Source organism: Colossoma macropomum, unplaced genomic scaffold (assembly GCF_904425465.1).
Source record: "Colossoma macropomum unplaced genomic scaffold, Colossoma_macropomum, whole genome shotgun sequence".
Lineage (NCBI taxonomy): Eukaryota > Metazoa > Chordata > Actinopteri > Characiformes > Serrasalmidae > Colossoma > Colossoma macropomum.
Genome location: NW_023494798.1, coordinates 5,000,546 through 5,069,507, shown reverse-complemented (window position 1 = coordinate 5,069,507; position 68,962 = coordinate 5,000,546). Strand labels below are relative to the sequence as shown.

Sequence of the window (68,962 nt, the reverse complement as noted above, 5' to 3'; positions counted from 1 at the left end):
CTAGAAGATGAAGAATATTTAAATCCTTCATTTCGTGAAGAATGTAGTTGGTTTCAGCGTCGCTCCAAAAGTCTCGATGCAAAAGTCTGATGCAAAGAACCTTTCAATCATGCACTGGGTTCTTTGAGTTTTCATGGTTCTATATAGAACCATTTTCTTTAACTAAAGAATCCTTGAAGAACCATCCTTTTTAAGAGTGTGGCCTAATAGTCAGGGTGCACCACTGGTGTCATACAGTCACAAACTACATAGTTACCACACTTAAGATAGAAGAGAAATGGAAGCTTAAAACTCCACCAATTAGCACTGTGCAAACTGCATGTCTCCTCATGAAACTGGCCATACATATAGCTGATTAATCTGATACCTTAGGCCTTCAGTCCAGCTCCTGAAGTTCTAACCAATGGGAGAGCTCACATAGATGTATCTGCCACATAGATACCACCAAGAAAAAATCCTGATTGCACAGTTTTCTGTTGCCTGGTCCAAGAATTTAACCCTTGAGACCAACCAAAACCTTAACAGTGAAATAAGATTTACTACAAGTTTAAATACAACAAGCATGATGATAAAATAAGAATGAACTACAATTTACATTTTTTTTTTTATTTCACAGAAATCACGAGGCCTTCGTTAAGGGCCAAAAAGGCCCTGAGAGGATCCCCCCCCCGAGTTATCTGTAAAAAATGGGCAAAAGTGCTAGAAGCCATCTTCAAGCCTTAAGTTTGTTTCCAAAAAAAATTGGGATGCTGTGCAAAATGTAAATAAAAACAAAATGCAATGATGTGCAAATCATTTAAATCCTATTTTTTATGGGAAATAGTACAAAGTTTTTTGAAAAATATATGCCCGTTTTGAATTTAATGCCAACATGTTCATGTTTACCACTGTGTTTATTTCTTTTAACAACTTTAAAAGAATTTTTTCGGAAATTAGTTTGTATATTAGTGGATTATACCTTTAGGCATGCACTTTACCTGATGCTAATTGGTGTACATAAGCTTCCATTACTTGTTAGCTATTAGCCTCGTAGCTCCAGTGCAACACTAAAGAAGCAAATTTCAGACACCAAACATGTCTTGACTGATCGAGTACATTCAGAGTACGGAAAAAAGAGTCCATTCGTTTTTTTTTTCCTTCAAACTATCACTTTAAGTGTGCTCTGCTTTGCCACCACACCCTCCAGATCCATGTGTGGCGGAGAGAGCAGCCAGAAAGAGCACAGATGGAGAGAATGGAGAGATGGAGGATGGAAACATGTTACATTATAAAACCTATTAGGAAACACAAATGAACATAGTAAAAGAGAAAGTGAGAGCAATAAAAAACGATGCAATGCAAATGTCCGTAAGAAATAAAGAAAGAAAGGAAGGGAATGAATGAGGGAAGGACACAGAAAGTGTGGGCCTGGACGCTGTGTGATGAGAAGCAGCATATGTTTTCACTCAGGTCCTCTGGCTGTGATTTTCCCAGGGCCCCTGTGGGGTCGCCATGTGTGTCTTAATTAGCTCCAATTTCTCTTTAATAAGGCTCTATGCAGCCCTGCACGTACCAGCATGGTGTTGTGGCTCCAGAGAGGGTATCATACACGTACACGGAGCTTTTCCTTTTCAACACTGCAGTCAAAGGCTTGTGGGTTTTTATTTCCACGCTCGTATGAACGTGCATGTGGGAGTGCGGTGGTATATGAAGGTGGTACGCATTCGGTTTAGTGTGGTATGAAGTATTGAATATACTTTTTCAACACTGCAACAAGGTAAACAACTCAATAGTCTAATTATCCACACTTTCAATGCTTTTTTAAAGCGCCGACATCATGGAAAACCGGATTTTCCACACTTTTTAGAAGATTTTAATGCCGTACGTAAACATTGCTTAATTCTCAAAATGCACTGTTCACTTCACTGTCCATACAGTCCACACCTGGAAACCAAACCGCAAAAATAGCCAATTTTGAATAATTGTTTTTGTGAGGTCACAAAAACCAACACATTTATATATATGTGCCTGTTAAGCCTACAGCAGTTTAGTACCTCTCAGTGGTTCCTTTTCAAGCTCTTAGAGAGTTTCCCCTTTTGAGTCTTGGTTCCTTACAGTGGTTCTTTCTTAAGCTTTTAGAGAGTTTCCCCTTTTGAGTGTTGGTTCCTTACAGTGGTTCTTACTTAAGCTTTTAGAGAGTTTCTCCTTTTGAGTCTTGGTTCCTTACAGTGGTTCTTTCTTAGGCTCTTAAAGAGTTTCTCTTTTTGAGTCTTGGTTCCTTATAGTGGTTCTTCCTTAAGCTTTTAGAGAGTTTCTCCTTTTGAGTCTTGGTTCCTTTCAGTGGTTCTTCCTTAAGCTTTTAGAGAGTTTCTCCTTTGGAATCTTGGTTCCTTATAGTGGTTCTTACTTAAGCTTTTAGAGAGTTTCTCCTTTTGAGTCTTGGTTCCTTTCAGTGGTTCTTTCTTAAGTTTTTAGAGAGTTTCTCCTTTTGAGTCTGGGTTCCTTACAGTGGTTCTTACTTAAGCTTTTAGAGAGTTTCTCCTTTGGAATCTTGGTTCCTTTTAGTGGTTCTTTCTTAAGCTTTTAGAGAGTTTCTCCTTTTGAGTCTTGGTTCCTTTCAGTGGTTCTTTCTTAAGCTTTTAGAGAGTTTCTCCTTTTGAGTCTGGGTTCCTTACAGTGGTTCTTACTTAAGCTTTTAGAGAGTTTCTCCTTTTGAATCTTGGTTCCTCTTCGTGGTTCTTCCTTAAGCTCTTAAAGAGTTTCTCCTTTTGAGTCTTGGTTCCTTACAGTGGTTCTTACTTAAGCTTTTAGAGAGTTTCTCCTTTTGAGTCTTGGTTCCTTACAGTGGTTCTTACTTAAGCTTTTAGAGAGTTTCTCCTTTGGAATCTTGGTTCCTTATAGTGGTTCTTTCTTAAGCTTTTAGAGAGTTTCTCCTTTTGAGTCTTGGTTCCTTACAGTGGTTCTTACTTAAGCTTTTAGAGAGTTTCTCCTTTTGAGTCTTGGTTCCTTACAGTGGTTCTTTCTTAAGCTTTTAGAGAGTTTCTCCTTTTGAGTCTTGGTTCCTTACAGTGGTTCTTACTTAAGCTTTTAGAGAGTTTCTCCTTTGATCTTGGTTCTTAGTGTTCTTTCTTAAGCTTTTAGAGAGTTTCTCCTTTTGAGTCTTGGTTCCTTTCAGTGGTTCTTCCTTAAGCTTTTAGAGAGTTTCTCCTTTTGAGTCTTGGTTCCTTTCAGTGGTTCTTTCTTAAGCTTTTAGAGAGTTTCTCCTTTTGAGTCTGGGTTCCTTACAGTGGTTCTTACTTAAGCTTTTAGAGAGTTTCTCCTTTGGAATCTTGGTTCCTCTTCGTGGTTCTTACTTAAGCTTTTAGAGAGTTTCTCCTTTAGAGTCCTGGTTCCTTACAGTGGTTCTTTCTTAAGTGTTCAGAGAGTTTCTCCTTTTGAGTCCTGGTTCCTCTCAGAGGTTCTTCCTTATGCTCTTAGAGAGGTTCTCCTTTTGAGTCTTGGTTCCTCTCAGAGGTTCTACCTCAGACTCCTATTTCTGGAAAACTGCTTTGTTACTGCAATACAAATAAAGCGAACTCACATGAAATTGAGTTTACATGCTGTAATTGCGTTTGAAACCTGTCCTTATTATTCTATGAAAGGAAAGGAAGAACAGCTTATCTCAGCTTGTCACAATCATGCAAAATGATGATGCTCTTCAACATGCACTTTTAGGAACAGTCAGTTCCAGCGAAGGCGAATGGGGACCGCACATTTTCCTCCTGCGAGCTTTATTTACAGCTGTGCAACAGATCCAGCAGCTCCAGAGCGCTGACTCTCCTGGTCCCAAAGGGAGGAATAAAATAACACAATATTCTATAGGAGCGTCGTCTTGTTCCATTTTCCATCTTGAGTTGTGAAAGCCGCATGTATTTTCCTTTCTTATGCATACATACACACGCCATCTGAATCAGAGGAGAGCTCTTCACCCCCCTGAGCTCAGTAATGTGATGTTTGAATTATGATCCAGCCCATTGGCGCTCTGTCTGTTAGCACTCTGTAAGATGAATGGAGCGCTGTGTCAGCAGATACGGTCAAATAAAATCAAATATTCTCTGAAGTTCTTACTACACAGCGTCAAGCTTTTACAGAGTCCTTTGTTATTGGCCTTGTCTTTTTCTGGGGTGCTTTATGAATATGATATTCCTGCATACAGGGAAGCCCAAAGGACCAGAGAAAGGACAGCTTAGGGTCCAGAGCAGCAGCTTGGCTCATTTCACTCTGACTTCCTCTACATTCTGTCATAATCACTCCCAGGGGAGTTTTGGAGTCCATATGTATGAGTTGTAATTTTTGGCATGCTGACTGTGGTCAGATGCTGAGTAACTGATAGACTAAATGACAGGATACCAGTGTGTTTCATGTTTATGGAATTACTTTAGCAGGGCCATAGAACCTCAGTTGCTCTGTGATTCTATCTTTGTAATGAATTGGTAGTGATTAGTCTGTGTTTTGCAGGATGAAAGTGCTTTTTTTATATATTAATTAGTTTTTTTTACCAAGTTTTCTACCCAATTTGGTCATACTAGCTTCCATGTGTCAAACACAAGGCCCGCAGGCCAAGTCAGGCCCGAGACACAGTCCTATGAGGCCCACGAAAATATTTTAATTTTCTATTCTTATTATCCCGTTCACCCTGAGATGCACTACAGTCCCCAGCATGCACTGCAACATAGTGTGTGTTCTGAGCCCCTTCCCCCAACAACAATCTGTGGGCCAGCATTTACACAAAAAGAAAAGATGTCTGGTTTCTAGTTCATGCAGTTTAAAAAAAACAAACTACCTAAAGTTATTATTTTTATTTAGAATTATTTTTGAACAATTTTGAATGCTGTTTTGGCGTATTTTGAATAAACAGTGGCCTGTTTGGATCATAGCAAACTGTTAAGTAAAAATTAAATAAATACACAGCTGGCCCACAGATTTGCTGAGATTTTTTAGTATGGCCCTTTTAGTGGTTGAGTTTGACACCCCTGTCCTAGTTAGTCATACAGGGCTAGAAATGATCTCGTAATGAGAATGTTGGGAAAGTTAGGGCTACATTTGGGTGGGAATGTAAATTTATTAGTGTGGAAAGAAACATGGAATTTCAAAACTGATCCAAAGCTTCATGACAGCAGAGCTCAAAGTAGGTGGTGACAGTGCGCTTGTCAACATTGTACATCGCACTAGAGGTCTGCGCTGGACTGTTTCTTCAGTCCCGCTCCCGCCCGCTCCTGCAGAAAATGGGAATCATTTGTCCCACTCCCACCCGCAACTGAAATGTTTCGGCCTGCTCCCACCTGCACAGTTCCATCAAGGCAAACTGATCCAATATCTGACACCGTCTGTTCTTAAATATATTATCCTTTGCTGAAATTACATGGTGGTCATGGTTATCAGGCTCACTGGGCCTCATTCACTTAATATGTTCCTCAGTTTTTTCTTAAATTTGTTCTTGAGAAAGATTCTAAGAAAAAGTCTACACCAGTTTTACAACGTGAAAAAGTCTACACCAGTTTCACGACATGTTCTTAAACAAATGTTCACACCTTTATGCACATAAGTGTTCGTAGATTCTGTTCTTACTTAAAAACAAATCCCAAATAAGAAAACATTGGTGAATGACTGTGAAAATTGCGTAAGTGGGTTTTAAGAAATTTCTTGGTGAATAAAGCCCACTGTGAGTAACTTAACCAAAGAGCAATTATTCCATGTAAACACAAAGCAGGAAATAAACCACAGAACAGTTATTTTGGTGCTGCACTCTGCAGCTGTGGCCGTGGGACTGAAGGCTCCACCATCTCTGTAATGCTTGTTTCAGGCATGCTGGTGTGAGCGATGCGGCAGCATTAGTGCTACAGCTCAAATGCACTGGCCTTTCATACATACAGCATTTGAGCTGCTGAGCGTCGAAAAACTTATTCAGACCTTCCTTTTTCCAGATGGATAAATGGTCACATCAGTCACTCCGCTCACCAAAAATATAATTTTATAAAACTGCATGGTATATTTGTTTATCCTCAACATTCTGATTTGTGATTAGGCAAAAGTTTCAAGCCTGGTAGACCAACCGGGAAATCTGGATGTTTAACTCGTATTTTGTTATGAGTAAAATCAAATGAAAAAAGTTTTTATACAGTTTTCTGTTTAATTTTCACTGATTTTTATGACGTATTTGAGTGTATTTTGCTGTGTGACATGCGCAGGAAAAAAGTCGATGCCCGGCCTATCGTCAACACGGCAGCACTTCGATGCAGCATCTGGGACTCTGCTGCTTCGCACTCACAGGCTGTATGAAAGCGCTGACCACTTAACATGGTCACTGAAATGAAAAACAAGACTTTCCACGTCGATCACGCCATGCAGAAGCAGTATGTGTGAATCAGGCCTTAGCTATGAGATTTTGCATGTTGTGCCACGTGTTCTGTTGCTTCACAACTCTTTAGAATGACTTCATTTGAACTGTTTTACTGGTATCCTTTTATATTGTTTATATATATTGATTCGCCCCACTCCCACCTACAGTGGCGATGTTAAGCGTCAGCTGTAGTCGTGTAACGCACACTGACACTGGACTCTGGAGCAGTGGAAACGTTCTCTGGGCTGATAAATCACACTGCACAGGAGAACCCTACCTACCAGAAAGCACAGTGCCAACAGTAAAGTTTGGCAGAGGAGGAATAAAGGCCTGGGCGCAGGGCTGGAGTGGGGCTCATTTTCACACTGGGAGTTATATGATGCAGACCAGCCCACCTTAAAATCTAACTGTGTTTCTTCTGCTATGCAAACACACCCAGCATTTCCTTCTTGCAACATATCTTTTTCTGAAATCTGTGCATTTTTAACCTCCTATGCATCTCTTATTTATTATTTATGTGCTGTACAAAACGGCCAGATAGTAATAAAATGAAAACTGACAAAAGTTTTTGTTTTATATGTGACATCATCATGGCCATAAATATGCTACAAATCACACTAATGTTAGCTAAGTAACTTAAATTAACATCCTATCAACATCTCTCACTGCCCGCCTGCTCGGATATCTCCTCATCCATCCCTGACTGACTTTTTTATACCTTGGGTTTCTGCAGTTCTTGCTGCTGCTGTTCATCTTCACATCTTTCACGTATAAAAATGATAAAAACAGTAATAGAGTGGAGCACTGTCTGTTTTGTTAGCCAGCACCACATCATCATGCTTAATTTGCTTCCTACTGGAATTTACCTTACACCTTAAATTCCTCACTGAAATAACTACATAACTTTCATGGCATTACATTATATTAGTTTCATAGTGGCTAATAATAAGACTTAATGATAAGTCTGACGTTTTAGGGGTAAATGCAAGTGTTAAGTCACGCTAATATGAAGAGTTACTGATATAAAGTGTCAGGTTGCTCTGGACAGTGTTTAACACAAATTATTGTTTTTGCTTCTTGTCCTTGTTGATGGTTTAGCTTAAGCTTTACTCGAGTTTGTGGGTGCGTTGCAGATGCTTACCACATCTTCAACACCTTAAATGGCCAGAGCCCGCTGACAGGGCCCAAAGTTTCACCACACACTTCTACAGGGAGATTCACTCGAAAGAGGCCCCAAATATTCTGTGGTGACTCCCGTTAGGATGAAGCAATCTGAACCAAAAAATACGCTACATACCTTGACGTATGTGTAATTGATTGCATTACATGCAATGCTGGAAGTGATCTCTGTTTTCTGCCAGACACATGAAGGGATACAGGGGATATGCACCGGAAGTTGCAAACGGAGATTAAACATTGTGACGGCTGTCCAGTGCCACCTCATCACTCCGACGCAGGGACATCCCAGCTTGTTTGAAGCTCCATATACTGAGGAGCTCATTGCATGTTGTTTTGTTCAGATTGCTTCATCCTAGACAGAGTTATTACAGAATATTCGGGGCCTCTTTTGAGTGAATCTCCCTGTATAACCTAAGAGCAGCTCATCTAGTTTGCATTGAAGTCCGCCCAAATTTTTATCACACAGTTCTACGGCATAAGAAAAGCTCAGCCATAATAATGGATAGTATGTAATAAGTCTGGGATTTGAAGGGGATTTTAAAATATCCAGTGCAGTTTTTGAAGAACTGCATGTGAAATGGATACTATTAGGAACAGAAGACGAACCGCGAAATGGACACAACGGCACTAAAAATTCAGCTTTGTAACAGAGAGCGTTATGACACAAGCAAATATCAACAACAACCTGTCACTTGACATGAGTGTAATGGAATAACCCCAGGTGAATGACCAATTAGCTCCTTAAATGGCCAGAGCCCACCGACAAGCTCACATTTTTAATACACACTTTCATAACATAAGAATAGCTCAGCCAGTTTGCACTGAAGTCCCTGTGGTTACTGAATAATAAGCCTTAGTAAATAATAAGCCTGGGATTTTAAGGGGTTAAATAGTGCAGAAGTAGTGCCCAAACAGGCGTCTGAATGTAGGTGCTACATCATTTCAGGTGTAAGGAAATAAGAACAAGAAGCTAATTCAGCTTTGTCTAATTTCTATCGACTGTTTGAGTTACAATCAGCAAACCAGGGCCGAACCACTTAAGGTCGGCCGCTGGTTTAACCCCTAAATTACTACATATACACACTTGGATGTAACATTTGTTGTTTGCCTGACTGTTCCTGTGCCTTTATGCATGAGTTTATATATTACCTCATGATAACCGGCCCAAAATCCCACCGGGAATTCTCCCAGTTACCCACTCTGGGCTGTATTTTTAGGGTTTGAGCCCCTCAGTTCCAGTGAAGGGTGATGTTGATGCTACAGCACACAAAGACATTTAAGACAATTATATGTTTCCAACTTTGTGACAGCAGTTTGGGAAAGGCCCTTTCCTGTTCCAGCATGACTGAGTCCCAGTGCACGTAGTCCATAAAGACATGGTTTGATGAGCAGAGGAACTCCAGTCGCCTTCACAGAGCCCTGAGCTAATGTTTTTTTTAAAAAAATACATTAGCACAATTATCCTCCAAAGCTTTAAAGGTTGTTGCAAAGCTTTAAACCTACTCCCCTAGCTCAATTCACTAAAGCATAAACCAATGCTTCAGTCCTGGAGGACCACAGCTTTGTGTAGTCTAATGTGTCTGATTCAACTCATCAGCTTGGGAAACGACTTAACTGAGAAGGGCTTTGAACATCCATGGCTGAATTTGAGAAACAATGGGCTATAAATCTATATTAGAAAGCTATCTTAAATGAGTAGAAACACTTCTGAATTACACCAAACTAGTGCAGTAGTCGCCAACCCTGGTCCTGGAGATCTACCTTCTAGTTCCAACCACATTCTGTCCATGATTGGCTGAACCAGGTGCATTCAGATGAACTCAATTCTGAGGAAATCAGATCTCCAGGGGGAGAGTAGGTGACCAGTGAACGAGTACAGTTCTTTTCGTTTAGACTGTAACTGTTTCTGAGCACTGTACATGAGAAATGGCTCCCTCTAGTGGACAGGATGATGGTTCGATACTTAATGGAATGATACTGCCCTCTTGTGGGTCGTTATTGAACATCACATGGCTCGTTCTACAAACGTCTCATGAGGGGAGTGAAGCAGCAGTTTGAGAGCAAATGAACTATTAATAATAACTTCTATAATAATAATAATAATAATAATAATAATTATATTATTAAGTATAATATAATATATTAAATATAATAATATCTATCTATCTATCTATCTATCTATCTATCTATCTATCTATCTGTCTGCCTCTCTGTCTGTCTGTCTATCAAACTGTCTGTCTGTCTGTCTATCTGTCGGGTCTATCTATCTATCTATCTATCTATCTATCTATCTATCTATCTATCTGTCTGTCTGTCTGTCTATCTATCTAACTGTCTATCTATCTATCTGTCTGTCTGTCTGTCTATCTATCTAACTGTCTGTCTGTCTATCTATCTATCTATCTTTCTGTCTTTCTGTCTGTCTGTCTATCTGTCTGTCTATCTATCTGTCTGTCTATCTGTCTGTTTCTATCTATCTATCTGTCTGTCTGTCTGTCTGTCTGTCTATCCGTCTATCTTTGTATCTGTCTGTCTGTCTGTCTGTCTATCTATCTGTCTGTCTGTCTGTCTATCTGTCTATGTTTCTATCTATCTGTCTGTCTGTCTGTCTGTCTGTCTGTCTGTCTGTCTATCTGTCTGTCTGTCTGCCTATCTGTCTATCTTTGTATCTATCTGTCTGTCTGTCTGTCTGTCTATCTGCCTGTCAAAGCGTCCTTCCCAAGGAACATGCAACAGGCCTCTGTATTCTTAAGTGTAAGAAATATACTCTAAGGAAAAAATTGAAAATTATTCTATATTAAAAAGACACAAATTTGATTACAGTAGATAATCTATATCCTTCAACAGCATTGAAAACATACTGTCAAGAATGTTGCTAGAACTTGGTGGCCAGGTAAGACCTTAAATGCATCACTTATTTCAGTGAACATGGTTAACTTTAGGAAAAACATTTCATATACAAAGATCATAGACATTATTATTTAGACTGCCCACTACAGGTTTTACCTGGATTTAATGATTAGACAGCGAGCCAGACAGCACTGTATGAGGTCATCTATAACACATGCATGTATTCAACTGTTAAAGGTAGTTTGTTGATGAGTGTGTGATAAATGATTACAGCTGACTAATTTTTGATACTCATCTTATCATCACATAGCCTACTTCATAACGTAGCTCACAGTGCAGCACTGCTGAAGGGACCCGGTGCACATTCACTCACCACTTCCCTCAGCAAAACACAGCAAGATACAGTAACTATTAAATCAGACTCTTGTAACTAATTGGTAACCAACCCAAAGGCAGATTTCTTTTATAATAGAGTGGAATTGATGTTTTATTAATGATGGCTGACTGTCTCACTTTCTATAACTGGGGTGGCCAGAAGGGAGCCTTGGTTCATGTCCACCTTTTGGCTATTCCTATGCTTACTCTCACTGTCTTGCAAAAACCTCGTATTTCCATTTTTGTCATTTTTCTTTTGCACAGTTTGAAAAATCCAGTTGCCATTTGCTTTGTGTTAAGTTTTGAACAAACCAGTGGAAATGATCAAAAATGGCTTGTTTTTATTACAGTAACGTCCGGTAATATGCTGGTTTTGCTGGTGACCAGCTATGCAGGCCTGTGCTGGCTTTCCTATCAGGGTTCGTATCACGTATCTTCCCAAAACTGACGCATCGGCCCACAAATATTCACAGACTTGCCAAAGCACCCCAATGGGAATCACTCATGTCATGTCATCCTCGTGTGCTGGACACTGTGATGCAGAGTGGTTATTTTATCACTCTCCCAGCAGGTTTGTTTGTAAGGCTGGTGTGGTGATGTCCTCTGGAGGATGGCTTTGTTTCCACTTAAGCAGCAGGAGAGGGCTCGGTTCAATATCGTCTTCTGCCAAATGGAAATAGAGAACGATCGCCTACACGGCGTCAGTGGACATTACGCACTGTTTTTAACCAGCGTTCACAGCCTCTTCATCTGCCCAGAGCAGCGGGCTCTTTTGCCAAGTGTTGAGTTTTGAGGCAAAGTTGTGATAAAAATGTCACGCTTCATTTTCTTATTATAGGATCATTCAAGAACAATGAAGCGTGAACTGAAGACCCAAAAGCATCTTCTGGTGAAAAATGATTTGTAATTGAAGTTTTATTCTAGGCTTCACAAATTCGATACAGATGCTTGGGTCCTGCTATCTGTGTGAGGAAACCTTTCAACAGGGCCGTTTCCTTAGCAGATCATAATCTACAGGCTCCTCGTGAGGCATCAGGTGTCAAACACAATTCAGAGCTGAAGTCAGAGGTTGCTCGATGAACAATAGCTCATTCAAATCTTCCCCACGGCCCACAGCGCCAATGAAACCCGAGCTGGACAGGCAGCATTGTGGGACTGTGGCATGGCTACAGGTAACTAAACTACATTTCACAGTGGTTGGGGTGGTTCAGCTATTTTTCAGATCACTTAATTCAAACGCTTTTCCGTATGGAAGAAAAATACATGGATATATTTGCTCTTATAAAAATATATATGTGAAACACGTCGTCACTGTGCAAAAATAAAAAAACTTTTTTAGATTTTTATTTTTCTACTTCATTTGAACGTGGTGGCTATTCTTTCCATTCTGTGAAAATTTCATGATAAATGAACAGAAATGCTCCAAAATCGCTTGGAATGAAGCCTGTTTACATTAACTCACATTAAAAGTCCTGTTATCACTTTATTACATCATTTAGACATCATGCAACATACAACTATAACAGAAGCCAACTTTGATGTCAGTTCTACATGTTTAGCCCTCCATGTGATACCATTTTCAACATGTCCTCACCCACTTCTGCTTGTCGTTTAGCGCTTTTCCAATACTGCATTAGTATAGGTGAAGTTTGTAAGATGACTCCTTGGCTCACTAAGGCTATAGTGGCACTCGGCACTCCACAGCCGTCCTATCTATCCTAACATGTAACATTTAGCATACTAAGGCTATCCTAGCTATCCTAGCTAGTGGCACATAGCTCACTAAGGCTATCATAGCCGTCCTAGTTTGTGGGACTTAACGTAAGAGTGCTGTATTCCGTATAGTTCTTCGCCACTTTTCGCGTTTCAGTAGTTATTGCAGAAAAACCCGTCATACAGGTCATGTCATACAGGATGTAATGATTGGTTGGACTCTGCAAAATCTGCCTAGCAACCAAGATGCATTTTGATTGGTCACATTTGGGCCAATGCTTTTAAAGAGAAAAAAAAAATACGTCATCTGTGTCGGTTTGTGCCTTCAGTACTTCGTACACGAGCTTCCACAGAAGGAGCGGTTTTCCGTACAGTGTTTTCCCTGCATTTTATTTGAAGTTTTATGAAATCTAATTGCATAAAAATAGACATTTACTGATTATAAAAGTGAATTAATATAAACAATATGTGTAGTGAATGAGGCTACCATGCAAAAGAAGCCCAGTAAAGTGAGTCAGTGCTGTGAAGCTGTGCAGCTGAAAGGAGTCTGCTAAGGTGACTTAGCTGACAGTGTAAACTCAGATTAACAGCTGAATATTAAACACACTGTGTTTCATGGTGATAATCCATCTTTTAATATTCGTTTTAGTGTTAAATATGATGTTTAAACATGCTAAAATGGATTTTAACTGGCCGTGAAATTTTTCCCCACCCCATTCACATTTGCATTCCTGGGTTTCCCCACCCGCCGTTTTTGGGTCGCGCTGGCGGGAAGGTCACTATTTGCACAGATTTGATGTCCAAACCCAGCTTAGATGGTCTTGCCAACCGATTTGATGGAAAAAAGGCATATATGACATGAAATATATGACAATGTCTCAGATGTATCATTGACAAATGTCAAAAAAGTGGTTTTTATTACACAAACAGGAAAAGTTGCAAGTGTAAGGAATACTGAAGTGTACGGAATACTGAAGTATATGGAATACCGCGCTCTTACGTTAGCTCCCTAAGGCTGTTGTAGCTATCCTAGCTTGTGACACTTTGCTTGGCTATCTTCGCTATCCTAGTTTGTGGTACTTAGCTCACTATGGCTATTACAGCTATCATAGCTTGTTGCATCTAGTTCACAAAGGCTATCTTTGCTATCTTAGCTTTTGGCACTTAGCTGTCTAGCCAGATAGCAAGGATATATTGGACTGCTGTCTTGATAAGGTCAGCACCCCACCTTTTGTATAATACTCTGCTTAACCACCAGTGGGCCGCCCGGAAAATGCTGAGCCGGCAGCTTTGACATCAGTGGCCCAACAGGCTCTTTCTGCTATCTGGGTGACTGGCTAAGGTTATCCTAGCTATAGCCATTGGCACTTATCTTAGCTATCCTACGTTTTGGCACTCAGTTCAACAGCCTGTAGCACCACCGAAGCCTGAGTCAAAGTTGTTGAGTGCAAGATAAATCCAGTCTTGAAACTATGGGAATGTTTCCAGTCAGCTCTAAGAACATGGATGTATATAAAGAGCATTAAAATACTCATTAATATAATATACATGTGGATAATTTCAGACTGCATTTCAAGGAGCTTTACGGAGACAAATCAGACATCAGAATATAGATGAAAGGGAAGCTAGCCGACAGACTAAATCTAGAGCAGATTAGTGACTAGCCAACTTAAAGAGCATCACTAACTCTGTAGATATAAAATAACATTACTAAATGCAGTTTAGCCATAGACATTAAGCAACAGTAAGGCTGTAGATTTGATCATTGCATTTAGTCTCATTGTTACTGTTTTATCATTGTTTTATTACCATTTCTTTCTAATGTCATCATGCCCAGGGCCTTAGGCGGCGGTCGCCTACGTGGCCTAATGGGCTGTTCAGTAATAGTTCAGGCAGTTGTAGAGCACAAGAGGAACACGTGGTGCAAAATAAAAAGCTATTAGGTGCAGTAAGTGCAGATAAACACAGTGCAAAGTACAAATCAAAACAGTACACAAGAGTTTGTATCTTTCAGTAAAGTTTTTTTAGCACGCGTTTCTTTCCATTTGCCAGCTGGCAGCTTAGTTAACTACATTTCCAAAGGAAGCACACTGTACCACACACTACTGTTAAACAATCCCTGTTTTCAATAATATAAAGCAGTTTTGTGGCATGTGTAGCACAGTACTTTATGACTTTACAAGTTTCAGATAATTAGCAGGAAGCCTTCTGAAAGAAAAATGCATTTAAGTGCATTTAATGTAAAAAGTATTTACTTTCTATGTTGACACTTTAAACATACAGTACTTTAATACATACTAAAAGTAATATATTGGAACAACATATGACATTGCATTTAAATTGCTATTAATCTATTATTAAATATATCTTAAGTACATTTAGTTGTGCTTTTCAGTGTTTTTTCAAACAACTTAAGTTGCACTTAAGTAGATTTAAGTATGTAATTTGTAGGCGTGACTGTAGGTACACTTGGAATATGTTTTAAATATACTGTTTGGTGTACTGTTACATTTTAGTACTGACTCCCTTTTCCAAAAAGTTGGGACGCTGTGCAAAATATAAATAAAAATAAAATGCAATGATGCGCAAATCATTTAAACCCCATATTTAATTGAAAATAGTACAAAGACAACATCTCAAAAATTTATCATTTAACAATGAAAACTGTACTTCCAGTCTGTATACAAGCACACCACTCCCAGTCAGACCGAACGTTCCTGAGTTGGAATGCTGTCAATATCTCAAAAACTGTGGGATGAGTTAGTGGATAAACGCCTGACAGAAGAAGAAGAAGAAGACAAAGGATTTCACAAAAAATACTGTAAATAGATAATGCAGTTTATCATTTATCATTTAATAAGTGCTTGTTGTTGCCAAAAACCTTAAAATATTCCACAAAACTTCAATAAGGGAAAGACTTTCTAGTGTTTTGTACATAACATTGGAGGAAAATGTTGCTATGCAACAGTATAAACTGGCACAATGTCAAAGGTAAAGCTGACCCTAGATCAGCTCCAACTGATCCCAGATCAGCTCAGTCAAGTATCAGTGGTGTGTTTAAATGCTATTTGTATTGAAATATGTTTGATTTTTTAATATTAACAGAGCTGTTTTATCTGCTTTATCTTGGCTTGGCCTTCTTTGTGGAGATATGTGACTTATTATCAAAGCAGGAGGTTCTTAGCCCTCATTGCGTACCAGCAGCTCAATGTTTCACACACAGAGAGCCAACAGTGTCCTAGTTGTCTTAGTTCCACAGGCTGAATGGCCACTAGGGGGTGTGCAGACGCTAAAAGTGTTCCTATATAGTTCTTGATTTAAGGTCAATTCGTGCTTCTGCACCTGACAGCGCACCTCCCCAGAAACTGAACTACACACCATGGCGACGCAGATGGAAACAACTCTGATTGGTCCGCTTGGTAGCATCACTATTCCTCCTACACATGTCTGGCTTCCAGAGAACTTATGGAGACAAAAATTACCGCTGAAATGTCTTCTGGGTTTCCCAAACGCTAGAGGGCGCTCCTGAGTCCAAAATGACCAAAATCAAAGTTTATAAATACTTAAACATTTTTAATGTAAAAGTATACATTAATTTCCTGAACACTTAACAGCATAAAACATTTTAACACCGCTGTTATATTTTAAGAGCTTTTAAACTTGAGTTATAGAGGTATAGAAGGATAAGCGGTTCAGATGATGTATGTACATCCTTCTACTTTCTAAAATTAAAGGAAAGTTCTGGTTCAGTGATTAGAAACTATTTTACCTTTTCGTTTTTAGCTGTTGAGCTCCATTTACTCCCATTCATTGAGGACCGCCTCGCAGGCGCCCTCTGCTGTTTAGCAGTCCTGTTTTTGATATAACGAGGGAAATAGGAAGTGGCCAGGCTCCTCATAAACTGGCTCTGTGGCTTCTCATTCTTTGCCACCAAACAAAGATCGAGTTGAAGAGAGATTTGCTATCACAAGTACAGATGATAAAAACGTATAACAGTGATTATTGACCAAGCCGAAATCGAGCCTGTTCTGTAGTGTTTTAAGCTGTAGCCTGCTAAGCTAAGCTAGCACAAGCATACCAAGCCTCCCACCTCAGTACAGGCTCAGTTCCAGCTAACTGACGTTTAAAAACACCCATTTAGAGGATTAGAACTCGTGTGAAAGCACAAATTCGAATGTCTGATGAAACAGCAACATAGGCCACTCACATAGGCTACGACATACACTCTGCGTTGATTCAAAGCAGAAGCTTAAATCAGCCTTTAGACGAAAATTCTTTAACTGAGGTAGAACTTTTGCATAATGTGGAGATTCACACTCGCACACCTCGATATCTCACCTTGTACATTCAGAAAAATGGCTCATCTATCATAAGTGGCTCTTTTATATCATCACTGTGAAGAAACCTTTTTAGCACCTTTAGTTTTAAGAGAGCAGATCTTCATTTGGATCTACCAGTGTGGTGTATGTCGATGTGCCACAGTAGTATAAGGCATGCGCAGTGGCTTCGTCTCCAACACACAGAGCCCCCCCCTCCCTCCTCACCAACATGCCATCAAATAATAGCATCAGCCTCCGCTGAAAAACCAGCTCTCTCCATAGCAACCTCACAGGAACACGAAAAACACGTCCAGCATGGCACCAGGCGGGGCGGACAGCGTTTCAGCAATTTGAGGAGGGCACGGTGATCCAGTGCCTGCTTCGCACATGACTGAGGGGAGATGGACCACCTCCTACTGTAGCTGGCTCTGACAGGTACTGTAACTTCTGTATCGCTTCTTTTCTGGGAACTGGCGCACTGGGGTCTTGGGTTTTAATTAGTTTAAAGTGATAGTTTAGCAAAAAAATCTAATTCACACAGTTTTCCACTCAGCCCAACTGTAGTCGATCAGCCGTACATGTTTGGTGTCTGAAGTTTGCTTCTTTAGTTTTGCACTCAGGCTACAAGAGTGATGTAGCTGATATGTAATAAAAGCTTACAGATATCAGCATCAAACTAAAACTGTCTTTAACCTCAACTGGACTAAGTAATAAGCTGTAACAATAACAGCAGCCATCTCTAAGCCTATATTTTGCCTATTATTATAGACAACTGTATGTCATAATGTGTCACAAACCACACACGTCTGTTTGAGATTAGTTAACAACACAATGCAGCCCATTCTTGTGTTTTAGATATAGTGTTTTTGTGTTTTTTATGGCTCAAAAACAGTCATAATTCATTTTACATGACCATTTTCCAAACTTTCTTTATCCTTCAGGGTTAAACAAGTAGCAGTTTTTGTTTCTGTGCCTTTAAAGCTATGTTCACAGTACAAGCCTTATTGCTCAAATCAGATTTTTTGCTCAGATCTGATCTCTCTGACACGATGGTTCACACTTGTTCAGGTCAGTGACTCAAATCTGTCATTAATGTGATGAACCGACGTCCTGAAATGACCCTCATGAACACATCCTACTCAGTAACGTCACGTGAATGAATCACGTTCATCATCAGCACAAACTAACGAGCAGAACGAGCTTCGCTGAGAAGATCATTAACTCTGATCAGCTCTCAGCTTCATTATTAGAGCGAGACAAAGGAGAAAAAGATGAGATGAGCTGCTTTTCCACCGTTTACTGGCTTTAACTTCTGTTCGGCACTGCTGCCATGGTAACGCTGAATGATGGCAAAGCGCAGTGGAAAAAAGGACACAAATTCCGATCTGAGCGTCACATTAAGGTCACACGGCCATGAATCGGATACGTATCCAATCTAGGACCACCATATGAAAGTGTCTCAGGTCGGATTTGATCAGATTTGTGTCCACACAGCCCTGAAAACATCGGATCTGAGTCACATTAGGGCAAAAAATTGGATTTGTGCCACTTCAGCCTGGTAATGTGAACGAAGCCTAAGACTGATGTATGTAAATGAACCCTTTTCTGATTGCACCGTATTGTGAGTTGTCCAGAAAGCAGTGCAACACTCCTTATAACTTCAGCATGAATGGGCGGGGCTGAACTGCTGTAGGCTGAATAGGTGGATATATGTAAATGAGTTCTTGTGACATCACAAAAACAATGGATTAACATTGTTCCCATATAAGGACAGGAGAGTGAATGGTATGTTTTGAAACGTTAAAAATGCTTAAATGTTACTTCAAAATATCTCAAAAAAGGTTGATTTTCCATGATATGGTCCCTTCAAGACAAACGTCTGATTATGTAAACATGCAGTTTGCACAGTGCTAATTGGTGTGTACAAGCTTCTATTACTTGTTAGCCACATTAGCCTTGTAGCTTCAGTGCAAAGCTAAAGAAGCAAACTTCGGACGCCAAAAATGTCTTGGCTGATGACTTCATTTGAGGTAAAGGGAGAACTGTGTCAAACTGATTGTTCACCAAACTACCTCTTTAAGCCCAGTTCTTGATTATGAGGCCTCTTTTTAAATAAATATCTGCCATTTAGGGGTGTCGAACTCCTGCCCTCCTGCCCTCCAGCCATCGAGTCTAATCCATCATATGTGCAAAAGTGCAAACAATCCAGTTTAAAACGAGAACTGCTTTTGGCAGAGTGTCCAGCAACATGCCTCTCATTACTTCAACACAAAGGCAAGTCTGATTTGATGTGTGAGCTGTTTATGAGCTTTGGCGTCCACTTATCTCTGCCTTTGTGAATTGCTTTAAGCAGAGCATAATTTTAGGGAAAGGGATGTAACATACAGCCCTGCGAGGGCCGTTTAGGAATAAATAACAGTGCAAAGGTTTGCTGGATTGGCTGTCGCCCGCCCACACACTCCCAAACTCCCACTCCGTGACACAGCGCTCACGCCTCCAGCTCCCCCACCGCTCACAGCTCCGCTTGGCTCACGCACTCTCGCTCACTGGCACCGAGTTGGAGAGGCTGTGATTTTGTTCTTACACTGTGTCCTATAATGGGGGAGGGGGAGTTTTTTCATATACAAAATATAGCTTTATTTGAACCCTCCGGGGCTTTTTCTCAATTTTTTCATATCTTCTTAAATTTGCCTTTGAACCCACTTATCACATAACATGATACCCATATGTTTTATGTCAAATTATTGACTGTGTTTCCATTCACTCAATAATACGATCATAATCGGATTTCTGCAGTTATCCCAACCCCTCTTCATGGGCTCATGACTCCGGATGGGAGTCACGTATGATCTCGTAATAAGATGGAATGGAATATAGAAACATATATAGAAATTTCCTTTTGGTTACTCAGGTCAACCTCTTAAAGGATCTGCATGTGGGCCTACACTTCAATCCACAATTCAGTTCTCATAATACAGAACCTACTCATCAGTTTAATAGTAGTTACTCGATGTTAAAGTCTTATAGGGAAAGTCCACCGATGTTTCAAACTCTCTGCATAAATAAATGGTTAAGATATACAGTAAGTAAGTCAGAGTGGTTTGAGGTGAAATGCTCCATTCTAGTTCACAGTGGTTTTGTCAAGTTAAGTCAAGATTTATTTATGTAGAGCTTTTTACAACACGTCGTCACAAAGCAGCTTTACAGAAAAATCCGGTCCAAGCCTCCATGGGTGTCGCCGGTGGTGACAGGGGCAAGAAAAACTCAACTAAGAGCAAGAGGAAGAAACCTTGAGAGGAACCAAGACTCAAAAGGTGAACCCATCCTCCTCTGGTGGACACTAGCAAACAATACCACAAGAGCATGTTAAAGTAGAGAAAAAGAATGTAGGTGAAGCAATGTCTCTGATTAAATCAAGTCAGTGCAGCTGTATCATCAGGAGGGTCAGTTCATGCAGGTGAGGTTTGCACAGCATTGTACAGCAGGAAGCTCCATGGTGGTCAGACTGGTCCAGATGACGGGCGAGCAATGGGCACCCGATCAAAGCAGATTAAGCAACAGCATCAGACCATACAGGATGGGCAGCTGTTCAGCTCAGCAGAGACACACAATTAGTTTTGTTAAGAGTGACTGAATACAGTTAACAGGGTAAACAGAGAGCAGCAGAGACTCTGACAGGTCGAGCTGTTACAGCCTCACTAAAAGGGAGTGCCAGAAGGTGACAGACATGAGGGCTTCCTGAGATGTCTCCGTCCCTACACCGTCAACAAACCCGAGTGAGTGCGTGAGAGCAGCGGGATGACAGCACCAACACTCCCAGTTTACCATAATACTGAATGAACCCCCAGATCTGCACCTTTTATTTTTAATAGGAAAAACTAATTACCAAAGGCTTGACTAAATAAGTGGGTTTTTAGCCTAGACTTAAAGACTGAGGCTGTGTCTGAGTCCCGAACACTGCCTGGAAGATTATTCCAAAGCTGGGGGGCTTTGTATGATGAGGCTTCACCCCCTGATGTAACTTTATTATTCTAGGTACTAATAGCGAGCAGCACCTTGTGATCTAAGTAGGCGTGATGGTTCATAATGAGAGAAGTTCACTCAGGGACTGAGGGGCCGTTTAGAGCTTTATAGGTCAGTAAAAGAATTTTGTACTCAATGCAGAATTTAACTGGCAAGCAGTGCAGGTTTGATAAAACTGGGCTGATATGGTCAAACTTTCTGGAGGACTCTGGCTGCAGAGTTCTGGACTAACTGAAGCTTGTTAAGGCTTTTGCTGGATCATCCAGACAGCAGGGCATTACAGTAATCCAGCCATGAGGTAATAAATAGCTTTTCCACATCCTGTAGAGACAGTGCATTTCTTAATTTGGTGGTTTTAGATGCTTGAGATGTCTGGTTTTGATAGTAACCAGACATCTAAAGCCTATAAAACTGGCCTCACAGAAAGGCTATTGCATGAAATGGTTATAAGTATACTGCCTGATGCCTGAGACATTGCTTCACAATAGTTTGATTAATGGTCTTGGATAGCAAATAAAATGCCTCTATTTGTGTTGCAGACAGCACAAACCCCTGGCTCCTATTACCACCATTGTAAAGAAATCAGGCCTGGCAAGTTTTTCTAAAATAAACCATTGCAACCAAACCACTCAATGAGGTTGTTTACGTCTCTCCTATTGATTTATGCTGATTTTTTGAAAAATCAGTGGAATTCCCCTTAAGGGCCCATAACCTACATTTTTCCTGTATTTTAATTTTTCCTCACTGTCTACTTTTGACACTTGTGTGCTTTTATAAACCTCAATTCATTTTTATGTGATTATTCGTCACCCTCTCTTTAAACATGTTTAGTTAATGTGCTTTAAGACTGACACATGTAAATGAGCTTTGCTCTGATTGGCTGCCCTGTATTGCGCCTGGTTCAAAAAGTGGTCCAGGCTAAAACACTCCTTATAACTTCAGTGTGAATGGGCAGAGCTAAACTATTGAAGGCCAAATCGGTGGATGAATGTAAATGATTTGGTTTTTCATGACATCATAAAAACAGACTGTTTTCTGTTGCTTAGCTGCTGTACAGACTGTGGAGTGAATGGTATGTTTTGAAACTTTAACAATTTTTACAAAGTTCTAATCAATTCCAAAAAAAACATTTATTTATTTTTTTTATGATAGCGGCTACGGAGCTCTGTTGGCGACATCCTGTATAAATAAAAATAATGCGTGGCCACGCCTTATTAATGCGTGGGAATGACATAATTAAAGTCGTGGCCACGACTTTGTAAGGCATGGGAATGAGATCCTGATGCATGGCCACGACTTAGTAAGGCCTGGGAACGACATCCTATTGCTTGGCCGTTCTAAGTCATTGCCACAACTTAATTATGTCATTCCCACGCATTAATAACCAAATTTTTTAACAATTCTGCATAATTCCAACACTGAGATGTAAACATCAAGTGTTTTGATGTGAAATAGTAGAAAGACTTACAGAGATTTCTTTACAGTGGTGGTGATAGGAACCAGGGGTCATGAGGTCTGCAACACCAGTGTAACCATTTTGTTTCTTATCCATGAATGTACATGTCTTTGGAGTGTTTATATGTAACGTCGATGATTATATAGTGGTGGAAAATCATTAAAAATAAGTTTTCTTTGGGGACTATTTTTCCTTACATCACCCTGTGTGTATCTCTCCACCATGAATGGATTGAAAATGTATTTTCAACCAAAAACTTCTCTCAAAACTATTATAAAACTTTGTCCCAGACATCAGGCAACAGAATTTGTCAACATTTCATATAAAAACTTACCATGAAGTAGCTTTTAGAGGCATTAAACCTTTCAAGTCCCCTTCCTGACACCACCACTTCACATCAAATAATACTGAAAGACTTTGTTTATATCTTTACAGTTTAATTATGCATTTTTTAATCAGTGGAATTCCCGTTTAAGGTCAGAGTTAGATTTAAGTGTAGGCCGTAATACACAGGTCAACAGAAAAGCCCCTCAGAAATGTTAACTGTTCATAACACATAACATAATTGTTGTAAAGACTGTGTTAATGCCTTGCATGTAAATATGGAAAGTCTGCATAAATACAGGAACGTTTCCAAATGAATGCAGTGTAAAGTGGGGCAAACTAAAGTCATGACACTTACTTGAGGCCTTCACACGAAACTTTGGCACAATCGGGGGACACCGTGCCAGGAAAATGCATGAAAAAAGTCATTTAAAAAGTCATTGTAGTCAGTTACCATGGTGACAGTGTCTCTAGATTGTATTACAGCATAGGAAAGACAGATGAGTGGCGTCCGGCCAGCGTTCACTGGAAGACTCGAAATATGACCGATGGTTGTTGGCCCAGTTGGAACAATGACATTAGGCATTGTGTAAAAGTTCTGGAGTGATTTATTCTAACTTGGAGATTCATCTAACAGATAAATGTGGGCCGTCCTTCACGGGTGATGGAGGTTAATAGATGGTGATAGACATAAAGGACATCTGCTAACGTTCATCGCCACCTGGTGGAACCTGCCGATGCTGTACGATGTTTACATTTCTGAAGAATCCTATTTTAAATGATCCAAGACATCCCAAACTGTGTACTTGCAGTCCTGCAGGCCTTCAGGAGCCATTTGGGACAGGGATGTACAACCCCAATTCCAAAAAAAGTTGGAACGCTGTGTAAAATGTAAATAAATGTAAATAAAAACAGAATGCAATGATTCGTAAACCTCATAGACCCATATTTTATTCACAGTAGAACAGTAGATGTTGAAACTCAGACATTTTACCATTTCATGAAAAACATTAACTCATTTAGAACTTGATTCCAGCAGTACATCTCAAAAAAGTTGGGACAGGAGCAACAAAAGGCTGGAAAAGTAAGTGGTACTAATAAAATCAGCTGGAGGAGCAATTTGCAACTAACTCACATGACTGGGTATAAAAAGAGCATTTTAGAGAGGCGGAGCCTCTCAGAAGCAATTTTATTTGTTTTTATTTACTTTTTTATTTACTTTTATTATTAACTTTTTTGGAATTGGGGTTGCAGTTTAAAGGGGAATTCCACTGGATTTTCAAAATGTTTAATTCAATTGTTGAGATGTACACAAAGTCATTCCAAGTGGTTTGGTGTGAAATGGTTCATTGAAGAGTAACTTACTGACTCAGATTTCTTTACAGTGGTGGTGATGGGAACCAGGGGTTGCACTGTCTGTAATACAACTATAAGCATTTTATTTGCTCTCCAAAATGACTATAAACCTACACGTGTCTTCAGAGATTTTCATATGTAATGTTGATGATGGTAAAATAGTTACAAATCTGAAAAAACAGGTTTTCATTGGGGTCTATTTTGCCTTACAGCCATCATGAATGCGTTTAAAACAATTCGTTTTAGGCCAAATCTTGATCTCAAAACTATTGTAAAACAATGTTCCAGGCATTACAGCATAACCATTTTATGTAATAACTTTCTGTGAGGGAGCTTTTAGAGGCATTAAACTCTTCAGACGTCTGGTTCCTATCACCACCATTGTGAACAGTTCTGACTCGAAATGTTCCCCTAAAACAGAGCATTTCACAACAATCCACTCTGAATGACTTTGTTTACAAGTGTGTGATGATTTAGGCTCGCAGTTTGCACAATGCTAATGGGAGGCTTTAAGCTTTATTTTTGCCTTTATTTTTTTTTACTTTTTTTTTTACAAAATTTGAAAAAATTGTGATGAATAGGCCAATAAAAAATGCCCAAAATGATTTTTTTGCATTGACATTCACTAAAAGTTAAATGTTTTTTTCCTTCTCCTGTAAAGATCCTATTTTGGAGATACAATGTTTTGTTCAGACAGCTACCTTAGCTACATTAGCCACGTAGCTTCAGTGCAAAACTAAAGAAGCAAACCTCAGATGCCAAATATGTCTTTGTTGATTGGCTACATCTGGGGTAAGATGGACATTATCGCTTCAGTCGGAGCAAAACCTCGTATCTCCAAAATGGTAACTTTACAGGAGAAGGAAAAAACCTACTCTACTTTTAATGTAAGTCAATGGAACCAGGCTTTTTTCCACATAATTTTCGTCCATTTATTTTGGTCCATTCATTGTGCCTTTACACACAATGCAAACGGTAACAGGTATTTTCAAATTATGTCAAAAACTGAAAAAAACGGCAAAAATGGAGACACAAAGTTTTGCTCCGACATCAGCGATAAATAAATTTGAACTTTCTCTTTAATATGTTGCCATTTTATTGGAAACGTCAGTTAGAGCTTATGGAATCCTCTTTTTTAAGACATTCCAGAGCCAAATCTTTAATCCTTTAGTCCTTTCTTTAATCGTAGGTGTCCGTGTGTGTGCAGGGCTGCAGGGTGTGCTGGTGTGATGGCGTACGCTGGGCCGGAGCTGCAGTGGAAGTGGACAGCGCTGCATGACTCTGTGTCGCTGCACGCTGTGGAGAGGAGGATCCGTGCCGCCGCCGCCGCTGCTGCTGCTGGGAGCAGACAGTGGAGGCTGCACAGCCGGCCCCGTCCACAGTACTCTCCGCTGGACGAGCGCAGGCTGCACCACGCTGCGTGGGACGGCTGTCTGGAGCAGGTGAAGGACCTGCTGGAGCACGGTGTCCCTGCTAACTGCCAGTGAGTGGCCTATGATCTGTCAGATATGATATATGTATGTAAGTATACAGATATTTTTGGTTGGTGGACTATTCTCAGTCCAGCAGTGACACTGAGGTGTTTAAAAACTCCAGCAGCACTGCTGTGTCTGATCCACTCAGACCAGCACAACACACACTAACACACCACCACCACGTCAGTGTTACTGCAGTGCTGAGAATGATCTACCACCCAAATAGTACCTGCTCTGTGGTGGTCCTGTGGGGGTCCTGACCACTGGGTACATCTCAGTACCTTTAGTCAGGGAACATAACTGAACCATAATCCACTGAAATGATATGTTCTAAGCTCTACTGACTCCACACACCCCGTCTCGTCTCCAGGCTTTTATTTTACTGCTCTGTTTTAAATCATTCGGTTATGAAAAGGTACAAATACGAACTTTTCATCTGGAAAAACTCATTTAAGGTTCACAATCAGACTCTAAAACCACTGTTGTACCTTTGAGGGAACGTTTACACTGTTCATTCCTTGATGAATGAAAATTGTACCTGAACAGAACCTTTATTTCTAACAGTGTATAAACTCAGAAGGAATGCTTATGTTCACTGATGGTTTTGGATAGCTAATAGAACGCGTTGCAACCCCTGGTTCTTATCACCAGCACTGTAAAGAAATCCGAGTTGATTAGTTAACCATGTCACGTCAAACCACTCACAATTTTTTTTACATCTTAAAGACTGAATGATGCAGAAATTTCGGTGGAAAATCTGTGGAATTCCATTTAAACAACTCAATGCAGTTTTAAGCATGAAGTGTTCATGATGGTGACTGTTAGCGTCCATTTTGGCCTGTCACAGTTATGACATATGGAATGGAAAGAAGTAGCATTACTTTGAAGAAAAAAAAACACACTAAAATATGGTGTGAGTGTGTGTGTGTGTGTGTGTGTGTGTGTGCTGCTGCTGCAAGTTGCCTGGGAAAGCCTGAGTTTTTCAGACCGTATCATGCACCTTTCCATGTTAACGTCACACACACAGACTCAAAAAATCAGATTTATCCAGTCAGGGAAGGGGTCCGAATCACAGCCCACATTGCAAAATGTTATTCAGCATATCTCCAAACAGGGAGGTCACCAAATCCCCAAAACTTACACAGTGTAGCTTTTAAACTGAACATATTTATTTTACAAAATAGTTAAATTCCACAATCACATCGCTGATGTCTGAACAAAACCTTGTTATCTCCAAAATGGTAACTTTACAGGAGAAGGAAAAAACCTACTTTACTTTTAATGTAAGTCAATGGAACCAGACTTTTTTCCAAGTCATTTTGCGTCAGTTTGTTTAGTCCATTCATCATGAAATTTACACACAATGTAAAGGGTAACAGGTATTTTCAAATAATGTCAAAAATTGAAAAACGTCAAAAATGGAGATACGAGGTTTTCTTCCGACAACAGCGATATTTTCATAAGGCGCATTTGGGGAAATACATGTAAAAAAAAGGAAACAGAAATGGCATTGAGGTATGTTATAGATTATATGTGAACAGAGACTGGTGCTTTAACACCTATAGAGGGCAGCAGTGAGTAAGGTTTGTTTATTTGAGCTCAATTTGCTCAGTTTTCTTTGGTTATTAACTAGTATCGACAGCTTGGAAGCAAAATAGCTCATCAGCCAGTTTGGCCACTTGAGGCTTGTATTTTAATAGCTGCATACAATGAATACACAAAAAAAGACAGTTGAATTGTTAATCTCGGTTATCTATATGGCAGTTAACGGTCAGATAAATATCATGGTAGACTCCTTTACTTGTTAGCTAAATCAGCCTGCAGTGCAAAACCAAAGAAGAAAACTTTCACCATCAAACATGTCTCGGCCGATTGTGTTTGATTGACTACATCATTTGCATATTTTCCATCATTCTAGAGACCCTCACGGCTGGACAGCCGCCCACCACGCTGCTTTCCGCGGACACCTGATGCTGCTCAGATTCCTGCTGCAGAGCGGTCAGGTGGAGGTGAACTGTCGGGACTTCTTCAGCTGCACTCCCCTGCACCGCTCCTGCATGGGGGGCAATACAGACACCACAGAGTACCTCCTCCAGAAGGGGGCATCTCATGAGGTGCGCTCCGGCTCTGGACAGACTCCCCTGCACCTGGCAGCAGCTGGTGGCCACCTGGGCTCGGCACGGGCACTGCTGCAGCACCTGGCCACTCCTGACCTGCAGGACTTCCACAGGTGGACGCCACTGCACTGGGCGGTGTGCGGAGGCTGGGGGGACATGGCGGAGCTCCTGCTGGATAACGGGGCAGATGTGGAAGGGGCGAGCGGCGGGGGCATCACTCCACTGCAGCTGGCCGTGATGGTGGGCAATGAGGCGGGCGTAAGACTCCTGCTCCATCGGGGGGCCGACGCAAATCTCAGAGGCTCCAGCGGGCGGACGGCACTGCACCTGTGTGCCTGCTCCTCTGAGAAAAAGGTGCTTTCAGGAACGGTTACACCTCTTACATACCTGCCATACTCGCATTAGTAGTACTGGGGTGATGATGGAAGACTTGTGGGAACAGAGGTTCAACACTTTGCTTAAAATGTTGAAAACTGGTGCTCACAGTCATGGTTTAGCATAAAAGGTGAGATTAAATCTGGGCCTGGAGTCTTTCTCACCTTTTGTCTCCTGAAGAGCCTGTTAATGCCCTGCTCCTTGTTTGTGAGACGATTGTCCTTTGAATGAGCAAATCTGCATTAGAACTGATTCAGGTCGTTGGTGAACCGGCCGTCGTTCAGGATAAGGGTTCTTCTCACCTCATAGTCTGTGATCTTCTAGAGAAGTGGGAACATTCTCTGCAAAGAGTCCAGATTCAGGCTGGAGAAAGGATTAAAGCAGCAAAAAGAAAACACTCAGACAAGCTGAAAAGCCAGTTTGCTACTAATGACCCACCGTCAGACTGGAAAGGCCTTCAGGCCCTTCAGGCGACAAAGTGACCTAGGATGCACCTCATTACTTTAACTGTGCATCTTGGTTTCATTTCTTTCCTTTCCTCGTGTCTTAACTCCTCCTTCTGAGCGCACGAGGAGGAACCCTTAAGCACAATAATATTTTTCAAACACAAACAAAACAAACAAATTAATTAACTTTCACAGTATCATCCAGGACCAGAGTGGGACTTTTTCAAACCGTTACACAATGTAGACCAGCCCACCAAACTGTAACTGTATTTTTCCTGCTAAATCTAAATTTTCATGCAAAATACCTTTTTCTAAAATGGTCTTTAATTCTTATTTTTATTTATTATTTATCTGCTACACTGAGATAACCAAGGTGGCTGGCTAGTGCTACAATAAAACTGGCAAAAGCTTTTATCTTAAATGTGACCCAGTCATGAGAGTCAATACGCAACAAACTAATACTAGCTAAGTAAGTTAAGGTCAGCATTTGTCCCTGACCATCTGCTCAGATATGTCCTCATCCTCCCTAAGCAGCTTTTTCATTCTTGTCTCCCTGGTCCCACCTTGTTTATTGCGTTTTTTGCCAATTGTTACATAAGTAATGCAAAAAAGTAATCAAAAGTGTCAGCCAGTTCCAGGTTCACACTGCCTTGCTGAACTTCATACACTAATCTTGTGAGGCTGATGTTAGCTTCTTATTTAAATTTCTGTCACACCTTAAATAGTGCAGCAGTGCAGCGCCCATTTAAGGTGGAATGGGAAATTAAATTAACTTCAGCTTCATCTAATCCCTATCCACTTTACGAGACTTTATATACTGCAAACTGGGGCTGAACCACTTGAGGTGGGAGCTGGTGCTTGCAACCCTAAATTACTGCAGATATACACTTGGACGTAACATTTATAGTTTGTCTGATCGTTCTTGTGCTTCTATTCGTGAGTTTATACATTAGCTCACAATTACTGGCCCAAAACATTAGCACCCCACCCGAAATTCTCCCGACTCTCCCGATTACCCACTCCAGCATCATCCCATTAAATTTTATTCATAATAAAGTGGCAAAATCAGAACATATATTGTGATTCAAAATGTGCTCAACAAAAAAGTTGAGCAGAACATTAAAGGAATAGAATAGAATAGATAGAATAGAACAGAATAGAATAGAATAAATTGCACTTATACATTTAAAATGGAGACATTTTAACAGATTTTCAGGCATTTCTTATTTTTGCTTCATTGAAAAATTGGGAAATTGAGATACCACTGTATGGTATCAAACCGAATTTAGAATGTGGTGAATTGTTGCACCCCCTAGTGGTCATGCTCATAGCAATGTGAGACCACACTTTTGGTTGGAGAACAAAATAAAACTAGAATAGTGCGTTTCCTTAAGAAAATACAGTGACTGTGCAGCTTAAGCTTATTGCTAGAAGATGCTGCTAGGCAGTTGCTACGGCATGAGGTGTGTGCACTCACTGGAGTCTATAGGAGGAACGAGGGATGAAAAAAACAACCCATAGAAGAGTGCGGGTCAGTATGGCTGTGGATCACAGCTTAGGGACCGGCCCTGAGTGAGTACATGCATCTTTGAGGCTGTCGTGTAAAGGAAATAATTAGGCTTGTGCAAGGTAAAATAACTGGGAGATTATGGGAGAAACGAGGGATGAGAAAAAAAGACAAACAGATGAGTGCAGGTGAGGACAGCATTGAATTCGTGCTCGGGGGCCAATACTGAGATAGTATATGCGAAATGGTGTCTTTTGGTCAAGCTGAAATACGGTAGATGGACGTAGAATTTTTTACCCCATTCATTCCTATGGGAAAAAAATTGCTGCAGATGTACACTTTGATGTAATGTTTATAGTTTATCTGAGTGTTCTTGCGCCTCTACGTGTGAGTTTACACATTAGCTCTCACTTACCGGCCCAAAACATTAGCACCCCATCCAATAATAATAATTATTCATCCAATAATTACACAGTACGAAGGTGGAGAAGTTGTACCATAGTCCCCACTTGGGCAGAGGATTCCAACCTTTTCCAGCTCACAGCCCACACAACCAATCACGAAAGCTTTTGCGGCCCACAAGGAGATTTAACTAGCTGGATATTTTTAATTGCAAGCAAATATAACACAAAAACACCCAAAAACACTGAAAATCTAAACATACCTAACAAGCCATGTCAGATACCTTGGTCATGCATTTTGACAGACCAGTCACCTGACCTAAATATTTAGGTATTTTCGGTGTTTTATTTTTGCAAATAGTTATCACAACAATTATATTTGACAAATTTTAAATTATTGGTTTAGTTTACTTTAAATTTGATTGCTTTTTGCAGTCCAAAAAATTGCAATGGGAATTTTTACAAAAAAAATGCGTAATTTAACGAAGATTGTACGAAAACCACACGTCGGATCAAAAAGTTGTACACAAGCACACGATTCCCAATTAGACCAAATATTCCGGAGTTGGAACGGTGTCAGTTTCTCGAGTTAGCAGACAAAAAAAAAAGAGAAGAAGAATATAAATCGGATAACAATAGTGCTGCGGATTGCTTCACTAATAAAATGGTAAAAATAAACTGGTGCTTTGAGTGAAATTTTAAAAGAGATTGATATTTTACAAGCAGTGTAAATTATGTCAAGTCTGTGGATGTAAAATAATCCAAAATATCATCATCTTTATCTCCTGGCTGGGCTGTGTGTACTAAATGCCACAGCCAAGTGCTGGGTGTACATTCAAGGTCTCTTTGCCCTTTTGGCTTTCGCTTCACTGTCAGTGCGTCATCCAAGTGCACACAGGGAAACAGATGGCATTTGGGTGGGTGAAGTGCAAAGCTCTTTGCTCTCTCCTCAGCACCGTTTGATCCGTCTTCCCTTCTCCTTCCTTCTTTCTCTCCATTCTTCTTCCTGCCTCCTTTAGATCCTACAGCACCTGCTGGCAGCCGGGGCTAAAGTATGCGTGCGGGACGGGGAGCAGGCCACGCCGCTGCATCTGGCCGCCCTCGCCGGCTCCAGGGCGGTGGTCCACCTGCTGATCCTGAACGGGGCCGGGCTGGAGGACAGGGATATCCTGGAGATGACCCCGTTGCACTACTCCACCCTGAAGGACAACGCTGAAGCTGCTAAGCTCCTGCTGCATTACGGAGCCGAGGTGGACGCTGCTGAAAGGCTGGGGCGGACAGCGCTGCACCTGGCCGCAGAGAGAGGCCACTGCAAGGTGGTGTTTCTCTGGCACAGTCATTATCTGTCCTCTGAGCTGCAGCTACAGTTTAGAGACGTAAACAGGGGTCCAAATTTGGTCTGACAAGTAGGGGGACCAACATCAAGAGGCTATAGTGTACATCCAACACAAACAACTAGAAATGAGACCATACCACTCTTTCTGTTCCAACATCGATATTATAACCTATAGTATATAACGTTTTATACTGATATCAACCTGATACCAATACCCATCAATACTCAAATACCATTTATATTAGAACCATATAAAAGTTGCAGATTTTATACATAAAACTAGGTAAACAATGTGTGCTGAGCTATTGTATTCTCAAGATGTCTGAGGTTTTATGTCAATATTAAAACACAAAACGTACAATATTATTAACACGAGTTACATATGTGAACGCTTTGTAGTATAGCTAGATAATAAAGCACTAAGGCACGAGAGGCTGTGGGTTACTGCGATTTTATCACGGGGAAGGGTGTTCTTTGAGTTAAACTCCCTTCCTTGTGATGAAATCGCAGTAACCCACTGCCTCAAGTGGCTTATAGCTTTTATAAAACAGTGGCAACATAAAATATCTTGAAACACAATATGTTGTAGCTAATTATTATTAATAATAACCGACATAAACAAGTATTCCGCCAAGAAATGTAGTCCCTTTAGAGTACGGTATCGTTGCTAAGCATCCATTGACCACTGAATGAAGAGAAGAACGTGCGGCCGCTCATCACTGTAAGTTACACTGCAGAAATTTCATGATTTTTAAAACTTTTTTCATATAACAGTGAAAATATGATAACACAGCACTGTTTAATGCAAAAACATTCAGTTTATAAGTAGTTTTTGGTCACCAAATCACCACCGCGAGTCTATTGCCAGTCTGACGACGCCACTTTTCTCACGCTGGGGCTGAATCTCAAACGGCTTCCTGCTCCCTACATAGTGCACAATGTAGGAATTTAAATACTGACTCCTGCAGCCCAACAGAGCAAAATATCACTAAAAATGGTCATTTGGGATTCGTCCACATTCAAACTCTACAGGCAGTCACTATTAGACAGCAGAAGCTAGAATTTCTCAATGTTACACAACACACTGTTTAGCTAGGGAGCACGGAGCCGTTGGGACTCAGTCTGGGTTTGACGCATGTAAGGTGACATTCTTTAGACTTCTATACTGCCGTTTTTTCTGTGAATCATATGGTGAGTACTTTAATTCAAGTCTGTGATATTAATGATGGAGTTGTTTAGCATGTTTGCTATGTTTTAGCCTGTTAGCTAGCTGACCAGCCTGGTTCTAGTTAAGAAAATAAGTTTTCAGCCCCTCAGTTTAAAGAAAAACAGGTTCTTACCTCATCAGTTCACTCGGTGCTCTGTGTGATCAGTGCTGTTGTATTGTTTATTGTTGTCTTTATTCCACTACTGTGTAAACAATTCCTCCACTCACATTTGAGTATTTTGTGTATGTCAAAAAATAATTGTGATTTATACCATAATAATCAAATTGAATCAAATTGTGGTGAAATTTGAGATTTCATTACGTGCTGAATCGTTTTCAAATGAATCATTTTCTATCGAATTACTGTGAGGTCAGAGGTTTTCATCTCTGCTATAGATGTCTTTGTGTTATTAGAGTAGGGAAAAACAAAAATGTGTAGTGTTTGGGCCCCTTAGGACTGAGAGGAGGAATCACTGGGTTACTGAATGCATATATTTGTTTTATCAAAGGTGAATTCTGCTGAAATTTTTCCAAAATTCAGTTGTTAAGATGTAAACAAAGTAATTCAGAGTGTTTTGTTGAAAAATGCTCTGTTCTAAAGAAACTTACCGCATCAGAATTGCTTACAATGGTGATAGGAACCAGACGTCTGAAGCGATTAATGCCTCTCTGGTGGAGGTCTATATGCTGGGCATTATAAGGAAACATAGTCCCTGAACGAAACTTAATTTATTAGATTCTCAGCTATTTTACCATCCTCAACATTACGTATAAAACTCAGAGGCCATGTTTAGGTTCACTGATTGTTTGGGTCTATATTAAAAAAGGCTTCACTTGCATTGTAGACTTTGCAACTCCTGGTTCCCATCAGCATCACTGTAAAGAAAATGCAGTGAGCATGTTTTTCTACAACGAACCGTTTCGCAACAAAACACTCCAAATGAATTTGTTTACATCCTGATGATTTAACTATGCAGACATTGCCATAGCACCCCATATTTTACCAGAGCTGTTATAATAATCCAAGCAAAAAATCAGTAGTACTCCAGATAGCAAGCATATATCAGTCTTGACAAGGTCAGCCTGATAAGGTCAGCATCCTGCTGGCTGTATGCCACTGCTGGTCCACCCTCGGTCCACCAAGATTACTGTCCTGCTCACAGTGTCTGATTTTAATCTCCTCAAACACATTTTAAATAACAGACAAACATTACAAATGATTAAGAGAAGAAAGTGAAAGACTAGGCCTCATATAAAATGATCTTGTTGAAAATGTTGTGCTAGGTTGGCTACAGCTGTATAAACCGCATTATTTATGATGACATTGCTGTTAAAATTATTCAGTAATCTAATTTACTAAGGACAGTGAAAGACAGAAATAACAGAAAATAAGTCACTTGGACTGTAAGTGGAAAATGAGCAAAGAAAAGTGGCATTTTGTCCAAAACTCTGCTCGACCACAAGTGGGCCACCCAGAAAACGCTGAACAAAAAGCTGGTGGGCCGCCAGCTTTGTCAGTTGTCCAACAATGGCCTGCTATCTTCTTGTCTACAGTTGTTGTCTGCCTATATTGCCATTCACCAGAGGCCCTTTGATCAACAGGTCCTCAGCGTGCTGCTGGAGAGAGGTGCAGACCCCTCGCTTCGGACAAAGTGGAGAGAGGCCGCAGAAGACGTGGCAAGAGTACACGGGCAGTCTGGATCCCTTCTCCTGCTCCAGCAACACAGCAAATCTGCAGTGAAAGCACAAACTCCAGGCCATGATGGCACATAGCAGAGTCTGGTATACAGAAAAAGACAGTTCTGAATATCAGCCAATATGTGAGAGTGGTGGGTTTAGGGGGGATTTCAAGGTACAGTTTCTCAGTTTGCTGAATAGCTTAACAATATACAACCCCGTTTCCAAAACAGTTGGGACGCTGTGCAAAATGTAAATAAAAACAAAATGCAATGATGTGCAAATCATTTAAACCCTATATGTAACTGAAAATAGTACAAAGACAACATATCAAACGTTGAAACTGAGAAATTTTATTGTTTTTTGAAAAATAAATGCCCATTTTGAAATTGAAAGACTGCATGATCAAAAAGTGCAACAATTCAAGAATAAAGTTTCTCAACATAAAATAGCAAAGAACTTCTGCTTTTCATCATCTACCATACATAATATCATTAAAAGATTCAGAGAATCTGGAGAAATCTCTGTATGTAAGGGACAAGACTGAAAAACAGTATTTGCTGGCCATGATCTTTGGGCCCTCAGGTGGCACTGCATTAAAAACAGACATGATTCTGTAGTGGAAATCACTGCATGGGCTCAGAAACACTTCTGAAAACCACTGTCTGTGAAAACAGTTTGTTGCTGCATCCACTAATGCAAGTTACAACTAAAACGCAAAGAAGAAACCATACAGAAACAGGATCCAGAAATGCTGCCACCTTCTCTGGGCCTGAGCTTATTTAAATGGACTGAGGTGAAGTGGAAAAGTGTCCTGTGGTCCGACAAATCAATATTTAAAATTCTTTTTGGAAATCATGGACACTGTGTCCTCCGGGCTAAAGACCACTCAGCTTGTTATCAGTGCACAGTTCAAAAGCCAGTATTCATGATGGTACAGGGGAGCATTAGTGCACATGGCATGGGTGACCTGCACATCTGTGAAGGCACCATTAATGCTGAATGATATATACATGTTTTGGCAACATATGCTGCCATCCAGACGACGTCTTTTTCAGGGAAGGCCTTGATTATTTCAGCAAGACAATGTAAAACCACATTCTGCATGTATTACAGCAGCATTGCTCTGTATTAAAAGAGTCCGGGTGCTAAACTGGCCTGCCTGCAGTCCAGACCTGTCACCACTGAAAACATTTGGAGGGTTATGAAATGAAAAATACGACAAAGGAGACCCTGAACTGTTGAGCAGCTGAAATCCTATATCAAGTAAGAATGGGAAACATTTGAGTGTCTCCTCAGATCCCAAACACTTACAGTGTTGTTGAAAGAAGAGGTGATGAGACACAGTGCTAAACATGCCAACTTTTTTGGAACATTTTGTTGGCATCAAATTCAAAATGGGCAAATATTTTTCAAAAAACAATGAAATTTCTCAGTTTCAACATTTGAAATGTTGTCTTTATAGTATTTTCCTTTAAAAATATGGTTTACATGATTTGCACATCATTGCATCCTATTTTTATTTACATTCTGCACAGCGCCCGAACTTTTTTGGAAATGGGGTTGTAGACTCCTATTGCACAGTCAGCCCTTTTGGATTATGTTCTCCAACTCATGGCAAAATTCTGCTTTGTGAAATAAGCTCCTCCTCCTCTCCTGAGTGTGTGGCGAAATAGTCCAAGGGACGTACAGACTACTATGAATTACACTACTGTGAATAGGGTATCGGGACAGTCCACCGATCTTTTTAAATTTCTGAACAATTGAGTCCTTGAGATATAAACAGAATCATGGCAAGTGGTTCATTGTAGAGATTCTTGATTTTTCCACAGTGGTGGTAAAAGGGACCAGGGGTCTCAATGTCTACGACACAAATATAGCCATTTTACTTACTATCCAAAATCACCAGTGAACCTACACACGTCTGAGTTTTCATATCGCTGCTGTCAGAAGAAAACTTTGCATCTCCATCCGTTTTTCAGTTTTTGGCATAATTTGAAAATACCTGTTGCTTTTTACATTGTGTGTAAATTTCATGAAGAATGGACCAACAGAAACAGCTCAAAATGACTTGAAAAAAGTCTGGTTCCATTGACTTACATTAAAAGTAAAGTAGGTTTTTTCCTTCTCCTGTAAAGTTACCATTTTGGAGATACAAGGAGATACATGGTAGGAGACCACAAATTAATATACTGAGGCCACAAGCTATTATATTGAGAGCACATATTAATATATTGAGTCCAGTAGTTACTATACTGAGGCCACAAAATAGTTTATTGAGGCCATTATTATATCGAGGCCACAAGCTGCTATATTGAAGCCACAAATTAATATATTAGGGCCACTGGTTACTATATTAGGCCCACAAGCTGCTCTATTGGGGCCATATAAATATATTGAGGCCACAGATTAAGAGGAAAACTTTGTATCTCCATTTTTGTTTTTCAGTTTTTGGCATAGTTTCAAAATTGTAAAGTTGCTCTTTACATTGTTTGTAAATTTCATGAAGAATGGACCAACAGAAACAGCTCAAAATGACTCGGAAAAACATCTGGTTCCATTGACTTTTTACTTACATTGACCATTTACTTACATTAAAAGTAAAGTATGTTTTTTCCTTCTCCTGTAAAGTTACCATCTTCATGGCCTCAATATATTAATTTGTGGCCTCAATAATAGTAGCTTGTGTCCTCAATATATTAATGGCCTCAATGTAGTAATTCCTGACCTCAGTATAGTAATTCATAGCTTCAATATAGTTATATGTGGCTGCAATGTAGTCATTTGTGGCATCCATATAATAGAGGTCTCAAAATATTAATTTGTGGCCTCAATGTACTTATATGTGGCCTCAACAGATATAGTAATTCATGGCCTCAATACAGTAGCTTGTGGCCTCAATATATTAATTTGTGGCCTCAATATAGTAACTCATAGCCTCATTATAGTTATATATAGCCTCAAAAGGTATAGTAAATTGTTCCTACAATATATTAATTTTTGGCCTCACAAGCTGCAGTAATTTGTCCACCTGTTTGGCCTCCTAAGCTCCTCTAGAACAGGGCGTTTGACACCAAACCACTCTGACTGACTCTGTTTACATCCCAACCATTTATTCATGTAGAAATTTGAGTGGAGTTTCCGGTGGAGTTTCCCTTTCAGCCGCTGTCTGAACATATCGATCTTTAACTTGTGATGTTTTCACCATTAAACGGCAGAGTTGTGCAACCCTTTTCCCGGAAAGCGTCGTCTTTGCCTGGCTGACGTCACGGTCACGTTTTGGGAACGGACCCGCGGAGGGATATGTCCACGCGCAGCTAGTTCCCGTCCTCAGCGTCATGGGAACTTTGGTTTCTGCTGAGTCAAACGAGTGAAATTCAGAAATATTACAGATTATTTCTGAAAAATAAACTCTCCTTTCTTACCCCTTCTCAAATAGAGGGTCCCCGGCCTGCATTGCCTTCGCCTGGTGTTCTCGGGGTACAAAATTCATCCGTTTTAGGGCGAAAATTACAAATGTAAAAGCTTTTTGCACCAATACACTGATTTATTTACATCATACTGAGGATTCATGGTGAGTGTTTTTAATGAGGCCTGGCCACAAATTAATATACAAAGGTCACAAATTATTATATAGAGGCCGAGTTACTATACTGAGACCACAAATTAATATATTGAGGCCACAAGCTTCTATATTAAGAGCATAAATTAATATACTGAAGTTACTAGTTACTATATTAGGCCCACAAGCTACTACACTGAGGCCATATATTGATTTATTGAGACCACAAGCTACTATATTGAGGCCATATATTGATTTATTGAGACCACAAGCTACTATATTGAGGCCCCATATAGATATATTGAGGCCACAGTTTAATATTTTGAGACCATTAATATATTGAAGCCACTTGTTACTATATTGAGGCCACAGATTAATATATTAGGGCCACTAGTTACTATATTAAGCCCACGAGCTACTATATTGAGGCCACAAATGAATTTATTGAGGCCATTATTATATTGAGGCCACAAGCTGCTATATTGAGAGCACAAGTTAATATATTGAAGCCACTAGTTTCTTTATTGAGGTCACAAAATAATTTATTGAGGCCATTATTATATCGAGGCCACAAGCTGCTATATTGAGGCCATGAATTACAATAGCTATTGAGGCCACATATAAATATATTGAGGCCACAAATTGATATTTTGAAACCAGTAATATATGGAGACCACATATAACTATATTGAAGCTATGAATTACTATATTGAGGTCAGAAATTACTACATTGAGGCCATTAATATATTGAGGACACAAGCTACTATATTGATGCCACACATTAATATACTGAGTCAATGAATATATTGAGGCCACGAATTACTATAATGAGGCTATTTATATATTGAGGCCACAAATTAACATATTGTAAGAACAAATTACTACAGCTATTGGGGCCATATATAACTATATTGAGGCTAGGAATTACTATATTGATGCCACGAGTTATGAGAAACCTAACTCGTGGCCTCAATATAGTAATTCGTTAAAAAATATTATTAAAAAAAATAATCACTATGTCACTTTGGGGTCTTGCCGTAGAAAATAGACCCCATTTTCCAGACGTGTGCGTGAGAGGAGGCGGCCCTACACAGCGCGGATGTGCACATACTGTTGGTAACCTCTGCGTTCTCCGGCCGGCGAGCTTTACGTCAGCCCTCCGTCCTTCCGTCCTGAACGTTTTGTGCTTGTTTGATCGGCTGAGGCTGCTTTCGCACCGATGGAGGCTACGATGGCTGCGGGTCCGGCGACCACCGCCACCAACACGGTTACCAGCAGCGACGGGATCCTCATCGGCGACAAGGTTTACTCCGAGGTCTTTCTGACCATCGACAACTCGCTGATCCCTGAGGAGAAGCTCTCGCCGACCCCGTCCATGCTGGACGGCCTGGACCTGCACACCGAGACCGACCTCCGCATCCTGGGCTGCGAGCTGATCCAGTCCGCAGGGATCCTGCTGCGTCTGCCGCAGGTAGAGAAGACGGTTTTAACGTTTAACGGCACTTTTTGGGGGGCTTATTATTATTAGTTTTTATTATTGTTACTTATTTCCACTCGAAAACACGCCTCGCGCCATTTAAGGTGGAACGGGATAATTCGATCGGAAGCCAGGCTCAGCGTCAACGCAGCGAGCCGGCGTCGGTAAAAGTGGATCGTAATAACGTATTTTACTGGAAATCTACGTGTGAAGTGCCTTAATGTGTTTAAAGTCTAATATATCTCTCAAATCTACTCATCTAACGGGTTATTTTCCCTGTTCGGCTCGCCCGCCTTTAGCTTTAGCATTAGCTTTAGCGTTAGCTTTAGCATCGTCTCGCTTGCTCAGACAAAAACAAAATGGCGGTTGAGTTTGAATTCTGGAATAAAAGCAGGTTTTCTTAATAAATATCGTGCTTTTCCCCCCCGTATAGGTGGCCATGGCGACCGGACAAGTCCTGTTTCATCGGTTTTTCTACTCCAAGTCGTTCGTGAAGCACAGTTTCGAGGTAAGTCGAGCTTTGCCGGCTGGTTTTTAGGCCCGGCTTCGTAACCGCGACGTCGCTCCGGCAGCCATATTAGAAAAGCCCGTAGAGAGCGAACACGCGGCGCACAGCGACTATATACGTCGCTATTATATGTTATTATTATATATATTATATATATAGCACTATATAACACTGTACAAGGGGAGTTTCACCAGTTTTCCAAAGTTTATAGCTCAATAATTCAGTCCTTGAGGTGTGAAGTCATTCAGAGCCATGAGTTCTGTAGTTACAGTGGTGTTGATGAGATCAAGGGGTCACAATGTCTACAACTATATCCATTTTATTTACCATCCAAAACAACCAGTGAACCCACACGAGCTTCTGTATGTAACGTTAATATGAATGATTCGTGTAAAATAAGCATCATTCTGATGAAGTAAGTTTTCTTTGGAGACTGATTTGCCTTGCCTGTTCTCTGCCATGAATGGATTAAAGTAAACGAGTTTAAATCAAATTTAATCCGAATTTGTACCACACAACTATCATGCTGACATCTGGCAGCATCTAGGTAGCCTCTTAAACTCCTTGGGACCACCGGTGGTTCCAAAACGCACTTCGTCATATTCTTCATAACGTTAATATTTCATAATCTACATTCAAAAGGTGGGAGTCATATGAGAGCTGTAACTGTCTTCTTAGATGGGTGATGTAATTTTTAACTCTTATAATAAAAAAGCTGAACTCAGTCGACCCATTTTTCCACAAATCTGGGCTATAAACTATAAACAGATGGCGTCTCTTCAGTGATCTGCTCTGTAAGAATCATTTTTTATAAAATAATACAAAGAGCGTTGAAGATTTTTGGCTTTCAGCAGTAAATTGTAAGCATATAGCAAAAAGTATGATCATAAAACACATGTTCTGTTAATTTGAGGGGAGCTTTTACAAAAAATAAATAAATAAATAAAATTTAATATAAAAATAATAAATAATAAAAAAACAGAATATACCCTGGAGAATAAGAGGTTAACCCTCTCATCTTATAACTTTCTGTGTGGGAACTTGTAGAGGCATTAAACTCACCAGCGCTGTGAGCAGTTTTCGACTTGGCGAGTTCCTCTAGGATGGAGCGACTGACATCAAACCACTCTGAATGACTTAATTTGCATCTTAACGGTTTCATTTTGTAGATTTTTCTTGGAAAATTGATGGAGTTTCCTTTTGAGAGTAAGTTAGCCATCCTTGAGCCTAAATGATGCTGATAAAACCTGTCAATTAACAAAAGATTAGTGATATTAGGTTTAATGCTGGCAGTAGAGTATTGATGCTGTAGCTGGTCTCCAGCTTCATTTAGAGGTTTTAGAAAATTTTATTAAGAAGCTGATTTCAGTCTAGTGTTACAGCATCTATAGCACCTATAAGCAAGCATCAGTACTACAAACTACTGAGTATTTCGTTCGTTATATTAGACTATATGTACTTGTTTCTTTAATCTGAGCCCCATATGATCGTTAGAAACAGCTGTCTTTCTATCTAGTCGTAAGGAGTTTGGATCTAGTTTGGATAAAGTTATAAGGCGCTCTCATTTAATTGGGCAAAAATTATGAAAATCGTTATATTTGTATATCATCATAGATCCTGCTCTGATTCCAGTTAAACAAGACTAGTGATCTCTTTATGAGTAAACGTGGTTAGTTAGTTCTTTAAGCACTGACATTAACTATGATGTGCTCAGAAAAGCATATTGTGACGATTTATAACAAAAATACTATGTGTGCTTTTTTAGGGTTCAAATTCCTGATTTGCTGCTGTTCTTTTAAGCATAGAGATCTGTCAGTATTTTACCATTAGTGAAGGACGTGTCGTGCATTTTCATACAGTTCATATCTTGTTGGGATAGTTTGTTGTGTAGCATTGGCTCTGCCTCATACTGCCTCACTGGTGTTTTTCTTTTCTCTTCTAATCCTCTCTTCAGATCGTCGCCATGGCCTGTATCAATCTGGCTTCAAAAATCGAAGAAGCCCCACGACGCATAAGGGACGTCATCAACGTCTTTCATCACTTAAGACAGATCAGAGGCAAAAGGTAAGCACCGTTTGTGCTTTTTTTTTCCCGTCACATTCCCAACTGTTTCTTCTGTTTGTTACCTGTGCCAACAACCTCCCACCTTGACAGATTTTTCTTTGTGTAACATTTAACGTCATCACTTTTACATAAGCGAATCAGGTATAGTTTAAAAACATGTTTACTGTCAATAGTCTCTGTGCCTTTTGTTTTCAATAGGATGTCCTGATTTGAGTGCCTTTTTGTTTGATTTATGTACTCTAAACCATTTTAAGGCTTTTCAGTTTCATCATCAGTCATAATTGGTAGTAACAGCAAGGTAGTTCATCTGCTTACCTGAGCAAGTAAAGTGCATCCTGAACACTCGGAAGTTTTAACGATAACGGATGAATATTTGACGTAATAAAGTTTGTGTAACAAAAGTTTTGGGGTATATTGTTATAATAAACGGGGTAGGGATGGGGAAATGGATTTGTTCAACTGAGTAAGAACTGAGGTATTAACTTGAATTCTCTTTTCCCTTGCAACCAACTAACAGCGACCAGCTACATTTACCAAAGCCTGGGTGATGTGGAATGGTACGTAGAGATGAAGCAGTCGGCATGGCAACAGTGAGCGAGGTGTCGCTTCCCCCCCCTCCCCGCTCCCCTGGGAGACGCCAGTGGTCTGAAAGCGGTCACTGGGAAATCGGGGACGACAGGTTGGCTGCTGGTCCCGAAGCGCCTGGGTGACTCCTGTATCTCAGTTTAAGCTTTATTGTCTCTGCTAACACAGGTGATTTTTTAAATGGTGTCATTTTAACAAGCTCAAGACAGACAGACCACCTCATATCACAGCTTTCACAGAAATCCACACCTTAGATTAGCGTTTTCCATTTTGGGTCCATGTGGCAGGGCCTTGCTGTTCCTGTGCACTCATAATGTAGCAGGAACGCTTGCACCAAACTTAGTTTTGCACTGGCTTTTGATTAGAAGCGATCAGTTTAGAAGCAAAACTTTATTATTAACATTTTTATCTCTCATCTGAGTTCATGATGGCTCATCCATGTGGTGCACAGCTTGGAAGCATCACTGAGCACTCACAGTTTTGTCAGCGCTGTGTTGAATTCGGCTGAGTCATTGAGTTCACAGGCCTAGTTTTAGTAGTTTCACAGTGAGTGCACTTTTTATCAGGCTGATGATGGGCCATCATGGTAATATCTGACCTGATAGTGCTTTAATAACCTTCTGTGAATCATCTCTGTTTCTATCCAAGTACACATTAGGCTGTTTATCTCTTGGTCAGGCCATGGTTCAGGTTAGGTTGCTGGACGTTCTAGAGAGTGGATATCCTGTAGACGTTTTCTGTAGTGCTAAATTATTTTGGCTTCTTTTAGTAAACTTAGGTCACTGTCCTTGTTCATTAGAACTTTAAGGCTTATATAGGCATTTTATATACTTTTATTCTCGTCTTGGCTGCTAGGATTGCAATCCATGATGTTTTTTTTATGGTATACTCATCTTTTTGGCTTACTAGTTTTAGTGGAATACACACAAGAGTGTTGGCTCAGTGCATGTGTTGTCATTTGGTGTTTTTGTCTGTGTTTGGACCTGTTTCCCTGTTGCCGTAGAACGGGTCCAAATCACAGCTTAGATGTAATTCACACTTAATGAAATCCGGTTGGGGATGTTTTGAGGAAATTAAATAAAAAAAAAAAAACCTGAACGATGTGTGAAGTACCTTTTTTAAATTTCTTCTTATTTCTTAGCTTTTTGTGTTTTTTGCTTATTTTATTTTATACTGTAAAGACACCGTTCCTGTGGTGAGCAGTACCATCTCTGCTTAAACCGCTGTTGTGTCTGTTGGCAGGATTGTTGCATTCTCTGTAAAGAGGAAGCATTTTTGGCAGACTTGACTCGTGGTCATGACTCATTGTGCGAAGGTGTGCGTTTTTTGCTGTGTTAAAGCTGTGATGTGGGGGAAGTTTGTGTTCTATCAGTCACTTGTGGCAGGTCTAAAAGTCTTCTACTGAAACTACAGGAGTCAAGAAATGGACCTGTTGCCTTTAGTTGGTTGGAAAGGGAAAAAAAGCAGCTTTATTTAAAAGAAGAAAAAAAAAACAAGCAAAAAGGCACTGTGTCTCTTGTTGGTGATTGTTTGGGTTGGGGAAACAACTTTATTTTCATTCCTTTATAAATCAGGAGTTCAAGCCCATTGATACTTGATCAGAACTACATAAACACGAAAAACCAGGTGATCAAAGCTGAGCGGCGCGTGTTGAAGGAGTTGGGTTTCTGCGTCCACGTCAAACACCCGCACAAGGTGAGTCAGCCACATTTACATTTCGACCAGACTCAGGAGGGACTAGTCATACGCTTGCAGCGTAATAGTCTTGAATATCCTGTTCATCAGAGATGAAATGTTGCTGTAGCAGCTGTGCAGCCTGTTTGTATCCTGTAGAAAAAATCTAAAATGTATATCTGCACATTGACGTAAATTAGGTCAGGCTGTGGTTTGAACACCTGTGCACAAATAAACCCTTGCAAAGGGGGTCCGACCGCAACCCTGCCGTGACGTAACGTGCCATGTGTTTCGCTTCCAGATCATCGTCATGTACCTGCAGGTCCTTGACTGCGAGAAGAATCAAACGTTGGTCCAGACAGCCTGGTGAGTACATAACTCTACTCAGTTAGGAGTCTAGACGCTCTTCACGTAGCCAACCCACTAAATAAGCCTTTACTCTGTAATTTTTTTTCTCCCCCCTTTTACACCTGATGGACTTTTTATACTCAAACATGTCTCTTTCCCCCCCCTTGATTTCTTTTATTCATGGATTGAGTCTATAATTTCATGAATGAAGCAAAAGAAACGGAGATCTCAGTTTAACTTTGTCCTTTCTCTCTACTCTTTGATTAAAGGGTAGTCCATGATGGTAAGTGTCATAAAGAACCTCTGAACTCTGCTCCTCCAACCACATGACCCCAGGAATCTCCCCCCCATTGGCTGCCCGTCTCGAGACGGCCAATCCAGTGAGCGCTCTCTGCCCGAGAATCACTGAAGGGGGGCCTTTTCCATCTGGCAACATCATCTTGTTTTCTTGGGGTTGTCCAAAAGGATTTGTATTTTTTTGTTTTTGTTTTTTTGTTCCAAGTGTTTTTTTTATTTTTATTTTTTTTAATTATTATTTTGAAGGTAGTTTTAGAACGAAAGCACATTTATTTCAACAGTTTACCACTAAAGCAAGTAGGTATTACAAAAGTACAAAGTGTTTTTTTCCTCTACTTGTCTGTTCACACTGATGTGGTTTCTAGAAATGTCTTCCAGGGATCGCCATCCTGCTCAGGCTTTGCCTCCAAGGATCCTTTTGGCTATTCCCTTTTCTGTATTTCTCAGTTCTGAATGACGTCTCATGTACAAGTAGCCAGACGCTAGCTTTGAGTACAAGTTCAGGAGTAAACATGCGTTAGTGTAGTGTCACACGTCTTTTTGTGAACCAATGAATTGTCGCCACATGGTTGTGAGATGTTGTTAGGCTTAAGTTAAAACTGCTTCATCGTCCATCTCTCCCATGACCCATCTGTCTTTGTGTGTTCAGACTGCATAGACGCCCATCTCTGGTAATCATAGAGCTCATGTCTACCCATTCAGTCTGTCTGTCTTTCTGTCTGGTAGTCAGAACCTCACTGTCTGACGCAGTCTTGTACTGCTTGAGACGTAGTTCGTCCTCTTGGCTCTCGTTTTCCCAACCCACAGCGCATGCTGCTATCGAAATGCATGCCATCATTCAGCCCGGGTACCCTGCAGCCACCCGTTCCCCAAACCCCCCCCCCATTTTACTTCCTGAACCTCGTCATTTGCTTTTTCCCAGCGGAAAGTCAGTCCATAGTCGCAGGTGACGCAGCCTCTTGTTTTGCAGGCATAAATGGATGGGATTTAAAGCCTGCGTTGTAGCTTATGGTTAAATTGTCAGTTCTGTTTTGCATGCACACACAGTGGTTATAGTTCTTTAATTTTTATTTTTATTATTTTAAGTTTCTTGCATGCAAAGGTGTAATAAATCCCAAGTTTTTTCTTTCTTGTCCCCTTTTCTTGATGGCCCACATGAGCTTGTACATGTTCAGGACTCCAGCGAACCATTCCAACATGAACGCACTCTCCATTTGTTCTGCATGTCTGTGTATACACGGCAAATGTGGAGGCATCCAGGAGTGAAAGAAAGGAGTGAGAGAGAGGGAGGGAACGGACAAAGCTAAACATGAGTCTCCTTAAAAAATCATCATGAGCGCACTGCAATCATGGAAGGAGGGGCGGGGAAGAGTCTCTTGTTTGAGGGAGGGGGGGCTGACGGTGGCTGGAACTCAGGGAGATGTGGCAATGTTGTGCTTCACCTTTTATGTTGCAGGAACTACATGAACGACAGCCTGCGCACCAACGTGTTTGTGAGGTTTCAAGCAGAGACCATCGCCTGTGCCTGTATTTACCTCGCGGCCAGAGCTTTACAGGTAATTTTACAATTAATGTCAGTCGGCTTCAGCTCTACCCTCGTTCTCAGCTTTTGTGTTAAACCCAGAGGGGATTTAAGATGTGAATCACCTCCCTTTTTTAAATATTGCCCAGAGAGATCAGAATTGGCTTTTAATTCACTATATGGGAGAGCAGGGCACAACCTAATGCAGGGTGAAATGTGGACATGTGGCCCAGTCGCATTACTTATTTTTACCTCTACCCCTTGTTTTTGAGTGTTATCTTGCCCCTTGGAACTGAGTTACAGGGGGGTAGTGGTTGAAATCATACATACATACATAATCTAAACCGCTTATCCTTCTGGGTCGCGGTGGGGTGCTGGAGTCTATCCCAGCTGTCATTGGGGGGAAGGCAGGATACACCCTGGACAGGTCGCCAGTCCATCGCAGGGCCTGAAATCGTCCTTACGAAATGGGACCCTCAAATAAAGAGCATTACTTCATTAACAGCTACTAGCGCTGCTCTGTAGGCGACCCTGCCAGTCTGCAGTGACAGCAGAGGAGGGTAAAGTTCAGCTCCTCACTGCTGGGCTTTAGTTACATTTAGGGCATCATGTGCCTTCAAAGAGGAGGACAATTATTTATTATCGCCCACCCCTAATTCTTCAGTGATATGAAGCTGAAGTCAGCTATTCGCCAGCTTCTTGTTCAAATTTTCTCGTTCCACCTTAAATGGAGCAGCTTTTCTGATGCCTGAGGTGCCAGCATGTTGGGTGAAACGGGACATAATAGATGAGCACACAAAATAGAGGGTTGAGGGATGAAATGGGATTAGGCTTTTATGTAGTGATATTTTATGTAACAGACCAAATAGTGTAAAACTGTATTGAATTGTTTTCAGAGTTATCAGACTTCTTAGCAACTATTACGACAAGCTTCTTGGTCCTTTTGCAGTTAAACCTGCCTTTTTGCAGGCATTCTGCTTTCAGCTCAATTGTTTATGTATGATGGGTGCTAGAAATGAAGTTCTAATTTGTGCCGGAGTTGTGTAGTTATATAAAATCATGCTCAAATGCTTCCAAAGTTGTTTGAGCGTAAACCAAAACGTTAGGTTGCGTCCCCCTCCCTTCTGCTCGGTGATGCTGGAGATGCCATAGGATGAAATCTGGCCCATGTTACTGATCATAAATAATCAAATAAATTGATTTTTAGTATTTATGTGCGACAGTGAAGTCAAGCATTAAACAAAATTGACAGTTATATTGCTTCTTGTTGGAAGGAAGCTGGGTAAAAAACAATTTGTTGATTTTTGGTTTTATTTTTTTTTTTTAATGTGCTGTGATTTTGAGCTTTTCCTATCCACGTTTAGACCCAAGCAGTTCCAAATGGCAGTTTTGAATTTATCAGACTAAATTCCTCAAAATCTAACCTTTCAGATCCCTCTGCCGTCTCGGCCGCACTGGTACTTGCTTTTCGGAGCCACGGAAGAAGAGATCAAAGACATCTGTATCACCACTTTGAAGCTCTACACAAGGAAAAAAGTAAGCTCGCTCTCGCTCTCTCGCTCTCGCTCGTATCTCCGCTCAAACTCTGCCCTCTTTCTGTTCATCTCATTATTTTTAGACCTGTGTCATTTGCACGTTGCTGATGGTGTGTTTGTGTTCTGTCTTATAGCCAAACTATGACTTACTGGAGCGAGAGGTGGAGAAGAGGAAGGTGGCTTTGCAGGAGGCTAAGCTGAAAGCTAAGGGGCTGAACCCGGATGGCACGCCTGCTCTGTCCACACTCGGTGGATTTTCTCCTGGATCCAAACCATGTAAGTCCAGTGGGTTTCACTAGGGATGCGCAGAATATTCGGCAACCAAAATTATTCAGCCAAAAATGGCCAAAACAAAAACACTTTCGGCCAAATAAGTGAAAAGACCAAATTATTTATACCGAACGTTGATGTTTTTAATGGCCCTATTTTTCTAGTTTCTGGACGTAAACGGAACTTTTACTCCTCAGCTCCAGGACTTTAACACGTTATTTTACAAACCCCAATTTTACAACAATGTATTAAAATCGCAACCTGTGAGGAGAGAGGTGCTGTTTGTGAATGCAGCAAACATGTAGGCTGTGTGGAAACATTTTAAAGTGTCAGAGACCTTTGTTAGTATGTTTCATTTTGTTTGGTTTCTGTTTCGGGCAAAACGTTTAATTCCGGTGCTTCCCTAGTTTGTACTTGTTGATCGTGCAGTGTGTGCGAGTTTTAGGTTTAAGATATTTAATTTCAAACGGTGGTGTGAAAAGTATTTGTAAAACATTTGTGTTGGTCCCGGCAGCTTCCCCCATGGTGAAGGTGGATGAGAAATCTCCAAACCCTCAGGTTGTGAAGACTGTGAAGAAAGAAGCTGAGGATCGGCCCCAAGGCTCCAAGAGTCCTCATAATGGGTGAGTACTTCCAGAGCTACAGTAGTGCTCAGCTCCCAGCCTGGCAGGGCACATCTGTGTCAACTCATAAATGACTTGCTAGTTGAAGAGTTGAAGGCAATCTTCTGCAGTGCTTTCGCGGTGTAGACCAGAGGACTTCAGATCCCTTTTCATTCATGTAAATAAATTGATGTAACTGATTAATCCAGTGTCATACCTGCTGGCGATTATATAATCTAGGATTGGAAACTGGGTTTAAAGTCCAGAGTTGAAGACATCTGCTATAAATCATGAGTTTGAGGAGCAGAACAGCTTAGAAATGTTGCGTCTCATTGAGCTGTTTTTGGTGTTTTTCGGAGCTGTGCTTGACTGCTTGTCCTGTCTTCTTCCCCAGGCTGAGGAAGGACAGTAAACTGGGTCGGAATAGCAGAAGTGGGAGCCGTTCTCGTTCAAGAACCCGCTCACGGTCCAGATCGCGCTCTCCTAGACGACAGTAAGTACCTTTTATACTGGTAGGACCCTGAAAGTGAGTTGTTTTATTTAAAATAAATAGAAGGTGGGAGAGTTTCTGTAACTTCAGTTAGACTTTCAATCTGTAATTCTATCCAGTAAAAGTCTGCTGTGTTTGTAGTTGTAGGTAAAGTAACAAATAACAAACTGTAAAACCTTCATAATTACTTAAGGTTTAATTACTTGCTTGTTAATTCTCTTCTTGTTACTTTTCTTGAGTGACTTGCTGTCCCTTTGCTGCTGTAACACTAAGAATTTCTCCATTGTGGGACTCATAAAGGATTGCCCTGTTATATGCTGAACCCAGAGCTCACTCAGTTAATTCAAGTTGTCAGTTGACCTGCAGTTAACTGAACTAATTTAAGTTGTTAGATGAAAGTTTTGGTTGATTGTCCTTAAACTGTGTCAGCATGTTCTCTGGTAGGACCAAATGTTTGGGCCCCAGTTGAGTTTGTGATGTATGTGCAGTGAAGACTGTTTAAAATGGTTGTTTGGCAGATTGTTGACACCTTTTCTCTTTTCCTCTTAGTTACAACAACCGGCGCAGTCGCTCTGGCTCCTACAGCTCCCGCTCCCGCAGCCACTCGCACAGCCGCAGCCCTTCGCCAAGGCGCCATGCCAACCATGGCCCCCCTTCCCCTCTCCTGCCGCACCTGAAGTCCAAGCAGCGCACGGACGAGCTGAAGCTCCACAGTCGCCACAGCCACAAAAGGAAGCGCTCGCGCTCAGGCAGCAAACCGCGGGGGGAGCGCGAGAGGGAGCGCGACAGAGACAGGGAGAGGGAGCGCGCGTCGTCCGATCTGAGCTCCAAAAAACACCGGCACGAGAGAGGCGGCGGCAGCGGGGGGCACCACAGAGACCGCCGGGAACGCTCGCGCTCATACGAACGCTCGCACAAGAGCAAACACCACAGTAGCAGCCACTCGAGCCACAGCCGCCATCGACGCTGAGAGACTGCATCCCCGTGTCCTGTGTGAATGAGTTTGTCCAGCTGTATGCGTTGAAGCGGTCAGAGTTGAGAGGCCAATTCTGATCACAATCTCCCTCGTTTTACATTTTATTCATTGGCAAATCTTTTAGTTCAAATGTAAAGTGAAGGACTTGAAATACATATTTACAGTGTAAAGAGAGTTTAAATGCTGACGTATTACAAAGAATGCTTTGATTTATAAAAGCATCATTTTGTTGAAGTGTGTGGGGGAGGGTGCGGGGAATCACTAACTTAAGCAAATGATTTCAGGAAAGACATCAAGACTTTGCACGGGTATAGTTATATTTACAGAAAACGTTTGCTCTACAGATGAAAGGAAACGATTTCCATAGGGATAGACCATATTTTTTTACAGCAGGATGCAGACTTTTGTTTTTCTTCGATCGTGGTGACTTTGTTACACTGGTTTTAGTCTGCACGTGTTCACGTCGGATTTTTACTCAATAAAAAAATGACTTATTCCTATTGCAAAATGCATTACTGTCTTGGCCTGAGTGTCTCTGCTAGCTGAGGGTTAAAGGAGCGGTCTTTCGGTTTCAGTACAGGTTTCGGGTGTGGTTTTTCAGTAGGCCGTTCTAAATTTGACTTTCATTTCGGAGGATCTCTGTCTCAGTGATCACCTGGCAGTCAAGTTTTTATTAATGTATTAGCAGAGAAAATCAAATTACATCACTATTAAAACACACAGGTTTCTGTTGGAGCTGTTAAAACCCATTTGAAGCCCATTTGATGTCACAGATGGGTGAAATTGATTATCAACCAGAAGTATTGGTTGGAATGTTGGAAGCCTCGGCTCTGGATAAAGTCAGTTGAGACCTGATGGGTTCAACAAATTTCAACTACTGCTTAAAACCTTCCAATGGTGAGCCCACTCTTTGGATGTGTACACACACACACACACACACACACACACACACACACACACACACACACACACACACACACACACACACTGTATGGCCAAAAGCATGTGGATGCCTGACTATCACTATATGACCTTGCTGAGTGTCCCATTCATAAGCCATAGACGTGGTCCGAGACCTTTATCCCTCCACCAGATTTTACTGTTGGCTCTGCATTTGAGTAAGTAGCATTCGCCTGGTATCTACCAAACTGATTCATCTGTCAGACTGCCAGGTAGCGAAGTGTGGTCCATCACTCCGGAGGACTCATTTCCACTGCTCCGGAGTCCAGTAGCGGTGTGGTTTACCCCTCTCCAACCAGTGCTTTGCATTATGCATAGTGATCTTAGGCTTCTGTGTAGCTGTTTGAATGTGGGAACCCATTTCCTGAAGCTCCTGACTCAGTTCTTTGCTGATGTTGTGTGTATGTATATATGTATACATAGACACACCGATCAGGCATAACATTCTGACCACCTCTTTGTTTCTATGCTCATTGTCCATTTTATCAGCTCCACTTACTATATAGGTGCACTTTGTAGTTCTACAGTTACAGACTGTAGTCCATCTGTTTCTCTGCATACTTTGTTAGCCCCCTTTTACCCTGTTCTTCAGTGGTCAGGACCCCCATGGACCCTCACAGAGCAGGTATTATTTGGGTGGTGGATCATTCTCAGCACTGCAGTAACACTGATGGTGTGTTAGTGTGTGTTGTACTGGTCTGAGTGGATCAGACACAGCAGTGCTGCTGGAGTTTTTAAAGACCTCAGTGTCACTGCTGGACTGAGAATAGTCCACCGACCAAAAATATCCAGCCCGCAGCGTCCTGTGACCACTGATGAAGGACTAGAGGATGACCAACACAAACTGTGCAGCAGCAGATGAGCTATCGTCTCTGACTTTACATCTACAAGGTGGACTGACAAGGTAGGAGTGTCTAATAGAGTGGACAGTGAGTGGACACAGTGTTTAAAAACTCCAGAACACTACTGTGTCTGATCCACTCATACCAGCACAACACACACTAACATACCACCACCACATCAGTGTTACTGCAGTGCTGAGAATGATCCGAATATATATATTTGTGTCAGTGTATGTATGTATATATATATATAAAAATATATATTCCACTTTTAACATTATATATAATGTCGAAACTGGAGTTTGTTTTCTACATTATTTGAACAGTCTTGGTGTTTTGTGAAGAATGGACCAATAGAAATGTTCCAAAATTATGTATGTGTAATAATGTTTATTAATTATATTTTTAAATTATTAATAATATGAATCATATTTCAATATCAACTTTTTATTCTGGCCTTGTTATAACGGTGTACTGGACCGAGTCCAAGTTTCAGGCCAGCATTTACTTTGATCATGAAGATAGGAATTAAAATTTAATCAAAAAGGTGGACTTTCCCTTCGAATAGGACTATTTCTGTAGTTTTGCGCTCGAGCTGTCAGGCTACTGCAGCTGACAGGGACAAACAGCGCTGTGCGGAGTGAGAGGCTAAACAAAGACTCTTCTAAAGACCCAGAAAAAGACGATTGATTAAAATAAGTGGGATTTCAACCCGATTCTAACTTAATTTTTGTTCCTATTTTTGTTTAATGCATTTTAAACACTTTCCCCAGGTTTATTCACGTCATTACGTCAGCACTGGGAAAACGCAGCGTCCAGCAGAGGGCGCCACTGCATCACTAAAGGTCTGTTCATCGTTTGTATTTGGCCGTTATGCTGAGCAGCGCTGCATTTAGCTCAGTGTGAAGGGGAATTCCACCATTTTTTTCAAAATTCAGATTAATTCACTGTTTGAGATGTAAACAGTGGTTTGATGTGAAAAACCTACCTCTCTTTCTTTACAGTGGTGGTGATGGGAACCAGACGTCACCATGTCTACAACACAAATATAGCCTTTTTATTTACTATCCAAAACAACCAGTGAACCTAAACATGCCTTCTCAGCTTGTATATGCAATGTTGATGATGGTCAAATAGTGGAAAATCTAAAACTATACATTTTGTTTGGGGACTATTTTGCCTCGCAACACCCTGCATGTGTCCCTCCGCCACAAATGGATCAGAATACATTTTAAGACAAATCTTTATCACAAATCTATCATAAAATAGTGTCTCGGACATCAGGCAGCGTATTCACTATTCACTATTCAGGCCGTGAATTCATAACCATTTCATGTAGTAACTTTCTGTGAGGGAGCCTTTAGAGGTGGACGTCTGGTTCCTATCACCACCACTGTGAACAGCTCTGACTGCATGTTTCTCTAGAACGAAGCATTTCACAGCAAACCACTCTGAATGACTTTGTTTACATCTCGACCATTTAATTGTGTAGAATTTTTGAAAAATTGGTGGAGTTTCCCTTTAAACTGATGCAGCTTGGCTTGAGAGCTCTATACTGAAAATACAGCAGCATCTATTTAATGATATTAATAGTCAGTATAGATTCTCCACTGGGAAGCCTTTTCAAGGGTGGATGTGGCATCTTATTAATAAGGATTCAGTCCACATAATCAAGGAGTATGAATTAAATATTGTTACATATTTATTACCACCAATACTGTTGGCATCATTTAGTAATTATAGGTAGGGAATATTACACAAAGCAATACTGCAGTGAAGGGGAACACCACCGTTTTTTAGAATTTCAGCGTAGTTCTCTCTCTGAGAGGGTTTGATGTGAAGTTGTTCACTGTGGAGACTTGGATTTCGTCACAGTGGTGGTGATAGGAACCAGGGGTCACCATGTCCACAACACAAACCTAGCCATTTTTATTTAGTATCTGAAATGAGGAGTGAGTCTCCTCGTCTACTCAGGACTTTTATTATTAGATGATAGTGAATTGGTGTTAAATCTGAAACACTATAAAGCTTTTAGAGGCATTAAACTCTTCAGACGTCTGGTTCCTATCACCACCACTGTGAACAATTCTGGTAAGTTTCTCTGGAACAGAGCATGTTACACCAAACCGCTCTGAATGACCTGGTTTGCAGTTTAACCACTGAATTATGCAGGAATTTTGAAAAGTCAGTGGAGTTTCCCTTTTAAGAGCTCTGCCTCCTCTTCTCCTGTGTGAGACGTGCGTCTGAGGAGCATCTGGCCCGTATTTATTCCACACACACGACATCTCATAGACGACTCGTCAAAGTTTGCTCATGTTTTCATTTAAAAGCGCGTCTTTTTCCTCTCTCTCTCTCTCTCTCTCTCCCTCCCTCTCTCTCTCTCTCTCTCTCTCTCCCTCTCCCTCTCCCTCTCTCTCTCTCCCTCTCTCTCTCTCTCTCTCTCTCTCTCTCTCTCTCTCTCTCTCTCAGGACGGCTGCTTTCACTTCTCTCACAGATCTCCGAGTGCGGTTCTGGTTCCTCAGATGTGATGAGTGATGTTCAGACATCACTCCGCCTCCCAGGAGCCGTCTGAGCCTCTTCTCTTAGCACACCAACAAGCTTCTCTTCCCTCCGTTTTCCTGTCCTTCGTTATCAACTCAACGGGCTTCATTTGGTCACAGTTTCTCTCTTTTATCTCTCACGCACAACGTCTGACACCACTTTATGTCTTTATGAGTCTCTTTGTCTTCTCTCCGTCTGTATACCTCTCTCTGCCTCTCTCTGCCTCTCTCACTCCCTGTTTCCCTCTCTGTCTTTCTTTTTTGTTCTCTCTCTCCTCTTTCCCTCTCCTCATCTCTCCTCTCTCTCTCCCTGTGTGTGCCTCCCTGTCTCTTTCTTCTCTCCCTCTCCTCTTGCCCTGTGTCTCTGTCTGTCTCTATTTTTGCTCTCTCCCTCTGTCTTTCTCCTCTCTCCGTGTCTTTTTTCTCTTCTCTCTCTCGTCTCCCTCTGTCTCTTTCTGATCCCGTGTGTCTCTCACTCTCTTTCCTCTCTCTCTCTCTCTCTCTCTTTCCCCTCTCCCTTCTCTCCTCTTTTCCTGAGTCTTTCTCCTCTTTCTCTCTCTCTCCCTCACTCTTTCCTTCCCCCCTCTGTCCCTCTCTCCCCTCTATCTCTGTCTCTCTCTCACTATTTTCCTTTCTCCCTCTGTCTCTCTCCCTTTCTTTCCCCCTCTGTCCCTCTCTCCCCTCTATCTCTGTCTCTCTCTCACTCTTTTCATTTCTCTCTGTCTCTCTCCCTTTCTTTCTCCCTCTGTATCTCCTTTTTTCCTCTCTCTCTCTCTCTCTCTCTCTCTCTCTCTCTCTCTCTCTCTCTCAATTCAATTCAATTCAATTCAATTCAAATAACTTTATTGGCATGAATTGTAATGAACAATTGTTGCCAAAGCAATAAAAATATCCTAGTAGAATATGAAGATAATAGTGAAGAAGGAAATAATGTATAAAAGAAAAACTAAAATAATAAAATATTCATATGTACATACACACATACATACATAAACATACACATTGTAAAATACACACAACATCAAATAAATAAATGATACATTTACAGGGGATCAGTTTAAGGCGCTGTGTCACTCTGTTCTCTGCGTTTGTGGCAGCTGTAACATATTTAGCTGATAGTTCAACACATTCTGGAGTCTCTCCTAAACACACCCCTAACAGATCTTCTGTTTTAGTCATTTTCTCTTTAAATGATGGGATATAAGTTTCAACTGGGCTGATATAATCTTCTCTGAGGTCTTTATATCTGTTACAGGAGGAGAGAAAGTGTAGCTCAGTTTCGATTTGTCCTGAACTGCACTGATTACATATTCGTTCTTCTCTGGGCCTCCAGCGTTTTTATGGCGCCCTTTTTCTATTTCTAAATTGTGGTCACTCAGTCTGAACATTGGTAAGATGTTTCTTTCTTTGGGGTTTTTTATTTTGATCAGATAATCTGCTAGTCTGTATTCTCTCTTCAGGATCTGTAGCATTCTAATTTATTAACTGTGGCAATTTCATTGGTCCAATTGTTGATATATTGTTTTTGGTATGTTTTGTGGATCATTGTGATCTGTGTTGGTGAGATGGTGAACTGGGCTGTGGTGTGTGTTGGTGAGATGGTGAACTGGGCTGTGGTGTGTGATGGTGAGATGGTGTACTGGGCTGTTGTGTGTGATGGTGAGAGGGTGGACTGGGCTGTGGTGTGTGATGGTGAGATGGTGGACTGGGCTGTGGTGTGTGATGGTGAGAGGGTGAACTGGGCTGTGGTGTGTGATGGTGAGATGGTGGACTGGGCTGTGGTGTGTAATGGTGAGATGGTGTACTGGGCTGTGGTGTGTGATGGTGAGAGGGTGGACTGGGCTGTGGTGTGTGATGGTGAGAGGGTGAACTGGGCTGTGGTGTGTGATGGTGAGAGGGTGAACTGGGCTGTGGTTTGAAGGTGATGTTTATCTGTGAGGGGTCTGAGGGGGTCTGTTTCTGGGTGTGTGCGGTTGCTGAGGTACGCTGTGTGGTGGTATGACTCTGGATGTGCCTGTGAGAGGTGATGGCGGAATTTTAAAGCTCGTTTTATCACGGGGAGGGAGAGAGGAAACTCGCCCAGCTCTGCTCTGCATGCCAGATTGGCTGCATTGCGATGTACTTTTAAGATTTCTTTACAAAATTCTAAATGAAACTTTTCTATAGGAGTCGTGTCCCATAATGTGTCTTTTTGATAAATTATTGGTCCCCATACTTCACTACCATACAAGAGTATGGGTTTAATTGCATAATTAAATATTTTTAGCCAAATTTGGATTGGTGGGTTGAGTGTGTTTATTGATCGTTTAATAGTAAAATATGCTTTTCTTGCTTTTTCTATCAGTGCATTCATTGTCTTGTTAAAGTTACCAGATGCACTGATTATTAGTCCTGAGTAATTATATTCCATAGTGTGCTGTAATAAAGTCTCGCCAAACGTAAAGTGGAATTTTGATTTGTGTGATCTGGCTTTTTTTTTGAAAAATCATTATTTTGGTTTTATTGATGTTGATGTCTAATGCCCAATTTTGACAATAGTCTTCTAATAAGTTTACGTGTTTTTGTAAGCCCTGTGCTGTAGGAGCTGGCAAGACTAAATCATCTGCGTATAAAAGGAATTTGATTTCTTTCTTATTTAGTTCTAATCCTACATTTGATGATTGTTCCAGGGTTGTGGGAGGTTGTTGATGTATATGTTGAAGAGGGTTGGGGATAAGTTACAGCCTTGATGCTCCACGTACTTGTTTGAAGAATTCTGCTCTTTTGTTCCCTAATTTAATTGCGCATTTGTTATCATTATATTTGGATTTAATTAAATCGTAGACTTTTCCTCCTATACCAGTTTGGAGTAATTGGAAGAATAGTCCATTGTGCCAAACAGAATCAAAAGCTTTTTTAAGGTTGACGAAACAAGCAAATATTTTTCCTTTGTTTTGCCGATGGACGTGTTTTTGAATGAGTGTATGCAGGGTGTAAATATGATCTGTTGTCCTGTGTTTCGGTAAGAAGCCGATTTGGCCTTTTGATAGTGCGTTATGTTCCATTAAATATGCTAATAATCTCTTGTTTAGTAAACTACAGAAGACTTTGCCTCTCTCGCTCTCTCTCTCTCTCTCTCCCTCTCCCCTGTCCCTCTCTCCTCTCTTCCTGAGTTTTTTTATCCTTTCTCTCTTTTTCTCTCTCTCTCTCCCTCACTGTCTCCTTTCCCCCTCTGTCCCTCTCTCCCCTCTCTCTCTCTCTCTCTCTCTCTTTCCTCTCTCCCTCTCCCTTCTCTCTTCCTATGTCTCCTTTTCTCCTCTCTCTCTCTCCTCTCCCCCTCTGTCTCTCTCTTTCTGGCTCTATCTCCTCTATTTTTGTTCTAATCTTTCTGTCTCTCACCCCATCTTTGTCTCCTCATCCCTTCTCTCTCTCTCTTGTTTCACCACTCTCTTTTGTCCCCTCTCTCTCTCTCTATTACTCATTTCCTCTCTCTTTCTATATTCTCTCCTATCTTTGCTCAATCGGAGAACAGTTTGTGGCCTCCTCCATCGTGCCAGAGGACAGGAACACATCTCTCCTCTTGTCTGTGCTAAATCTCTCCCTCTCTCCCTTTTTCTCCCACACACACTGTCTGGCGCTGCAGGTCCAGGACGCCTACACAAGCTTTTGTTCATCCTCACTGAGGCTGCATTACAGAGAAGAACCGGCTCAGTCTGCACTCAGACTCAATCACAGGCCTGTCTGCTCCTCCAGCCTCGCACTCAATCACATCTGACAGCCCTTTCAAATCTAGCCTTGATTTGTGTCTTGATAGACGGCCCCTAATACGCTGGATAGATGTCATGGCAGCACAATTGTTTGATAGAAGGTTTTTTTCTTTAAGAAAGTCTCGTTGCTTTTACTGATCTACTGCTCACGTTGCGTTGAGCACTTAAAGCGGTAGTTTAGTAAAAAATCTGTTGTACATAACTGTCCCCCATCCCAGGGGTCGGCAACGTGCGGCCCTGTCACGGCTCCACAGCAGAACTGGAATTAGACACTGGAGTTAATGTATAACTGCTAATTCACCCTTTAACCCTGAAGGTTGGCACGCAGACTGCTGGTCACCATAGCAACGACAACAGTCTCGCCTAGCTAGCAGCTAACGAAAAGGCAGAGAGAAGGATTGAAGACTAACATTGATAATTTGGAGACGAATGGACTTATTTACATTTATAATCACTCCAGCTGGAGCTGAAGTTTCTTGTCCGAATTTTCCCGTTCCACCTTAAATGGTGCAGCAGTTATATTCTGGCACCTCAGGCACCATTTAACGGGAAAATTTGAAGGAGAAGCTGGCGAATGAGAAGCAACTTCAGCCTCGTAAAAAGTTGAATGTTGAGAGACATTTTACAAGAATTTATGCTACTTTTGCAGAAAAGTTTCCTGCTGGAGATGCGAGAAAAGCAACTATAGCTGAGCTAAAGCTTAAAGCAGAGCAAAGTAAGTCTGTGTTTTCGTTTATATAATATATTTTAGCCTATATTAGCACATTAGCACACACTGAGACATATTTATAGCCAAGATGGTAAAATGGACGTAAAATGTTGGGGCTGCCAAGGTGGTTTGATTTTTGTTGAAAAGGCAAAATGGCTCTTCGTCACATTTGGGTTGCGACCCCTGCCCTCTCCAAAATGCATTTGATTAGTCAAGACATGTTTGGTGTCCAATGTTGGCTTCATTTGCACCAAACCATTTAGAAAGGATTAGATAGTCTCTGGAATGTCTTGAAATGAGGGTTTTATAGGCCTTAATTAACATTAAAAATATGTCAGTATGTTTCTTTAGTATTGCAGCTGCGAGGCTAGTGCAGCTAACAAGTACCTAAAGCTTATATGCACCAGTTAGCACTGTGAAAACTGCTCACCTAAATGATCTCACTTCTGCCTCACACTGTAGTTGTTATGTAATCTCAAATAGACTTGCTTATGTTGTTTCTGACCCTGTATGATGCACTGTTGTCTATAAAAATGGACAATAGTATGGACAAAATTCAGACGGACACTACTGCTGTCTCTGGCTTTACTAGTTTGCCTACTTTCCATTTCTTTTGGGAGTCTATAAGCTTCAGCTCACATAAAAGGCTGGACATTCCCTGTTGTAAAAAGCGCTATATAAATAAATAAATAAAAGCCAGCCTCTGAAACGATGAAAGCAAGGCAGGAGGTTTTGAAATGATCTGTTTTTCAAAAAGCCCTGTCGTGATAAAAGGCCTGGAAGAAGTGCGGGGGCACAACTGCAAGAGGTGTAAGTGTTTGGGCCTGGAGTTGTGCTCACACGCACATACAGGGGGGTCATAAACTAGATTTAGTTTCCATTTCCTACACACATACCAGGTGGGCGGCTACCAGTTCCATCTACTCAGCAACTATGCTAATAGATGAAGCAGTGACTAAGACAAAGGCCAAATCCCTTTTCTTCTTTTTACTCCTACTCCTTGTTTTCGAGTGTCATTCTAACCCTTGGAACTGAGTTACAGGGAAGTGGTTGAAATCTTCCACTATGAAATGGGACCCTCAAATAAAAAGAGCATTACTTCATTAACAGCTACCAGCGCTGCTCTGTAGGAGACCCTGCCAGTCTGCAGTGACAGCAGAGGAGGGTAAAGTTCAGCTCCTCACTGCTGGGCTTTAGTCACATTTAGGGACTCATATGCCTTCAAAGAGGAGGGCAATTATTTATTACCACCCCCCCCCAATTCTTCAGTGATATGAAGCTGAAGTCAGATATTCACCAGCTTCTAGTTAGAATTTTCCCATTCCACCTTAAATGGGGCAGCAGTTACATTCTGGCGCTTCAGGCATCAGAACTGCTGGACTATTTAAGGTGGAACGGGAAAGTTAGCTAGATAGCTACTGAGACATTAGCATGCTGTGATTTTTTTATGCTTGTTATGAAGAAAACGACCATAATACACTGAAATTAATTGACTAATTAAAATCATTGCCTTCTTCGGATTCTTCTCCCTTTACTTTCACTATCATTCAAAGTTTCATAAGTACAACCAGAGAACTTGTAGAGAGAAGAATAATCACCCTGTAATGTCTTCCGTATTTCTCGAACGCTAGAGGGCGCTCCCGACCAAGTCCAAAATAAATAGAGCATTTGAGCAAAATCATAGTTTATGAATGTTTAAATATTTTTAATGTGAAAGAAAACAATCATTTCCTGAACACAGAAAAGCATCAAACATTTTAACACCGCTGTTATATTTTTGAGCACTTTTGAACTCCAGTTATAACAGTTTAAACCGGCGTCTCATATACGTTCATGACGTCAGTGAGCACAATACTACGTCCTGCTGCCCAAAACCCGTTTGTTATAGAAACTAGCCGTTTAGCTCCATTCACCCCATTCATTGTGCACTCGCTCGCAGGCGCCCTCTGCTGTTTTGCAGTCATGTTTGTGATATAACAGGGGAAATAGGAAGTGGCCAGACTCCCCATAAACCAGCTCTGATACGACAAGGTATTACTTCTTTTATGGCGCATTGCCCACTACACTTCCTGTTTTATTTATAGTATACATTTATAGTAAATTATAGAACTTTTTTGTAAACAATACAACAATTTACTTTTTTCATTAGCACAGTCAGCCTGGGAACAGCCGGAGCCCCACGGCTCCTCCTAAACTGGAATGCAGTTTGATTAGTGCCTCTGTTATTTTAAAAGTGGATGTAGGGTATAGCAATTCACCATTAAAGCTGCACTATGTAAGATGCTTTTGTTAAAATTGAGTTTAAAAGTCAGATGCATTGGGTCAGTTAGTTGGACACATCATACATCTTTTCACGTTTTAACGCCACACATACAGGCTCTGGCTCAACGTTTAGGTTCAAATGCAAAAAAACAACATTTTACTGATGACGATAGTAGATCATTTACTTAAATCATAATAATAATCTGACTAATAGCTTAATCAGAACAGAATACGTCCATGTAAACAACTCAATCGGAATAGTCTAGTCTGATTGAGGCCATTTGGTATACAATTTCTATCCAATTGATCGAGGTGGGTAATCCTGTAAATAATCCTTTAAATAGAAGAATAATGTCCATGTAAACGCCTGTATCTGATTACATTCCCTATCGGAAAGTTTAAGTCCGTTCTGATCATGTTCGTCACGTCATAGTGAAAGTTTATACCGTTCAACATGGCGGAGCAGAAACTGGTCTGCAGAGGAGACGAAGTTTATGCTCTGATCTTTAAAAGACGGCGGTGGGATGAACGTCCAGCTTATGTGTCTCAGAACACGACGTCTTCCTCTCTGCCTTCTTTAATAAGGACATGTGAAGGACGTTTTACTGAGTCTGACATCATTTTAAAGCAATTAAAAACACAAGCGCTGCTCACTGCTGCTCATCTCACTCTGACTGGACTCACGTGATGCTCAGAGTCATGGTAACATCTACACTAAGTGGGATACGCATGCATGTAATTTTGGATCGGACTACTTGTAGTGTGCATGTAGTTTTCCATCAGATTGTTGAGTAGAGTGTGCAAATAAACACCTTAGTCTTAATCTATAATCGGAATGTATTCAATCAGATTAGCAAAAATCTTTGCATGTAAACACAGCCATTAAATACTCTTTCAATGTGCTCACAATCATCAGATTCATCCCATTGGGGAAGGAGTCCCAACACAACCCTGGTCGCAAAATGTTCTTCTGCATGTTGCGTGCACTTACACATTTTCACCAGAGAGGCCGCCAAATCCCCAAAACTTACATAGTGTAGCTTTAATGTAGTGGTAAATTGTGGACGGCCGGGCTGCAAGTCTACCATTTGGGACTGGGCTGCACTGCTTTGAGACAGAAGTGTGGCAAAAGCTTTGACTTGTTTCAAGAAGGTCCATCGCTATTGGTTAATCTTTCTTTGTTGAGCCTTTTTAAGCCTTTTTTGTTACAATTACTTTGTAATTTGGTGGTTTTTGGTTGTTTCTTTTTTTTTCTGTTGGTGTCTGTTGAACTTGTTTCCGTTGTTTTCTACACTTTTGAACCCTATTCTGATTCCCTGTCCTTCCTGCAGTGGCTGTAGGCCCCCTTCCCACACAGTACTTCATTGAAAAACAGCGCTTGCGGATGGTTTTATCTATTCTACCCATCTCTGTTGTACATAGCCCGAAGCACTTCTCTGGTATTACTCTATTATGTAATGATGTATAGGCATTCTGCCCCATCTGCTCACTGCGGTGATTGTGATTATGGGTGTGGGCAGGAGGAGCTAAAGAATGCTGTTTAATGACAGAGCTCCTGACGAAAATACCCACACAGACTTCTCCCCTGACGCATGTACATTCCAGCTTAACAATGATCATCATAATTTCAGCACAAAGGGTGTGAAGGCCTGCGTGTGTTTGTGTGAAAGTCAATAAGGTTAAAGAAAGAGAAAACTTGAAGGAATCAGACTCTCTAAATGTTACTGACTTAATTGAGGATTAGTCACAGACTTAGTTGCACATACACAACAAAAAAGACGAGTCGTTTCTTCCAGTGTCTGGTTGGCGTGTTCATTAGTATATCAAGTTACAACCCCATTTCCAAAAAAGTTGGGACACTGTGAAAAATGTAAATAAGAACAGACACGATTCTACAGTGGAAAATACTGCATGGGCTCAGAAACACTTCTAAAAGCCACTGTCTGTGAAAACAGTTTGTCGTTGCATCCACAAATGTAAGTTAAAACTCTTAAACGCAAAGAAGAAACCAGATAGAAACAGGATCCAGAAATGCTGCCACCTTCTCTGGGCCCGAACTCATTTAAAATGGACTGAGAGGAAGTGGAAAGTGTCCTGTGAAAAGAGTCTGAAGGCACCATTAATGCTGAACGATATATACAGGTTTTGGCAACATATGCTGCCATCCAGATGACGTCTTTTTCAGAGAAGGCCTTGATTATTTCAGCAAAACTGTGTCAAACCACATTCTGCATGTATTACAACAGCATTGTTCTGTATTAAAAGAGTCTGGGTGCTAAACTGACCTGCCTGCAGTCCAGACCTGTCACCACTGAAAACATTTGGCACATTATAAAATGAAAAATATGACAAATGAGACCCCGAAACATTTCACTTTCTAAACTACAGCAGTGTCTCCTCAGTTCCCAAACGCTTACAGAGTGTTACAGATGAAACACAGTGGTAAACAGGCCCCCATCCCAACTTTTTTGGAATGTGTTGTTGGCATCAAATTCAAAATGGGCACATATTTTTGAAAAAACAATAAAATTTCTCAGTTTCAACATTTGATTTGCTGTCTTTGTACAAATTTTCAGTGAAATATAGGGTTTAAATGATGTGCACATCATCGAATTTTGTTTTTTTTTTACATTTTGCGCAGCGACCCAACATTTTTGGAAATGGGGTTGTAATGAGGGGGAGCTTGCAGTGGGACATTTCTGTAAAAGCGCAGGAAAAAATAGAAGCAGGCTGTTTTTCTCACTGACGTGACTGTATACAAGCCAGGGGTTTCCGTTTAATACAGACACACAGCTGCAATGTGGAAACAGCGGTTCCTATTCATCCTGCACCTCTTTCATGCACGCACACACTCACACACACGCGAGGGTGCAGTAGCTGTGGAGCAGTAATAGAACAGAGGTGGGATCTGATTTGAAGGTGTCTACAGTTCTAAGCTGTTATAACCCTATCCTCTTGATAGGTGACTCATAGCTGCTATAGACATGTTAGAAGTGACTCATAAGCGGTGTACTGGAATGAGAGGGCTGCAGTCACAGATTCTGTTATGGCTACATTATAGCACGCAACCACTTTAGCCTGACTGTTAACAGTGCTGCTGCCAACTGGACATACTTTGCGCTTAGTAATTTGGTGTTTAAACTTCTATTGCATGAATTATTACTTAAACATGATAAAAATATGTTTCTCTTATTTAAAATTGCTTAAATAATGGAAATATTTGCAAAAAAAAAATTGTGGGGTATTTGGTAAATACCATATATTTTTGCCATATATATCGTACCATTGCACCAAAAAATCTAAAAAAAAAAGGACCATAATATCTAATTTTTCTCTTAAAACATCCTTTTATTGAAAACAGGACCAAACAAATCCAACTTATGAAATGTATGACCCAGTATTTACTTTAAACATTGGAAATTAATAGAATTTCAATTGGTATTTGGAATATATGGTAATAACAATATCATAAAAAGAACTCCTGGTCATTTTTTTGTAAAAAGGTTCTATATAGCACCATCTACAGCACATTCTCCATCAACCTGAAGAACCATTTAACAATGCAAAGAGTGTTTTAATCATGCAAATGGTTCGAGTGTTCATGGTTCTGCACAAATATAGCCATTTTATTTACTGTCCAGAGCAAACAGTGGACTTATAAATGTGTTTCGAGTTTTTGTATTTGATGTTGATGATGGTAAAATAGTGGTAAATCTTAAAACATACACTCGCATGCAAAAAAAGAAAAAAAAGAGGGCCAGGACCAAAATATTATGCTTTTACTGACTGGTTTTGGTCTGGTCACAGTCCAGATTTAAACGCTTTAGAGAATATTTGGTCTCACGTTAAACACAAACAGGCTTTTTCAACTGTCTGAAGCCATCGCTGCTGAGTGGAAAAATACGGAGTCTTTTTGTCTGCAAGTTTACCTACAAAACATTTAAAGAAATCAAAGGGAAAAACTATTCAATATTTTTTTTGCACAGGAGTGTATGCTTTTTATAGGGACCTACATATGCCTACATGTACCTCTCCACCTTGAATGTATTTTTAAAAATACATTTTAGGCCAAAAACTTCAAAATGATCCTGAAGCAACATCTCAGACAGTGGCATGACAACTAGGGGGCAGTAGGGGCAATCACACTGGGCCCATGGCGCAGGGAAATGCACATCTAAAATCATTACTGGGTCTCTTGATATAGATACTGACACAGTTGTACACAATGACTCACAAAAAAATCCAGTGATCGTAACAGTATATTTCACCAGAGAGCTCCGATCAGCACCGCAGACAGAACTGACGCTGTTCACCCCTGTTATTCATAGCGCAGCTCATCAATGACAACGGTTTCCCAAAGGTATCCTTCACAACCTGCATCACGATATTAGGAGCCTCTAAGATGACAAGGTGATTTTAAAAAGGTGTGGAAATGAATTAATATATCGAGGCCACAAGTTGTTTTTCTTAACTCGTGGCCTTAATATATTACCTTGTGGCCTCAATATAGTAATTTCGATGCTTCAATTCATGGCCTCAGTACAGTAATTTGTGGCCACAATTAATGTATTGTGATATAGTAAGTTGATATAGTAAGCTGTGGCCTTAATATATTACCTTGTGGCCTCAATATAGTAGGTTGCGGCCTCAATATAGTACATTATGGCTTCAATATAGTAATTTGTGGCCTCAATATAGTAAGTTGTGGCCTCAATATAGTAAGTTGTGGCCTTAATATAGTAAGTTGTGGCCTTAATATATTACCTTGTGGCCTCAATATAGTAGGTTGCGGCCTTAATATATTACCTTGTGGCCTCAATATAGTAGGTTGCGGCCTCAATATAGTACATTATGGCTTCAATATAGTAATTTGTGGCCTCAATATAGTATGTTGTGGCCCCAGTATAGTACATTGTGGCCTCATTATAGTAAGTTGTGGCCTTAATATATTACCTTGTGGCCTCAATATAGTAGGTTGCGGCCTCAATATAGTACATTATGGCTTCAATATAGTAATTTGTGGCCTCAATATAGTAAATTGTGGCCTCAATATAGTAAGTTGTGGCCTTAATATAGTAAGTTGTGGACTCAGTGTAGTACATTGTGGCCTCATTATAGTAAGTTGTGGCCTTCATATACTACCTTGTGGCCTCAATATAGTAGGTTGCGGCCTCAATATAGTATGTTGTAGCCTCAATATAGTAATTTGTGGCCTCAATATAGTATGTTGTGGCTTCAGTATAGTAAATTGTGGCCTCAATATAGTAAATTGTGGCCTCAATATAGTAAATTGTGGCCTCAATATAGTAAGTTGTGGCCTCAATATAGTAAGTTGTGGCCTCAATATAGTATGTTGTGGCCTCAATATAGTAAGTTGTGGCCTTAATATATTACCTTGTGGCCTCAGTATAGTAAATTGTGACCTCAATATAGTAAGTTTTGGTCTCACTATAGTACACTGTACATTGTACAATATAGTAAATTGCGGCCTCAATATATTCATTTGTGGCCACGCCTTATTAAAACAATCACCATGTTACCTTATTCTACATATACATTCATTATATATAACTCTAAAATCTTAAATAGGTAGTGTGACATAAACATTTAAGGTGATGTTAGACGGTAGTGTCCGGAATGATATGCTGTGAGAGCATCAACTGGTTTGCTACCACAGTAGTGAGCAAACATGCAAACTACACTGTTATATTTTTAAGTCATCAAAGTAATTTTTGTGGAGTATTAATGTTTTTTTTTTCCACTGGGGCTCATAAAATGCTACTTACAGCACTGCTGTCAGGCAGAATACAGTCCTATGCCAAAGTTACACCCCTAGTCAAATTTTGATAATGTACTAAGTGAAAATTAGTTAACACGTCCTCCAGCGAGAACTTCAATATGGCATTTTTCTGCTAATTTTCCAGCACAGTTGCACAGATTGAGCAAAAATGAAAACATATAAAATGTGTTATTGTGTTATTGCTTTAGGACGGGCTACAATTTATGTTTTATTTCCCCCAATATGTTAAATGCAGCAAATAAACAGTAATTGTGCATAAAAAATGAGTAAAACATATAACTAGACCGGGGCATGTATTTCACACAGCAGGAGTTCTGAGATTAACTTAAGCTTAAAGCTGAGGATTGTTTACTTTCAACTCTTTTTCTATTGGACAGGCTGAGAAATCCTGTTTCGTGAAATGCCCCCCATGGGGCAAAAGACTGTATTTGTAACCATTTAATGTAATAACTTTACACTCTTCAGACGTCTGGTTCCCATCACCACCACTGTGAACAAATCTGACTCAGCAAGTTTCTCGACAACGAAGCATTTTACATCAAAACTCTGAATGATTGATCACAACGGAACCAATTAATTATGCAGACATTTTGCAAAATTGCAAGAATTCCACTGTAAGACAAAAGTGAGGATGGTCCAGTAGAACGCCTTTTCTTCTTCTACTTGACTTTTGACTTCATCCTTCCATACTGTGTTCTCTCAGTACAGTGTGACTGAGACTGGCAAGAGGACAAGAACACACACACACACACACACACACGTGCAAACACACACACAGACACATGCAAACACACACACACAAACACACACACACACACACACACGCAAACACACACACACACAGACACACACACACAGACACACACACACACACAGACACACACACACACGCAAACACACACACACACGCAAACACATACACACACGCAAACACATACACACAGACACACACACGCAAACACACACACGCAAACACACACACACACACGCACACACACACACAAACACACACACACACGCAAACACACACACACACGCACACACACACACACAGACACACACACACACGCAAACACACACACGCAAACACACACACAGACACACACCACACACACACACACACGCAAACACACACACAGACACACACACAGACACACACACGCAAACACACACACGCAAACACACACACAGACGCACACCACACACACACACACGCAAACACACACAGACACACACCACACACGCAAACACACACACACACGCAAACACACACACACGCAAACACACACACACACATGCAAACACACACACACGCAAACACACACACACACACACGCAAACACACACACACACGCAAACACACACACACGCAAACACACACACACACGCAAACACACACACACGCAAACACACACACACACACGCAAACACATACACACAGACACACACACGCAAACACACACACACACGCAAACACACACACACAGACACACACACGCAAACACACACACGCAAACACACACACAGACACACACCACACACACACACACACACGCAAACACACACACAGACACACACACACAGACACACACCACACACACACACACACGCAAACACACACAGACACACACCACACACGCGCAAACACACGCAAACACACACATACACACGCAAACACAGACACACATGCAAACACAC

At 40.8% G+C, this 68,962-nt stretch overlaps 2 protein-coding genes across 5 annotated transcripts; both read left to right on the top strand.

The window, feature by feature from the left end:
• The first annotated feature begins 17,078 nt into the window (after positions 1-17,078).
• On the top strand, positions 17,079-34,617 carry si:ch211-203b8.6 (ankyrin repeat domain-containing protein). Its single transcript, XM_036585275.1, has 5 exons — positions 17,079-17,229; positions 25,143-25,436; positions 27,347-27,899; positions 31,294-31,590; positions 34,420-34,617. Exons 2-5 carry the CDS (start codon positions 25,183-25,185, stop codon positions 34,588-34,590), a joined length of 1,275 nt encoding a protein of 424 aa, XP_036441168.1. The 5' UTR covers positions 17,079-17,229; positions 25,143-25,182; the 3' UTR covers positions 34,591-34,617.
• A 4,545-nt stretch (positions 34,618-39,162) lies between these two features.
• ccnl1a (cyclin L1a) lies at positions 39,163-50,508 on the top strand. Of its 4 annotated transcripts, XM_036584675.1 has the most exons (11): positions 39,212-39,527; positions 39,967-40,041; positions 41,996-42,105; positions 44,265-44,385; positions 44,666-44,730; positions 46,466-46,565; positions 47,963-48,067; positions 48,201-48,342; positions 48,851-48,959; positions 49,333-49,431; positions 49,978-50,508. In XM_036584675.1, exons 1-11 carry the CDS (start codon positions 39,276-39,278, stop codon positions 50,396-50,398), a joined length of 1,599 nt encoding a protein of 532 aa, XP_036440568.1. In that variant the 5' UTR covers positions 39,212-39,275; the 3' UTR covers positions 50,399-50,508. The 4 variants fall into 4 exon arrangements, 3 of the variants coding, with proteins under 3 accessions (XP_036440570.1, XP_036440568.1, XP_036440569.1); XM_036584676.1 differs by lacking the exons at positions 39,212-39,527; positions 39,967-40,041; positions 41,996-42,105 and adding an exon at positions 42,126-42,784; XR_005008048.1 differs by lacking the exons at positions 48,201-48,342; positions 48,851-48,959; positions 49,333-49,431; positions 49,978-50,508 and adding an exon at positions 44,982-44,995 and having other exon boundaries at positions 39,163-39,527; positions 47,963-48,060.
• The last annotated feature ends 18,454 nt before the right edge of the window (positions 50,509-68,962 follow it).

What these genes read in the sequence shown, in the direction of transcription:
- si:ch211-203b8.6 (XM_036585275.1), top strand. Translation starts at nt 25,183, where the DNA reads ATGGCGTACGCTGGGCCGGAGCTGCAGTGGAAGTGGACAGCGCTGCAT. An exon ending in GGTGTCCCTGCTAACTGCCA is followed by an intron (nt 25,437 to 27,346) that starts GTGAGTGGCCTA and finishes CCATCATTCTAG; the next exon opens with AGACCCTCACGGCTGGACAG. An exon ending in CCTGCTCCTCTGAGAAAAAG is followed by an intron (nt 27,900 to 31,293) that starts GTGCTTTCAGGA and finishes TGCCTCCTTTAG; the next exon opens with ATCCTACAGCACCTGCTGGC.
- ccnl1a (XM_036584675.1), top strand. Translation starts at nt 39,276, where the DNA reads ATGGAGGCTACGATGGCTGCGGGTCCGGCGACCACCGCCACCAACACG. An exon ending in AGACAGATCAGAGGCAAAAG is followed by an intron (nt 42,106 to 44,264) that starts GTAAGCACCGTT and finishes TTTATAAATCAG; the next exon opens with GAGTTCAAGCCCATTGATAC. An exon ending in ACGTTGGTCCAGACAGCCTG is followed by an intron (nt 44,731 to 46,465) that starts GTGAGTACATAA and finishes TTTATGTTGCAG; the next exon opens with GAACTACATGAACGACAGCC.